We start from the raw sequence: 72089 nt of genomic DNA, 5'->3' as shown, positions 1-72089 counted from the left end.
ACCAAAAATGCTAGAGACTTAAACGTGATACCAAAGAAGTATATTTTTTGAAAACCAATTAATGGTTTTTTTTATAAATCAAAAAACGGAAACAAAATTTGTCAACTCCAAAATTGTATGAATAAAATATAATTTTTATCTCCAAAACAACTTTGTGCAACGAAAAATAACGTTTTTGATATCAGTTAAAATTTCGAGAAAAATTTGAATTGACAGTTTTTTTTATAAAAAATACAAAAAATTAATAAAAGTTATTAAGATTGATTTTCGACTCAAATAACTTTTCAAAACTCTTAGACTTTGGCTTTAACTAAATTTATTTTTAAAGACTCTGGTTGTCAAAATTGAACATCATTTTAAGAAAAAAACTTTGATATTTTGGCTTTAATATAATTTGATCTTATGAGAAATATTCTTTTGAACATTCGATACAATTTTTTGAAAAATCCCAATCTAAAAAAAGCATCTCTAAAACTTGGTCAAAATTGATTTTCAACTCAAATGTCTTTTCAAGAATTAAAAATATTGGTTTTAAACTTATTTTATCTCACATAAAATATTGTTTTCAATATTCAGTGAATTTTTGATAAAATCGATATCGATATCGATAACAATAGAAGTTAATTTCATTAATTCAATTTGTACTTGTTTCTTAAAAGAAATAAAAACTTTTAAGAAATGCAACTAACATTTCTAAAAAGTGGTTAACGACTTAAAAATGTCTTTAACAAAAATAGATTTTGAAATCAAAATATGCAAAATATTCTTATTAATTTTTAATTTTTTTTGAATAATTTAATTGACTTTTAGAATTTTTTAACAAAACACGAAAACCTACAAACCTTTTAAGCAAGACAAACTGACAGTCAGGATAGGAAGTTATCAGTGTGGGTCACATCCCAGCGTCTTTTTATTTATTTTTTCCCATACACATTGCTAAGGTCACTCCCATGCTATTTCGCTTTTGACAAATTTACTATTGATAAGGCCCGTTTGAAATTCAATGTTTACCCATTTTTATAAATAGTTTTTTACTTTCCTTAGTAAGTTATTTTCATAGGTCCGATTTGACGAATTGTTAACATTATTCGACATTTCAAGATCCCTCGATTTTTAAAGACATTTATATGTTGCGAACAAAAATTGTATTGCCATTGAAGAATGATGTTTTTCACGTATGGTAAAATATTGAAAATCTATAAATTAGTAAACCGATTTTCGACTCGAATATTTAGAGAACAAAGGAAAGTATTGACTTTAAAATTATTTAACTACTAGCTGACCCGACGAACTTCGTACCGCCTAACAGTCAATGAATGTCGTGTTACTTTTTAACTAAACTAATTTAGGCTTTGATGAACGTAAAACAATGATACAAAATAATATATTTATATACATAGATAAAAACAAAAAAGGACAAATAGTCAAGAATTGGCCCTGTGCTTTGTTGACCGTCAGGGCGAAGGCAAGACGAATCGGGAATTTAATTCGTTTAAACTCAAAGGGCATATCCGTTGGGATCATTGGAATACTTGGAATAAGAACTTCCTCATCTTTAAATTTTCCTTTAAGTATCGACGCTTGAATCAAATTGCTCATCAGTTTTCTTATCACCAAACGCGTTATATTACACAGTTTTGGTTGGTTTAAATTTCTAAGCATGATGACTACCGAGCCAACTTTAAGTTTTAAATTGTGCAGTGGTAAACCAGGCACATCCAAGGAGTTTAAAAATTCTGTTGGATAATTAGTGGCTTCTTTTTCGTTTGTTACACAGTCGATAGATTTGAATGAATACAGAGTACCTACGATTTGATTTTTAATTATAAAATTGAGGTCATGTATTTATTTTTAGTGGCCAAAATTGCTCGCTCACTTAACTATTTAGTATTTTTGTGATTAGCAATGATATCCGGGAATACTTTGTTGATGAGCTCGTCTTTTGATGATACGAAATTGCAAAAATTTGGAGGAAATGAAATCAAACCGCTCGATTTGTCAACAGGAACACGGCCATTGCCCATTACCGATAGTCAGTTATTGCTTCGAGAAATCATCAGCAGATAGATCGTTCAACAATGCAACTCTCATATTTACAGACAGTTGAAGTTTCTTTACATATCGCCACAGATTTGATGCTTTGAGGCAAGCGTTTATTTCGTCGGCAGCAGTACATCTTGGAATGACTGGTAGTGTTTGTAGGAAATCGCCAGATAATAAAATCATTGCACCACCAAAACATCTCGAGTCATTGCGTAGATCATTAAATGTTCGGTCTAGTGCTTCCAATGCGCCATTGCGCATTCGTCCCAAATAATGATTTTTGATGCTGCTAAAACTTTGACCATTGCGGAGTGTTTCGAAATGTTACATTTCGGTTGTTCAGTAGTTAGAACTTAGAAGGTTTAATGGCAATTTTAACGCTGAGTGAGCCGTACGGCATCCGTCTAACAATGTGGCCGCTATTCCAGAAGAAGCAATTGCTACCGCAATTTCGGATCTTGCACAAACAGTGGCCAAAATCAATGACATGATAAAAATAAGACTTCCCTCTGCTTAGGATTCAACAGAGGTACATTCGTTTGAACTGATTGAATTAGTTCATGTGGATCATATTCACGTTCACGTTCCAATTCTCTAACAAATGCTACATTCATTCCGCAATCAGGCGCTGGCACATGAGGTAAAACATATCTACGATCAAGAGCAAAGTCTGGTTAAGGATCTCCTCATTCACCTCAAGATCGGAATTTCTTTAGCTGACGCGAATTCGATGTAAGATATCTTCTAACATGTTATCTTTGTATTTGTTCCACAGGTCACGTGGGTTCGATGGGAAGCATGTTGAAATGATGATAGCAAATAATGTGCGTATCTGACTTGGAGATGCATAAATAATTGCTTCAGCGATTGTCGTGTCCCAATGAGTATCGTTTTCAAGCAAATTTAGCTGTTGACATGCTACACGAAATGTGGGGCACACGATACCATTAACAGTTCGTAGTGATTCAAATGATGTTGTCCCTCGAATATGTTCCAGCAACAACCGCAAATAGAAACATTCATCATTCTTCGGATGAACTGTGTAAATACGACCAAGAGCATCAGTAGAACGCATATCTGGATGACCAGGAACTGCATCGCCTTGATTCCGACGAATTGTTCTTCGATGTAGCGTTCTAAGTGTAATAACGTGGCATTTCTGAGTAAAGCAAAGTTTGTGTCGATGGTGCAATCATACAGAAACGCTGCTCGATTCAAATTAATACTTGAACCAATTCTTCTTGCACTTCGAAGATTATTCCTCTGTTCATCTTTACGATAAGCTCGACGATTTCTCTTTTCTAACCTAGCCGTTTTACGGGCTGGCTCTCTTTGCTCTTATGTTTGAGAAGCACGAATTAAGTCCCTACTTTGCTCCATACTAACGTGGCGCTGTTCTCGTGCAATTTCTCGTTCTCCATCAGATAATTGACTCGCGATATTCCGTTGCCTAATTACATTACGGCTTCGCTGGGAAAGATTAGATCTTCTAGGACGCGGCATTGTTATTAAAATGTGCACTCGCATAAAACCACCAAATATAATAACAGTGCCTGAACTTTCGAGACAAAGACAATAGCTCAAAGAGTATATAACCACTACGTATGAATTGCTTATTGCAAACATCTCGGAAACAAAGAAAGATATTGGTTTCAAACTTTTCTTCTGTCTTACACGAAATATTATTGTTATTATTTTGTAAAACCTTAAGAAATATGAAAAGACATGCACGAATGGATAATTGACTCCTATTTTTCTAAAATCTCTGGAGATATCCATATCCTCAGAAAAATTAACCAAAACTTCCGTCTGTCAAATCTATAAATGAGCAAAATTCAAATAGGATGGGAATAAATACAAAGTTTATTTAATGCAAAAATAATAGCTACCTTAAACTACGAAGACTGACGTCTCCGACATCTGTTAAAGTTTGAATTGGATGATATGGACACCGAAGACATATGGTTTCAACAGGATGACGCTATAGTTGCCTGTGTCGCAGGTCTATATGAATGAGCCGTAATCCCCTGCTGCCCTCAAAGACAACATAATGAATGCCATCAGTCAAATTCAGCTTGATGTCTCTGCGCCAAAGTTATGGAAAACTTGGCATTTCGAATGCACTTCACCCCACGCATTCACACATAATTTCATTGACAGAGCTGTCAAATGAAGATAAAACCTTATTGTTATGTCACATTCACATACAACTTGTTTTATTCACTTTTAAAATCGAAACGCCTTTAATGGAAAACCCTGTGTTTCTATAATTCAACGATTTATTTGCCTGTTTGGATTTTTTTACATTGGTTCTTCAAAAGTACAAGAAACACAGAAAATTTAAAAACTTAAATAATATCAATTTTTTTCTCATAATTGATGAAATTGAGCAAAAAATATGCATAGATAATTTTAAATTCCAAAAAGTATTTTTTGATTTTTTTTTTTTTTTGAAAAATCTTTCATTAAAATATATTTTACCCACGCAGATTTTGTCTTCGTGATAAGCTCTGAGTGAAATTGGAAACTTCTTTTTTATTTAAATTAAATTAATCGTAACTAATTTGCTATGCTCGATTTATGTTTACCCTAATTTCTTAAATGTTCTTTTAGTTATGGCACTCACAAGAAACATGATAGTAATTCTGCATATCACATCTCAAAATGACCCATCTAAAGGTGGATAAAGATTTCTAAACCGACTTTTTATCTTTCCATCAAAGTCTTCAAAAATAATCTCAAGCAATTAGTAAAACTTAACAAAAACCAAATGCACAAATTTCCGCATTATTTCTAAGTAAGTGCATTAAACCAAAAACGAAGTCCTTTGGCTTATCCTGTTTTTGTATGATATAAATTTTCATAAAATCACAACAAAACCTTCCCCTTGGTAAACATTTTGATCTGATAGGCGGAAGGACTATGGGAATACCTATAGTCTCATAGTCTCGTGCATCCCACATGCGCACTAAACCGGAGATTAATGTGCACAGGAACAGCATATCAAAATTTAAAAAAAAAAAAAACACTCATGCTCAAGGAAACTATGAAGAAAAGAACAAGGACATTTTACGTTGTCGTCCTCTGTCATCGACGACGTCGCCTTAAGGACAAAGTATCAAATTTCCACCATTTCTCTTTCTTCTTCTGCGGCAATTGTGTTCGATCAAAGAATTAAATGTTTTCCTGTCGACTGTAACAATTTGGTTGCGGTAAACTAGCAATTTGTACACAAGGATATCAACTATCAGCTAATTTCTGGTGACATTCGATATTAAGGTGTGTCTGCGTATAAATTAAGAACAAATTCGTTTTGCGACGAGAGTTTTCTTAAACGTTTTAGGGCGTTTTCTTAAAAAAAGAGAAGATTTTATTTACAGAAAATGATACACCCGAGAAATTCAATTTCTTCGCATAAATGATTCAATTGCAAAAATCCTACATCCTCTAATTTGTTTGTATCAAAGGTAAATTTGAAAGGTTGTAATTAGCAAACATTTGAAGCTATTTTTGCAATGTATCGATATTAAAAAACATATTGTTCTCCTTTCCGTAAAAGTTGCTCGTAAAGAGTTACGAAAAAATCTGAATTCACGTAAGGAAGAAAAAGGACTCAATCCAAGAATCGAAGAAAAATTCTTACTTTTAAACAATTTCCTCTATTTTTCTAATTTAAAATTAACGATGCTGAACTAGCATTACTGATGAAGTGTAAGATAGTATTATTTTTTTTCTTTGACGGCTCAATAAGTAAAATTATTTTACATTTTTCTGACTTACATAATAACTGCTAACCTCAATAAAGATATTAAAAAATTCATAAATGTGTGTCCATATGTAGGAACATTTTAGGAAACATTGTTTAAAAAACTGAAATTCTTTAAGCAAATGGGAAACATTTCAGAAAAATGTTTGGTTTGTCTTGTTTGTGTGGACGCTTTGAGAAACACGAGGAAACGAAAGGTTTCTTTATTTCAAATTTACTCAATAATACAAGTTAAAGTATTTACTCAACAATTTCTGTCAGCAACTGAAAAAAATTGTATACGACTTACAGAATTTTAGACAGGAGAATTTTGACTAAACCAAAATCGGTCTCAAAACCAAACATTCGTTATGTTAATTTTTTTAAATATGAAATTGAGTATTTTATTTAAAAGATCGGGATTGATTGAAGTCAAAAAATATCAAATTTTAATTTAACAATTTTTAATACTATAATTGTTTCTTTTTCTTCTTGCGATAATAGTTGCAATGTTTTAAAAAATATCTGTCCTAGTAAAGGCTAATTTTTCAAAAGCTATAAGAAAGTTTTTCAAAAAAAAACACATGAAATTCAAAAAAATCATGAAATCTTCTATTTGAAACGATAGTACGACCCATATAATTAAATTTTTGAAGATTATTTCATGCAAATGTTGAATTTGACTGCGATTTAAATGATCCATCCACTTAGTCTTATTTTATTATACTATTTCCAATATTTCGGCCGGTATCCCACGAATAAATGCTTCAATGTTGTCTTCCAGTGCGTCAATTAAATATGTTTGTCTTTTTAGACAGGACCACAAAAAATAGGCTAAAGGCGTTAAGTTCCACGATCTAATCGGTCAAGGTACCGGTGTCGAACGTGAAATAAACTGCTCACCGAACTCGCCTCCCAAAAAGTCCATTGTTGTGTGGCATGTGTCACCGTCTTGTTGAAACCACATGTCATGCAAGTCAAGCTCTTCCATTTTGGGCTAAAAAAATTGAATATCTTCTCACGGTAGTGCTCACTCACAGTTACGTTACGATTCGCATCATCTTTGAAGAAGTATCGGTCCAATGATGCCGCCAGACTGTAAACCGCACAAAACTGTGACTTTTTCTGGATGGATTGGCATCTCTTGCAATGCTTCTGGCTGATATTCACTCCAAAATCGACAATTCAATTTACGTACCCATTGAGCCAAAAATGAGCTTCGTCGCTGAACACAATTAAATGGAAGAAGCGCGATGAACTTTCTTAACAGAACACGCATTTTGATAATAAAATTCAATAATTTGGAATCGTTGTTCGTTTGTAAGACGATTAATAGTTGAATTATAGACCAAACCGAAGATGTTTGACAATGAAACAACACACGAAACGCGCGTCAGCTGCTTAAACCAATGTTGCCAAAAAGATAAAAGCTAAAGAATTCCCTTTACTTTAAGATACAGATTTCAGTGAAGAAGCATTGTTCAAGAAAGATGTGCAAAACTGATTGTTTTTGGCTTTCTCTATAAGTCTCAACAAAACATTAACTTTCAAAATGTCTTCTTCAAGCGAAAGAAGTGTTTTTGACAACCCAATGATACAAGAGCTTTTTTATTAATTTTATTTAAAAAACAAAAACCAGGATAAGAAGATTTTTTCATAAAGATAAAATACAGCTCTACAGCTAACAGAGGAAGTGGAAGAGTCGAATATATTCTGCTTAATTTATATAAAATAATCATAAGAATCTACTTTGAAGTTGCCGAGTGTTAGAAGAAACCAAACTTTAAAATGTTATTCTTGACCAAAATTGAAAAACAAACTATGCACATATGTTACTAACTGTCGGCAATAACTCAGTGAGCCAATATTACTTCCGTCACGTGCAGGATTTTAAGGTATACTTTCTTTGCCGAATAATATTGTTTGGGTCTTTTTCATCTACCGTATGTATATTGTATCAAATACTTTAGCCTTCTTTTTACTTTAAATTTGTCTAGCAACTTTGATGATTAATTTCGAAATCTATAAAAATTCCAGTTTGAAACACAGGGCCTACAACGAATCATAGCTAAAACCATCATTTAGTTTTATTAGTCAAATGGAAGAGCCAAATTTATTACTAAAGGGTTTTTCAATAAGAGCGTTTAGATGTAGAAATGGAATGAAACATGTTGGCCAATTCACTTCCCCCTTGCGAGAGATAAACTTAACCACAAATCGTTCATGAAAAATGTCAATCGAGGTGTTTGTTGTGTGGCACGTAGCGCCGCCGGCCGCGCCGTCCTGCAGGAACCACATGTCGTCTAGGTCCATATGGTTCAAATTGAGCTACACAAAATTACTTATCATCGTTATGTAGGGGTCGCTGTTAACGGTGACCGCCTAACTAACGTCGTTTTCAAAAAAGTACGGACCAATTATGTCGTCCGAAAATCCACACCAAACGGTAACTTTTTGAGGATGCATTATCACCTGGTGAACCTCGCGTGGATTGGTGTCGTCCCATATACGGCAATTTTGCTTGTCAACACATCTATTTATCCAAAAATGTCCCTCGTCACTAAAGATGATTTTTCGGCCAAAATTGTGTTCCTCTTCCAAACAATTAGGAGCCCAGTCAGCGGACAAACGGCGTTGTCTATGGTCATGAACTTTGAGCTCCTCTGTCAGTTGGATTTTGTACGGGTGTGGGCCCAAGTCCCGACTAAAAATTTGCAAAGTTGAAGTCTGCGAAATGCCGAGTTCTTGTGCACGGCGGCCGGCGCGGCGAGGAATAGACTGCCTCGGGTTCGGTTGTACACTTTCACGGACCGTCTAGTCCGATCTTGCGTTCCTTGAACGTACGGGTGTTGACGGATTATTTACTGAATCGGTCGTCTCAAATTTGTCTACCTGAAAATGAAAGCAATGCGTGCAATGTTTGCGTTTGAATAATAAACAAAAGATTTGACAGATGTCACTTAAACAAAATGCCCGCCAACTGGAGCCAAAATCTACCCGAGCCAAGTGAAAAACCCTTTATTTAAAAAAAACAAATAATTTGTTAAGGCCTCTACTTGGCTTGGTGTATCCCTATACGAAATTGTATACATTTCTGTTGACTTAACAGGAGAATAAGTATTTAAATATTCAACCATCGTGGTTCCTGAAACTAATTTTCACCCTCAATATTTTAGGAGCTTTAACTCAGTTAAAACATATGGATCTATTTTTCTGTACAGATAATTATTTCCTCTTAGGAACAAATAAACATATTGACTTCAAACCCATTTATTGAATCTTATACAAAATATTGGACTTTTTGATGAAATTTTTAAGACAATTTATTTAAAAATAGCTTAAACAAGATACAATCTTCCAAAGAAAATTGGTAAAAAGAGAGTTTTGTCTCTTTTTTCATTTGTTATTCAATATTGTTGTTTACATTTGGAACTTTTTTGAGGCAAAAACAATTTACAATTTTCCGTACACAAATTAAAAAAATGCAAAAAGAACAAAAAAAAATTGAATGCAATCTTTTTGAAAGTCCCTAACTGTATGAACACCAATGGGAAATAAAGCATAAACAAAACTTAAGAAAATATCAACAAATAATTATTATTATTTTTAATGATACGATCGTTTTAAATTGTTAAAATGATCATTTAAGCTATTTACTTAGATGTCTTAAAAATGTTCCTAATTTTAAACCTTTTAAAGTATTTCAATTTATTAAAGAGTCCCTTTAAGCGAGTCCCCGAAAATTTTGTTACGCTACGAATACGAATACATTTACATCATAAGCCCTGAACGAAATACAAAAAAGCATTGCCACACAGAAATACTAACTTCGGAGTGTCAAAATCAGCTGATTTGCGTCAAAATAAGAAAAATAAATAAAAGCTCGTTTTTCATCCTTCCATTTAGTTCTATTTGTTTCTATTTTAAGGGATGCTTTTAACCTTTGGATCTTGATGACAAAGAGTTGGAAACATAATATTTTAAACATTCCACTGCTTACAAAGAAATTTGATTTGCTGGATGAATCATATGATTGACGCGAAGTGGTTGGAAGACTCCGTGGAACATTTCTCACTTGAACTACGTCTGATGACATCGAAACATCGGAGAGTTGATTCTTTTCGCCAGGTTCATTAGATTCTAAGGGCTCGGAAAAATTTTTGAATCCAAAAGATTGTGTATCTTTTATTCCCCTGGTCCAAGTTTTAAGACCAGTCACTCTTATGACAACTCCTTCAAGCTGCTAAAAGAATGCATTCTATTTCCTCCGCCACCTGTAGCTTTTCATTCTTTTTTGTTCTCAACCATTTTTCTCTTGATGTATGCCTTCCAATCTAACCACACCTAAGAATTGGATGAAATTATAAAAAAGTTTGGACTTACCTATTTAATTTACTTTTCTCCAGTTAGAGGTGACCTTAGAAGGTGGGCCTGGGCTATTGAACTCCGTTTTTACTGCTTCCCAAAAGGAATTCACTTCCTCCTTAGGGATGTTCGAAAATCCTTGGGCAATTCCAGTTTTTTCTTAAAGCATTTCATAAAGCCTTTGGAAATGAATTTTATTTGTGATAACTTTATTTGCCCTTTTAAAAAAAATACAAATATAGGTAAATACTTTCACATTAAAGCAATAGTAAAACTTACATGATTGTTTTCATATATTTTATTTTTATTTAATTTATCTTCGCACGCTAAATATTTTTTTTTTCGTTCTCAATTGAACTCTGATCAAAATAACTATTCGTCGAAAAACTTCCTATTGATTTGGAGCTAGTGATACCACTTTTCACGAACTCCGAATTTCGTAGCAATTTTTTTTAGTATGGCAATGATAATTTTTTTCGGGGTTCCTACGACGAATCTATTACGACGAGGACTGTGATAAGGCTGAATACTGTTCGCAGTTTAATATATAGAATTTGTAGGACATATTTTCTCCATCTTTGTGTAATGTCAAGTCAAGTCAAAAGATGAAGTTCGATTTCTTCCAAAAATAAAATTATGTATTAAAACAAGCACAATTTTTTCTATGCAAACCCAGATCTTTTATTAAATTTGCTCGGAGAACACACGTCACTTAAAATGATTCGGCCGCTTCATTTCTTGAGTCAGCTTGAACTTGTATAGATATAAGTCGGGTGTTCCCCAGGAAAGCCATCTTGGCACTTTTCTGTTCATCATGTCTATTAACGACGTATCGTCATGTTTACGCTCAAGTGAAGTTCTCATTTTTGCTGATGACATGAACATTTTTAAAACAATAAACTCCACCCATGATCCTAGTATTTTACAAGCCGACATTGATAGTTTTAGATTTTAGTGTCGAAAAAACACTTTACCCTCAACCCATCAAAATGTCAGACGATAACTCAAAAAAAAACTTCCTAAAAATAACAATGTCAGATTTTTCAAGATTAAGTTCAAGGTTCCATTTATCGCAATAGCTGCTGAACTTGTTTATGATTGTTGGAAGTAAAGCTGGACTCTCAGCAAAAATTACAATATCATCGGAATACAAAAGAAAATTTATACCGATTTCTTCCACATGTATTCCGAAAGGGTGTTCAGTATGTAGGTAATTTTTAAGAACAAGAAAAAAAGCAGAGCGCTCAGTACACAACCTTGTTTAACGCCTTTGCTCGTTCCAAAGAAATTAGAGGTACTGCTTCCATCCCAGATGGCGGCAACTGTATATTGGTATAATAGTTTGATAATTTTAACCATTTTCGTCGATATGCCCAATGTAATAAGTTTGTGAATAAGAGCTTCTCTTTTAATATTGTAGAAAACAGCTTTTAAGTCGCAGCTGAATAAGACATTAAAGATTTAAAATCTGATCAATGGTACTATAATCTTTTTGAATCTTGGTATTCATTGAGTGTATTGTTGTTTTCGATTTAAGAGGCGGCTTGAAAGAACTGAGGTGAATAATTTGTAGAGTGTATCTACAAATGAAAGCCCACGATAATTAGATACAAGACTAGTGTCACCTTTTTTGAAGAGCGGAAAGATAACTGATTTTTTGAAGGATGTTTGTATTGTTTCTGTTTCGTAGATTTTTTTCAGCAAATTTGAACCTCCCCAATAAAAGAATTACTCGCATTTTTATAAAACTCATATGGAATGGCGTCTATACCCGGAGCTTTGTTTACTTTTGAAGATTCAATCGCAATCTTTACTACATTCAAATCAATTGGGCGATCAAGTTCAGGTATTTCAACTAGATTTGTTTCGCAGGAATATTCTCCGCTGCTTAATCGATCGAAATATGACATGAATTCCAAAGCTGTAATTTGGGTTCCAGAATTCGTAGGATTACCACGTGTCTCTTTGGCTAGTTTCCACCAATCGTTTGCTGAGGTAATACTTCCGAGTTGACTGGAAATGCATTATTAGTATGAACGTTGTTTTTCTTTTTATTTGCTTCCCAATAGTTTTGTCTGCTTGCATCGAGATTATATTTTCTGTAAATGTTAAGTAGCTTAAGTGAAGATTTGCGAGCTTTATAACAATCCACATGAAGTTAGGGTTTCTTTAGCTCAAACTTAGCATTGGTATTAATAGGGTCCCGATATGGTGTATAGATACACTGTTTTAAGGAGTTACATCGTGTTTCAACACTATCCTAAGGCAAGAGTTTTTGCACAGTTTGCCACAAACTTTATTAATTCTGTTCATGAATTGAGCGCGTCTATTGGTAAACCATTTAAATCTTGCAAGCAACAATGAACTGGAGGAATTTTGCGAATCTTCAAAAGCTTTAGACCTAAAACTATCGACATGTGCTCCGAAAAGGTTGTTCTATCAATTGAGAAACTTTTAGTCATTTCCAATGCACTGTATCAATGGCAGCAGTAGCCAAAACTTAATGATTCTCTGATTGACACAAAAAGTAAGCTCGCCAATTTCATCGCCAAAGCCTCTCCCGTTAAGTATAAATGCACCGATGTCTTCCAAGAGCTCACAAAACATATTGTTGTTGCTGTTACTGAAAATTCCGAAGTGTAAACAAACCAGAAGCCTCACGGAAAATACGCCATAACTGACCGATTTGAATAGTTTACTACAGATGTGTCAACGGCATCGATAATTTTGAAACTTCGATCCACACATTGTATCACTGACACTTCATCGCCATGCAACAAATAGGTAGACTTATATTAAGAGTTAACGCTCTTAAAATTGTGGAGAAGCCGAATTTTGGTAGACCATTTTATAAACGTTAAGTATTCGTGTACCTATGTACTTTATAATGATGGAAATGTTGAGCTTACTGAATAGATTGACAATGGCAGTTCGATGATTTATAAGATTGTGTGTTAAATTAAATAAATTCAAGTCTTTACAGCAGCGAAGAGAATTTTACTACAGCTAACCAAACTTTTCCAGTAGTACCTGTGGCGAGGTGATTAATGCGTTAGTGCCAAAGGTCTTGGGTTCAATCCCTGCTATAGGTCCCCTCCACACCTGATAACATTATTCGCATACAGGAAAGGTTAAGAGCTGTGAGTCACTAGGCCCTGGTTCTTAACGGACTGTTGCACCGCCTAATTTATTTATTTATATCCAAACTTTTCGGCAGAAAAATAAAATTTCTAACATAAATAAAATAGATTATTGATATTTTCTGTATAAATTGTTTTCATTTTTATTTTTGGTTTTTTAACTTATAATTATAATTTGGCCAAATTGTATGAATCTATTTAGTTATTGTTTATAGAATACTTTTTGTCTTTTGTTGATAATAACTTAAGATTTTCTTTTTGTACAATTAAGTTAATTTATTATTTAATTGATTAACGCACACATTACTGCTATACTGCGATTTCTTAAGTTTGTTTGTATTATTATTCATTGATATTGTTTTTGATAGATATTACATTTCTGATTTTCTACTTTTAATCTAATATTATTGTTTTATTTTGTATTTTTTTTAGTTTAAAATTTAATTTAATAATATTTTGTCTTCCTTTTTTTACAGCCCGAAATTGTTTTATTTTTATTTTAATATTTAATTATAATTATTTTTTAAGTATATTTTTATTTACAAGTTTTTGATATCACCACAATTTTTTTTTATTAAATCTAGCTTAATCTCAAATAACAATTGATGTCTTGATTTTTTTTATTTTTGACTTCTATTTACACAATGAGTTTTTGTTTTTACACTGCAATTGATTGTGAAGTTGTTCATTCTTCAACTTTCGCAACAGCAGGTGGACTTTCACGTGGTGGACTATTACTGCATGGCGGGCTAACTTGGGAGTGCATGGATAGGTTCTGTGGATAGCCAAAGATTCCGTTGAGATTGCTCAGACCCATGTATTGCGAGAGGAGGGTTTGGAAATTTGGCAGCTTATAGTGCGGTATGAGACTCTGGGGTATTAGCGCTGGATTGAAATGATGATGCAAGGCGAAATTTGGTGGCCAGAATTCAGTCGGTATTGAAGATGGATGACCTCCCATTCCATGTGGTAGTGGAATTCCCAAAGGAAAGTCAGGCATTCCTGAAAAAGAAAGAAAAACATTTATAATTAGAAATTTAGAAAAAAAGTTCAATTTATTTATATTTCTTTATAGATACAATTTCCCTAATTTATCTCTGAAGCGTGTGAACAAGTATCTGAAGCATTTCTTAGATATTTTTAGAATCTAAACAATTAATGGATGAATGTGATTTGTCTTTGGCCAACTGTAGAAGAAAACAACACTACAAAAATTGTACACATAATTTAATTTGTCTGTTCTTTTGTTATTCGTGAAAAGATTGCCACTGGCTGCAAAGTGCTGAAAACTCATGTGATGGAGGAAAAATATACTCGTATCTTTGAGATTAATTTTAGATTAAAAAATCCTATGTTTTGATACGAGAACGAACAGTTACTGGTATTGTTCCAATTTAAATTACACTTTTGCGCGTGTCTTGTATAAAACAATACAAATGGGCAGGTGTCCTGTAGGACACAATAATTGTATTCTTGCTTGCGCGAAAGTTCTTTTCGTATAAAATATTTCCTGGGATTTGTAAACATGTCGCCGCCATTAATTATAGGAACGTGCAATTAAATATTCATTGTGAGAGTTGAAAATAATTATAGATGCAAACGTGCATAAATACCATCGCGTATAAATATGGTATGGTAATGCAGGACTTTTTTTTGTTCTTTTTGATTATATTATCTTGGGTAGGAAATCTATAAATATAATATAAAAAGGGAGTCACGTGTGAAACAACGGGATATGTAGTTTAATATACCACGTAGTCGTAGTCGTAGCCATAGTCATTGTCGTCATTGTTGTAGGTTGTTCACTGATATTCAAAGATAACAAATGAATTAGTTGAATAAATTTCAATTGTTAGGGTATAAACTTTAGTGGGATGTGAATAGGTTTGATATGCATTTGCGCATTATATGTAGGTAATTATTTGCCTTAGGAACTAATTAAGATAAAAGTTATAATGTGAAAATGAATGAATTGAGTTGTTGGTGCAAACGTAGGAAGGTAATTAATTTTTTCGTTTTTTTTGTAAGGTTTGAAATCGTAATTTTTATATTCACATGTGGTTTGATTATTATGGTTTTACCATTGCACAATTAATGAATAGTAGGGGACTGTCATAGCTACGACGCATTTAATTTGTAATTTTCAGAACGCATTGGGGGAAAATGAAGCTACATTGAAGTGAACTTTCTATAGTTTTAAAAGTACGATTTTTCAGTATGTTGAACATTTATAAAGAATGTAGGAACTCAAAATTTTAAAGCAAATTGTTATTTAAAAAACATTTCAACCCGGGAAGTTTTCTGACAGTACAAATTTAAAAGTTCAAGTTAAGTAAAAGTTGAAGAGGTTTTGAACCAAGAATAGGCTTTTAAAAACACTAAACTTATGTGGGAACCTAAACTTAGGGATTCAAGTTTTACATGTGATTCTAAATATTCAACACATATTAAAACTAATGATTGATTTCTTTTCATTCCACGATCTGTGTTTTTTTTTTTTAATTTTGACACATAAACAAGGAGAATTATTTCTAACAGATCATAAGATTATGTTTGTGAAGCTTAATGCAAAATGTCTACATATTTAATCAAGAAACTTTTTTCTTTTTCAAGGAGTTAAGATCAAGAAAGAACGTTGTTAGTAGATTTAGAAGTCATTGAATAACCAATTGCCCTACAGAAGTCACTGGATCAGTAGCCCCTCTCTAGAAAGCATTATACAACCAAACAAAAGAATTTGTACAGATTCAAGATTTGTATCGTCATCGGTTCGAATGAGAAATATGTGAATGAAGTATCTAAGTAATTATGTAAAGATATTGCTAAAGTCTGATCAAATGATATTTAGAAGTGAAAGTAAACATGAATAACAAGTGTTTTTATAAACACGTATGTAGTTCCATAAAATATTGATTCAAATTATATTTTAGCTCAATGCGGAAGAATTAATTTTCTTTATTTGAAAGTATTGTAATGTGATTTATCAGTTTAAAGCGTTTGTCACAGTCAGGGAGTTTTTTTAAAATGAAGCCGAAGAAACCAAACACTTGATAGATTGATTTTAATAAAATAATAAGAGATTTTACTTTAAGTTGGACGATATTTGAGCATCTTTTTAAACTATTATCTTTTAAAATAATAAGAGGTATTACTTTAAGTTGGACGGTATTTGAGCATCTTTTTAAACTATTATCTTTTAACAATTAAATGTAAAATTTGTGCTTTTACTAAAAATGGAACGAAAAACGCCTTAGCGTATTCAAGTTGTTAAAATTCACTAAAAAAATTGTGTTTCGTGTAGCACAAGCCTTGATAACCATTCGGCTGTTATTGTTTTCGATTGATGAAGCCATATTTTTCTCCTACAATGAAATAAATTTTCATTGCTTAATCTTACTAAATGCTTGCTGCCTCGTTTTTGAAAATTTTATATAAGAAAGTAGAATTCAAAAGAAAATGTTGAAACACGAATTTTTTTAAATTCGAAAGTTTTCCATTAAATTTGAATCATTGGGTTCTTAAAAACAATATAGTTTACGAAAATTAACGAACAGAATTAATTCGATCAGATCATTAAAATAAGTTTTGGAGCTCTATGCAAGTTTTAAAATATATTTTATTCAAACAAAACTTACTCCTAAGTAGGCTTGAAGACAAGAATGTAAGTTGTATATGGATTTAGAAGTCGATGTTCAACAAACTACAGCAAAGAAGTCACTGGATCAGTGGCACCTCATTAAAAATTGCTCAATGGAAGTTTCAAAATATATTTAATTTTAACAAAACTTGCTCTTACGTAGGCTTGAAGACAAGAATATAAGTAATATATGGATTTAGAAGTCGATGTACAACTAATTACCACATAGAAGTCACTGCATCAGCAGCTCCTCATTAAAAATGGCTCAATGCAAGTTTTAAAATACATTTAATTTAAACAAAAGATGCTCCTACGTAGGCTTAAAGACAAGGATGTAAGTTATATATGGATTTAGAAGTCGATATATAACAAATTGCATCAAAGAAGTCACTGGATCAGCGGCACCTCATTAAAAATTGCTCAATGCAAGTCTTAAAATATATTTAATTTAAACAACACTTGCTCCTACGTAGGCTTGGAGACAAGAAGGTACGTTATATATGAATTTAGAAGTCAATGTACAACAAATTACAGCGTAGAAGTTACTGGATCAGCGGCACCTCATTAAAAATTGCTCAATGCAAGTTTCAAAATATATTTAATTTTAACAAAACTTGCTCCTACGTAGGCTTGAAGACAAGAATGTAAGTAATATATGGATCTAGAAGTCGATGTACAATAAATTACGGCACAGAAGTCACTGGATCAGCAGTACCTCATTAGAATATAATGTACTACAGATACAAAATGGTATTAAGGAGTAATCTGTAAACCACACTTAAAAGTGGATTTATAAGTACTTTGTTTTAAAAATCATATTTTCAACTTATGTTTGAGGTCAATGGAAATTAAATAAATTTATATCAATCCAAAATGATGTGCTTTTTAAAATATTCACACATCTTTAGGTGTATTGAAAAATATGTTCATGTTTTTAATGTTTGTCACAGTTGGCAGTTGACGATACAAAACTAATTGTGTTTTGATAAAGCCAACTTTCTCAAAGATGTCCTCATTATGAGATGTAAGCTATTGAAATTTTGATATTTTGCTAAGGTTTGAATACCCAAAAAAAAGAATCATAGAAAGTCAGAGTAAAACCTTAAGTATCATCACAGATTTTTTTTCATGTTTTGATAATTCAAATAGATTTTTTAATTATTTTGAACTTACCTTGATCAGGTAGAAGGTATCCATTTTTATCTTGATTCATGAATTTCTCACGTTTTCTCCACTTCGCACGTCGATTTTGAAACCAAACCTGCAAAATAAAAAAGAAAAAAAAACAGGAAATTTAATATAAAAAATTTAAATATTTAAAAAAAAATTATAATTTATTCTTTTAGTCGATTTTTTTCGTCAAGTACAAAAAAGCAAATCACTTAACACTCCACTTGCCATTTCCTTTTCATTCAACAACCAACAAAAAAAATAAATATAGACTCCATCATTTTCATATTACAAAGGAATGCAAAAAAAATAACTTACAACCCCTATTTTTTATATCAAATGGCAATTACCAATCAATTTTATTCCAATTTCCTCCTAACCAAAGTAAAATTCACCGGCAATTTTTTCAATCTCCATTCGAAATTCAGATCCATACAACCCCCATCATCGTCAGAAACCCCCCTCCATTCCTATAGAACAATTTATTTTAAGGGTAGACAAACATTAAGCGCCACAATTCAACCACGATATGAAATAATTGGCCATATAGCCCATCACCGCACCATATCCTCAATGTTTTCTGTGGAAATTTTCTCAATTTTAAGGGGGTAGTGGGTGGTGAAGTGCAGGAGATGAAAAATAAGAGGGGATAAAGGACAATCATAATTTAAATTTCAGACAATGGAATCCAATCGGAAGTGTGTTTCTCTGATTTTCATCATTCCATTTGGAATCATTCAGTCAACGCAGGCATTGCATCAGGCGAAGGTTGAAGTAACTCGTTGTAGGTAGAACAGGAGACACAGGACTCTTTCTATCTTCGATTGCAGTTCCAGGATTGATGGTGTGTAAAAATCAAAATGAAAAAAGAAAACGAAAGAGTTAATTTTTTTTTGCGCCGAAGCTGCTGCACGTTAGGATTTATCCATATTTTGCATTCAATTATTGTCCTTTCTGGCACTTGCAAAATCGTCATCCTTAGACTCTAGCTCGTTCTTTTATGAAATGTCTATAGTCTGTTGGGTGTTTGTATATGAATGTGTAAGTGAACGCCCTCTTCATTCTAACTAACACTCTCTTTGAGGGAAATTCAATTGTTTGTGCGCAACGAAATGGAGAACTTGTGCACTACACACATTCGCCCATACTTAGAATTCAATTGAACTTTATCTATCTATAGGTTTGGTTTGGTTGTTGGGAGCAGAAGGGGTGTCAAAGGTTCCGACAAATCATAAATTCTTCGAGGAAACCATCCACTCACATCCCCATCTAATCCTACCCAGTGTAAGGACTAAATAAAGTTTTAGATTTCGTCTCTCGTAACTAACAGAAAATTTTACGCTTTATGCGATGGATGTACTCGTAGATGGATGTAGAGAGAAATAGTTAGGAACAAGTGCCAAAAGGACGAAAAAGGACTTCCTGGCATTTCATGCAATTCCATTGTGAATTTAGTGAATGCTCTGCTGATGATGATTTCAACAAGATTCTTCTCTCTTTTATAACGAATCAACCAACCAACTGACGAATGAATGAAGGAACGAACGAAGGAAGGATGTGCCTCACAATTGTCGTATATACGCATCATCCAACTACTCTTGTTGTTGTTGTGCTTATATTTTCTTTTTATAACCTTCTTGTTTTATGTCCTTTTTTGTAAATAGCGCAGTTCACTTGGGCGAGAGCATTAGAAATGATTTCCGATCGTTAATTTGTTCTTATCATTATCATCATCATGAAGGATATATCTAAAAGTATGAGTGGGTGGATGTGTGTCGTCCTGATGGCCGTATCAGGATTTATAAGAATCTCTCTTCCTGTCATCACATTGTCTCATTTTATGTCACAAAAGAAATCTACTTATTTTGATCCTTATTTTATGTGTGTTCCCCTTCCCACCCCCATTTTCACATACCTAAGATGATGTATGATGATAATTATAGAGAAAACAAAGGATTCATTTATATATGTCTAAATGTGGGCGCTCGAAGATAATTTGATGCAATTATCCTTGGGGTGTAATTAAGTTGGTCTTAGTTACCTCTAATCGGTGATGATTGTACCCCCCTCTCCTCACCCACTGTTGATGCTGTACCCACAATTTGATCAACCAGGACAGTGTCCTTAAAATGATACCTCTTCGTCGTATGTGTGTGCTTTTGAGGGTATCTTTTTCTCGTCCTTTGTTAGGAATCTTCTTTTTTTTGTGTATGTGTGTACCTCAACTCCCCCGACCCCCGAATTCTTTCTTGCATGGAGTGTTACAATTAAATTTTCTCATTCACAATAAGAGGACAACATTAAACAAAAAAAGGACGAAAATGATTATGTGGAAGAGATAAAACGATTACTCAACCAGTATACATACGTTCATAGAAGGATCAAGGATGTGAAATGAATAAATAGAGGACTCACTCAAATGATAAAACGTTGACGATGACGACGACGATGACGATGACAACGACGTTGTGATGTGTGTGGCGGAACAACGAGGACGAACGATGATGATGATGGGCATAGATAGGACACAATTTGGTGCAATCTTTTAAATAATTGGCCAAGGATAATTGGCATATTGTCAATTAGAGTTGGGAATATAAATTTCTTTCTTTCTGAATGTGGGGTTGATATTTCTTTTATTCTTTTTTTTCCTGAGTTTTTTTTTTTTTAAGTGAGTTAGTGTGTATATAAATGTGCATATGTATGGCTAAAGGATATATGTGATTTTTTTCCTATACCAATACCATTTCTATTTGAATTGAGTTGCATGGATGAGAAAATTGGTTCAAATTGCCTTAAACTAGGCGCGTTTTTGTAAACCTATGCATAGGCAAGTAAATATACATTTTCTACGACAAATGACATCCGGAAGGATATGGTTCGCTTCTATTGTTTTCGTTTATATTCGTTTGAAAAAAAAGAGTCAAATTAATAGAGAATGTTAAAAAAGGCTATTTGTAAAAATTATATTTGATTTAATTAGAGAGGGTTGGTTTTTTTTCTTTCTTTTGATTTTGTTAGCAAAAGAATAAAACATAGAAATAGTAGAACTTCAAGAGTTCTAGGACAATGGAACTATTGTTAATAGTTGAAAAAATAACCCAGTTCTAGTTCTAAAGAAGTCATTTTTTGTTTGGTACTCGTATATTTATTCCATTTTTCTAAAACTAAATTAATACACAAAAGGGAGAGAACTAGTCTTAAAAATCTATAAATGGTACACAAACAAAATAATGGGGAGGTGTAAATTTATTTAACTCTTACGACAGATGTTAAGACTTGTATTTATAATTTCTCAAGAAAAGAGAAGAGAAAAAACCAAGAATAAACAGTCCCATGGAGTTATTTCCTTCTAAAAAATTAAGGTCAAAAATATTCTAGGGATTTATTTGAAAAACTATTAACTAATTGAACTTCAAGTTGAAAAAAAAACATTTATTTATTTTTCAAAAAATTAAAAGCAGTATTCTGATAGTTTCAAAACCTGTGTCTAACAACTATCGATAATGATTAAGTACATTTTTGTCAACCTTCATTTCTGAAATAAAACAAACAGATCTAGGAACTTTGAGATTGAACCTCTAATTTTCACACAATAGAAGACTTATCTTCAATTAGTTCCATTTTATGAGAGAATCATTCAAAAAGACTGAAATGTTTTCTTGGTTACTCAAAAATATTGTTTTTCTTTCACAATTCACACACAAAATGTTTCGCACGAAATATTTCATGCAAGAAAACAATAATACGATTTTGTCCAATAAGAGGTTTTTTTTTAATAGCTTGATACTTGGGCAGCAGTCAATTTTGACATTTGACAACAAAAAAACAATAAAATTACTAAAAATGTTGAAAAAATCTTAGTCACATCTTGTAGTTCAGAGTTTTGCAAAGAAAGTTTTCTACAAACGTGTTATTTCTCTAAGATTAGAACACTATTCTTTGACGTTATTTTAAAACAAGGTCCTTAGTCAAAAAATTGCATTTTAGTTTTGAGAATTTCTTTTCGAACAGATTTTGTTCTCTAACTGCTAACATAAGTCTAGGAAAACAGCAGACTATCGTATTAATTCAGGCTTCAGACAATAAATCAGAAAAAGAGGCTGGGATGCGACCCACACTGATAACTTCCCATTCCGTCTGTCGATATGTCTTGCTTAAAAGTTTTTCTATATGTACTCATATCAATTTTTACCAAATTTGCGTACTATTTTTTGTAGATTTTATTTTTTATGAAAAAACGGACTGTTGGATTTTTATATAAAAATTACTGAATATCGAAAACAATATTTTCTGGGAAATGAAATAAGTTTGAAGCCAATATTTTTAATTTTTGAAAAGTTATTTGAGTCGAAAGTAAATTTTTACCAAGTTTTAGTATTGTTTTTTTTTTAGAGTTTTGTTTTTTGTAAAAAAACTGTGAATTCGATCATTTTCAAAATTTTACTGAATGTTGTAAGCAATATTTCTTTTTAAATAAAAGTAGTTTAAAGCCAATATCTACAAACTTTTAAAAAATATTTCAGTCGAAAATCATTTTTTACCAACTTTTGTTAATTTCTTTTTGTTTTTAATTTTTTGTAAAAAAAAACTGTCAGTTCGATTTTTTTCAAAATTTTACTAAATGTTGACAACAATAATTTTTGAAACACGAAAGTAAATTAAAGCTTATATCTCAAAGTTTCGAAAAGATATTTGAATCGATATTCAATTTTTACCAACTTTTATTTATTTTTTTTTTAGGTTTTTATTTTTTGTAAAAAAACGGTCTGTTAGATTTTTCTCAAAATTTGTCCTAATGTTGAAAACAATATTTCTTATAAGATAAAATAAGTTTGAATCCTAAATTTTAAGTTTTTGAAAAGATATTTGAACCGTTATTCAATTTTTACCAACTTTTGAGTAATGTTTTTTGTTTAGATTTTTTTTTTTATAAAAAAAACTGTCAATTTGACTTTGCTCAAAATTTTATCAGATGTCAAAAACATTATTCTTCGTACAACACAATTGTTTTGGAGATGAAATCATATTTAAGTCGTAAAATTTTGGAGGTGAAACATTTTTTTTTTCAGGTTTTTTGATTAATAAAAAAACCGTTAAATGGATTTTTTGCAAAAAATATACTTCTTTGATATCACGTTACAATATTTTATATAAAATTTAATTCAAGTCTCTAGCGTTTTTGGTTCGTAAGATATTTAGGGTTAACCAAAATTTTCACCTTTTTTCAAACTGCTATGGTAAAAAAAAAACACATTCGCAATTTTCTTGAGAGCCCCTTCTGCATCTTTCTGCCTTATTATCTGTATAACAAAATTTATTTTAAATCGATATCTCTTCTGGTTCTTGAGCTATGGACCACGAAAAAAACGTCGCGAACGAACATCTTTCTAAAAATCTTTTATTTCGACTCTAGGGACCTTGAAACATCGAGAAATGTTAAAATTTTCAATTTGACAAATCGGAACCATTAGAATAAATTTCTATGGGAAGTTAAAAATGTATATTTGGTTTGATACTAAAGTCTTAGGTTCATTTAAATCTTTGTGATCAGTTTCTGACCTATTTAACCTCTAAGAATCTACAACGAGATCTTGTGAATTACCATCTTGGGACTTTTGGTTGGTTTTGAGACCACATGAAAGATAAAGTCTATGCTAATGATTCAAATCGATTCAAGACCATAAAATGGAATTCGCGAAGTTATCAATCACATGCAGCTCCAAGTGTGTGATTTAATTTTGAAAAATTTGTATAAAAAGGCTAAATGGTGAAAATAATTGGATGACTTTGCCGTTTATATTCTTCAAAGTTCATTGATAATATTTTCTTTCTACATAAACACGTAAAAATCATAGTTTCGATCTGAATTCGAAACATTTCTTGCATTTCCTAAATCTCAATAAATTTTATTTAATTTAAAAGCTATTAAATTTTCTGAACCTTCAAAAAGATCAAGCAATCTCTCTCATAACCTATAACTTAATCATTCAACAATCAATATAAGCCACCCCATTCTTTTTGACAGAAAAGTTCCCACACACCAATTTGTACCCTTTTAGACCTTAAAAAATATTGCTAACATTTTTAATCCCCCTCAAAACAGTATTACAAAACATCCTTATACAGGCACATATATCCTAACATTTGACCAAAACAAAACAAAAACAAGCAAACAAAATTTCAATGATCAGATTATCTGTCGATTCATAAAAGTCTTTTAACAGTATCCTTTCAATATTAATGACAGAGATAATACCCAAGGACCTTATATTCAAGAGAGAGAGTATACCTTTCCTATAACATTTATATCATACACTCCTTGAACTAAACTAGACACAAACACACACACACACATAAAAAAGAAAGAACAAAATAACGAACTCTCCATGGATATATATATCATCAGAATCATCCTTATCATACATTCATTTAAGTCCATATCCATACATATGCATATGTAGATGATTGCTTTATTAGCCCTTATTTCGATTTTTATCGTTTTGATCCTCCAAACAAAATCGTTACACAAAAATAAAACCTTTTAAAAGTACCTAACTCCGTTCATCGCAGGACACTCTTTTTCGATTTTTTTTTTATTTCTTCATCTTCCTATCTTCAAATCAAACGAGCGAACGAACGAACCAACGAACGGGTAAAAATCATATAGATGGATATATAATTCTAAACCAGTTACAAGTCATAGAGAGAAATTATCCTTCGAAGTGCATTAAATCCGAAAATAATTGCCATACAATATTGACATCCAGACAGGATTTGAAAATAAAATCAAATCACTCTTGTTGAAGTGGTGGATGATGATGAGATGAGTATGAGCACCGTGTAATGATGTACGAGTTGAGTATGTATATGAATGTCCTTTCGTTATAATGTAGCTTGTCAATGGAAAAAAAGGCACGCGGCAAATGGATTTACCGTCATTGTAAAAAAAGGTATAAAATAAAAAATACAGATAACACATAAAGTACCATGTAAACACAACCAATACAAAGGTCAAGTCTGTACGTTTTCCACCCTTCAAAAGCAAAAAAGAATAAAACAACAAACAATTCCAAATAAATAAAAAATAAATCGTTTGGGTGGTTTAAAGGACACACGATAAAAAAAATATATAACTGTGCGGACCCCTAATTACATTGCTGTGAAGTGAGTATTAAAGGCGATTACCAAGAGTTGTACAATGCACAAACACACGCATTATGCACATCGCGCTTGCAACTATAACCACCACCCTTATTTTTGGTGTATCCTTTACACAGGATTTGAGTATATTTCATTTGTTCACGCGAATTTTATATCATTCCGGACATGAGTTACGCACAATTCAATTAAATCACCTGGAAGTAACAAGGAAACTTAATGTAAGCCTCTTCCTCTAGATACTGATGTACCTACTTAATCCGTTTCAGGGCCATCGCAACAATGCGAGTATCTCAAAAAACGGATACTACTTTCCCATAAATTAATCTAGAAGAGAAGAAGGATCAGATTGACGAAGGGAAATTACTCGATATTGAAGGAAAGGAGCAAGGACAAGGAATGAATATAATTGTTCAATGTTGAGAATGTTAAGAGTGCTCGTGTTCAGGATTCAACCCGAGCCCACCATATCATCAGATACCATCATCCTTCTTCAGTCAGGAGCTGGAGAAGGAGAAGGAAGTGAAGCATTTTATTTACCACCATACATAAATGATGAATTCCAAAAGCTAATTTATGCAGATCCTGTATTGTCATGCAAATCTTGTTGATATCGAAGGATAATTATGACAATTAAAAAGCTGAAAATTGCTTGCTTACTGGAAAATATCGTTTTTATTTATTATACGATTTTTTTGTTGTTGTTGTTGCTTCTTATTTGCGCGTGTGTGGGATTTTAATTTTGTTTTAATTAAATCCTCATTGAATGGATAATCGTGTTGACTGTTGAATTGATTGGAATATATGGTATAGTTGTATGTATGTATATGTGCTTCATGATGATAATGAGTGCATTACATTATAGATTTATATCGAGTAGCAATTGAGCATAATTTACGGAAGTCATTGCAGATACAATTGTAATTAAATGTAATTAGTTCAATAAAAATTATAATTACGTGTATTATGTGATCGAGGAAAATGGGGGAAAGGAGGTTATGTGTGGATTGTATGAAGGATTAACCTTCCAACATCGATCAAGTGTGTTGCAAAAGAAAAGCCTTATCAAGTGTTATTTTAAAAAGTTCAATTTGTAATTGAGAAACAAATTAGCTGGGTTTAAAATTGACCTAGTTGAATTGCATGGCAGATTTTAAAACAACACAAAATTTTAACATAGAAGTTTATAAGACTTCAAAAATGTATTTTTGAATACAATTTGTTCTTAACTTTATTATCAGTTCCAAACAAAAACACGGTTGTGGCCAGAAAAATATTTTCTCGATTTCGGATCATATTTTAAACTTTCTATGTGAAGTATTATTGTAATTGGTTCGATTTGTCAAATTGATAATTTTGACAATTTGTTAACGTTTTAGAATTCAGATTAAATGTTTTTAGAATGAAGCCGGTGTATCCGTATATCAGTACTTTTTTTTGTCGACCATATCTTCGGAAACTGGCAGAGAATCGACTTCAAATAAATTTTATTTTACAGATAAAGTAGCAGAAAAGACTTTTAAAAAAAGTGAGAGTGGGTGGTTTCTTTTTAGTATAGACATAAAAAATGGTTAAAATTTAGTTGTCCTTAACAACACCGTTCAATTACACATTTGACAGGATACCGAATTGATATAAATTTGAAAAAATGTATATAAAAAAATAAAGCCAAAAGTTGTCAAAATTGATTTCCAACTCAACCATTGTCCAAAAGCTAGAGATTTCGGCTTCAAACTAACTTTGTCATTTGAAAAACTTTATTGTGACTACATTTTTAGAAAAATATATAAATATAATATATCAGTAGTTTTTTCTATACAAAATAAATAAAAACAATAAGACTCAAATATCTCAAGAATGACTTTAAAATTACTCAATTTATAAAAGTTATTAATTTTAAAATAAAGCAATTTTCTTATAGAAATCTAATTTTCATTTCTAAAAATTGGCAATAATTGGTTTCGACAAAAATATTTCGAGACTAAAACAGATATTGAAATCTAATTTATTTTTACAAGGGCAAGACATTTTTATTAAACTTAACTTATTAAAAAAAAAAAAAAACTTTCAATAACAACTTAAAAAAGAGGCTGGGATGCGACCCACGCTGATAACTTCCCATCCCGTCTGTCAATTTGTCTTGTTTGTAGGTTTACGTGTTGGGTTGAAAAAGTTGTCAGTTAAATTATTCTTAAAAATTTTGAAATTACCAAGAAAGCTTTTCATATAAAGAAATAGTTAAGTTTAAAAATTTAGTTTTGTTAAATAGATTTTTAGTCCAAAACAAATTTTTAATAATTTATGTAGCATTTCTTAAATTTTTAAAAATTTGATGAATGAAATTAATTTGAGAGATATCAAAAACCGAACTTCAATTTTTAAAAAATTTGCGTACTATTCTTTGTAGATTTTATTTTTTTATGAAAAACGGACTGTTTTTTATCTTAATATATATAATTCTTCTGTGAGTGTGTATGTCACTAAACTTCGCTTAAACGACTGGACCGATTTTGATGAAACTTTTTGTGTGTGTACAAGGGGATCTGAGAATGGTTTAGATTCACAATTTTGTCCACTGGACAATGTTTTTTTAATTAATTTTTAATTTATTAGTAGTTTTTGATTTTGGAATGTTTTACATTGGATCCGACAGACGCGCTACCATAGCAGTGTCAAATATTAAACAATATTCAATTTTAAAAGGTTTTAAAAAATAAAAAAACGATTTTACGCCCCTAACTCCATCTAGCGGCAAAGTGCTATTGGGAACGCGCACCGTTGAACCTTAAGAGCCTATGGCGCGATGTAAGGTTTCTATAAAAGCGCCATCTAGCAGTTATATGTCAAGTGTGCCTAAAAAACTATACATTTTGCGAATTTAGTGCAGAATCGAAGTGAGTATATTTCTTATATTTCTTTACACGTGCGTTAGTTAACAACTAAACTCACCTAAAAATTTATTTGTGTACTATCGGCGTCATTAATTTATGACGGGTTCGAGATTTAAGGGAAAATAAAATATTATGCAAATAAAATGAGTGGAAAATTTCAAGGTGAAGTTGTACTTTTACCACGGATACCAATGATTCCTTCAGATTTGCCTATACCATTCAAACGTTTACAATTTCCAATCCACTTGGCATATGCTATGACTATAAATAAGTCACAAGGCCAAACAATGACAATTTGTGGCTTAGATTTAGAAAACCCATGTTTTTCTCACGGCCAATTATATGTTGCGTGTTCCAGAATCGGAAAACCATCGAATTTATTTATTTATACACCTCAGGGTTTAACCAAAAATATTGTACATCCAATGGCATTACGATAAACTAAGTTTTTGTAAATAAAAAAATATATTTTTTAAATAAAATAGTTTGAGCTTTTTTACCTTTAATTAAAACAAGTTGAATATTTCATTACACATACCCACACGCTATCGATTATTCTAATTGTAATAAATTTACATGTAAAGACGTTAGATATTGTCATAACATTTGAATAATAATTTTCATCAAAATGGTCCAGAATGTTTTAGCTTATTAAAAAAAGTTTGAAATTTTCAAATTAAAGACGTGTAAACAGGACAACGTCTGTCGGGTCCGCTAGTAAATATATACAAAAAAACTATTGAATATCGAAAACAATATTTTCTGTGAAATAAAAAAGTTTGAAAACAATATTTTTAATTTTTGAACGCTATTTGAGTCGAAAGTAAATTTTTAACAAGTTTTAGTATTGTTTTTTTGTTATTTTTTTATTTTTTGTAAAAAAAACTGACATTTCGATTTTTCTCAAAATTTTAACGAATGTTAAAAACATTTTTTCTTATAAGCTAAAATTAGGTGAAAGCCATAATCTCAAAATTTTGAAAAGATATTTAAGTCGAAAATCAATTTTTACCAACTTTTGTTAAATTTTCTTTTTAGTTTTTATTTTTTGTAAGAAAACTGTCAATTTGATTTTACTCAAAATTTTACTGAATATTGAAAACAATATTTTTTTAAAAGATTAAAGTAATTTAAAGCCAGTATCTCAAGGTTTTGAAAAAATATTTGAGTCGAAATTCAATTTTTACTAACTTTAATTAAGTAATGTTTTTTTAGGTTTTTATTTTTTATACCAAAAACTATAAATTCGATTTTTCTCAAAATCTTACCAGATGTTAAAAACGTTATTTTTCATTGCACAAATTTGATTTGGAGATAAAATCATTTTGTGTTCTTAAAATTTTCGAGCTAACACATTTTTTAAAGTTTTTTTTTTATAAAAAAACCGTCAATTAAAATAAATAAATAAATTAGTTGTCACAACAGTTTATGGAGAACCAAGGCCTAGTGACTTACAACTCTCAACCATTTCTGTGTGCGAGTAATTGCAGGGACGGAGGGGACCTACAGCTTATATGCCGAATCCGAACGGCTAATTTGAGAAAGCACTTTTTCATGACAAGAATTACTCTTGGAGAATTGGTCAATTCCTCGCAAGACGCAGTACCCGTGAATAAAACTTAAGGTGGCACAGGCAGGGATCGAACCCAAGACCTCTCGCATGACAGTCCAACGCACTTACCATCATGTCACGGGTACACCCGTCAATTGGATTTTTTTCAAAAAATATATTTCTTTGGTATCACGTTACAATATATTATATAAAATTTAATTCAAGTTTCTAGCGTTTTTAGACAATGACATATTTAGGGTTAACCAAAATTTTCACCTTTTTACCTATGGTAAAAAAAAACCACCCACGCAATTTTCTGAGAGCCCTTTCTGGATCTTTCTGTATAACGAAGGGACCTTGAAACGCCGAGAAATGTCAAAATTTTCAATTTGACTAATCGGACCCATTACAATAACTTCCTATGGGAAGTTAAGAAAAAAAATAAAATAAGACATTTCAAAACTGTTTAGAAATCATTTTCAACTTTTGGTTCTATAAAAACAGAGTACATTTTAAAATACATTAAGGCTAAGATTGCAGCATCACATCCTTTCCACGAATGTTTCCATCATGAATTTGCAACTGTATGCCCTCGATAACTTTTTAAATTTCATCTTTAAGGTAATAAAAATAGATTATGGGGCATTTCCATAGGAATTTTTTCTTGTATGAAAATAGCTACAAAAAAATTAAAAGGCTTAAAATCTCTCCAATAAAAAACACTATCAGAAAATCTACGCAAAATCTATTCTCCATACAATTTTGAAACAGGTAACGTCCAATTACAACAACATTCTCCAGCAGCCTGAAGACCGCATCAAACAGTGGCACGTTGGGGATGGATAGTATTTTTAACCATCGTTCTTAAATTTTTCGATACACTGAGGTAAAAATTTGCCTTAACACTGAAAATGATTTTTTTTTGTGAAAATCGCAACCATTTCGATGCATTTCAAGGACCTAATGAACTAAGGTACTCGTACAACGTTTAAAGTTCTCATATTAACTGAACTTAGTGGAATTTCTAGTTCCAAAGATCAACGAGAAATGAATTGTTTAGTTTTTACTTGTCAAATGATAAAAAATGACAGCTGTAAAAATAGTGGAATATTAAAAAAAATACTTTCAAATATTTAAATTTCCTCCCTTCCCTTCCCGTCGTTAAATTAACCCATATTCAATTCAAAATAATTAAACTAAAAAAAAAAACATTTAACAAAAAACAATTCATAAATCAGGAGTCTCATTTCTTTCCATCCCTACTGTATAATTACCAATAATGATGATTATAATAATTATACTGGTATTGTTTGTTTAATTGAAGCATTTCCTGGGTTGGTGGGGTCGTTGTATGGGTTACAATTATATTATTGTAAATTACAAATCGAAATACATTTTGAACATATCGTCACGTTGTTAATTTGTGTTATAAACGAACATAAGAGGATTTGATATACATTTATAGGCGTATGTGAACATATATGTTTAATTTGAATGCTTGCGAAAAATTTAATGACAATTTTAGTTACAACACGCGCCATCAGAAACTGATGTAGCAAATCAAAAACACACAAGCACATACACTCATGTCATCAAATCAAATACACACACTGTATCCGTTTATCCTTACATCACGGCACCCGGACATTACTTTCATCGTACATCGTCGTGTCGTCGTCCTTGGCAACGTTCATCATATTCACAAAATAGGTATAATTATATCGAGGAGTAAATTGCGCTTAATTTAAAAGTAAATTTATATAAATGGACTTATTTAGTAAACGGATGTCCGTTTGTTTGTTTTTTTCTTTGTCTGATTGTAAATGACATCCAAAATGATTCAAAAGGATATCAAACTAATTAATCTTTTCTTTTGTTCAATAAACATACATACTATCTCATTTTGTGATTTTACTAATTAAATATATTTTGTTTGTGTTAAATTTGAACTCACCTGCACACGTGCTTCGCTTAAATCCAAACGCATCGCCAGATCCTCTCGTGTAAAAACATCAGGATATTGAGTCTTCTCAAATGCCCTTTCGAGCTGATGCAATTGAAATGTGGTAAAAGTCGTCCTTGATCTAGTTTTTTTTATTTTTTTTATTTCAAGATGCAATAAGTTGAAAAGGGAGAAGAAAAAAAGGATAATGAAAACGAAGGAAATTAATGTTTTTCTTTAAATTTAATGAATCATTAATCGGATTTACTCAAAAAAAAAAGGAAAGTGATTTTCTGTCGGTTCCTTTTTTCGTATCAGAGGATACGATAATTCTTAAAAAACTGATACAAAAAAAAAGAAAGAAGAAGAAACTTACCTTCGAACCTTTCGAGGACGTTCCATGTCATTTTGATCATGACCATTATTGAGACTGTTGGAGAGGTCGTCATCGTTGTCTCCGTCACAGCCATTATCTGTGTTTGTTGGTGAAGGGTCTTCTTTATAATTGTGATGCTGATGACTGTGATGATGGGATAAGGATTCAGAATCTATACAGAGAAAGAAAGTGAAAAGAATTAAGTACATTAATGGGATTTAAGTTTTTTTTGTTAATTTTTGAAGTACACTAATTGATGTGTGTATATTTAAGGCGTATAAACTAAATACAAGGGCGTTCGAGTGAAGTTTTTTTTTCGTAAAGAAATATACTTTCCAATTCAGGCTTAAGGTAAGTTGTGAAAAGTGAAATACTTATGCACACAATCAAATCTAATAATCCACTGGATTTTTTTTTTTCATACTGAGTTAATACACAGACAAATTGGAAACTGCTTAGAGGCTTTTTGTTTAAGAAATAAGATACATTATGTTAACGTTGTTGTGTCTTATACACAATCTGACAGTTCCTTAAAATTGTATACAAACATATGAAAGGAAAACTTAAGACGCAAGAATTGTTTCCAACATTTCTACAATTTTTAAGAAATTCAAATTTCTGCTAAAAGTGAAAAAAGGTCAAAAAATACGATACACGTCTCGATGACTTTTTACTGGTGAGATTAAATTTTGTAAATAATGTTTTTCCGATAAGCGAATTTTTCATTTTAAGAACTTTTACTAAAAATTGAAGATTAAGCTGTGTTCTGTCCAGGTATTTTTAGAAGGTCAAACAGTTTAGTTTTTGACAGCTGTCGCTTGATTTATGCTCAGATAAATAGACTTACTCCTGAACAAAGTTTTATTATCGTTTTAAATATAATCGGGCAGGTAATTTTAAAACAAACTTGAGTCCCTTGGATAGAATTTAAAAGAGAGCTCTAAAAATGATGCTTCGAGAGAAAGATTTTTCTTGTGATTTTTGGTCCCATATGCATATGAAGAATGAAGGAGAAGATATTATAACGACGATCTGTACGGGCTTAACAGAGACACTGACCTAGTTAACAGAATTAAAGTCCAACGGCTTAGATGACTAGGTCATGTAGACATCAACGCTTAAGCTCGGAAGGTCTTCGAATCCAATCCCGAGGGACGGCGCAGTAGAGGAAGACCGTTACTCAGGTGGCACATGCAGGTGCGTGAAGACCTCAACCAACTTGGCGTGCGAAACTGGAAACAGCTAGCTAAGGACCGAGCTGGCTGGAGACGCATGTTGGTTTAAGCCCAGGTCCGCCCCGGACTGTAGTGCTACCTTCAGTAAGTAATTAAGACCGCTGTCTAATAGAAAATTTGTATTTTTCCAGCACCGTCTCGGCGTCGTAGGGTCTTATGTTTCAAATTATTTTATAGCTACTTCCATGAGCAATGATCTAATGAAATAGCCTAGCCAGTTGCTTTTCTTTCCTCAAAAAATTCAACCGTAACGGAATGCTCATCAGTTTACCCTTGAGCTCAATTTCTGACATACTGTAAAGTACAGATATTATTTCTTTAGTTGCACTACACGAATGTCGAACACCTTACAAGACTCAATATTTCAAACTAATTAGAATGTGTAGTCGTTTCTAATCCTATCCTCCCTTCCCTAATTGCTCACACTGTGTTAAATCACTATAAGGGTATTTATGTTCCAATATAAAAAAGAACTTTACAAACTTTTGAACACAGCAATATGTATTTCTTAATACCCTGGATTTAACTTCTGTTGACCTCGAAACGTCGAGAAATGCCAACATTTTCAATTTGACGAAACTCATCGATTACACACTTTTGAGGGTTTTGAAAAGTCATTTTCCCCATTTTATGAGTAGAAAAAGTAGAGAGCTTTCAGTATCTTGGAAGTATGGTCTCTACTGGAGCCAGAACTGAAAAAGATATCGCTAGCAGTATCTGAAATCTAAGGCTGTGTTGACCAATGTTTGAGAATTAACTCACTCAGAGTAAATATAAAGCTTCGACTGTTAAGCTCGAGTACGTTATACTAGTACTCTTATACGGTTGCAGCACTTGGAAAATAACACCAACGATTAAAAGGAAACTTCAGACCTTCATTAATAGGTGTCTACGAAACATCTTACGGGCTTAGAGCCAAATATCATCATATTCAAATATCCAATGAAGAACAATGAGAAAAGGCCAGAAAACCAAGTCACACTGAAACATACTTTGAAAAGGTAATGATTTCATCTCAGAACAGCCAATACAGTGGAATCCACTCACTCAAAAAGGTTGAAGAGTCGGTAAGCTGAAAAGCACGTGTAGAAGAACAGTCGAGGAGAAATCGTCTGGATTGGAGAAAAGCTTCCAACAAATATTTGGAAACCGCTTACTATGGCTCGTAAGAGTAGTTGAGGCTCTATGTCCCACTAGGAAACACCGACGGACCTTAAAGTTCATTATTTTGAATGCAAGTTGATATTGATAGATTGAAAAGGTAATCATTTTTGAAGGTCATGTCATAACCGATTTAACTTTTTAAATGATATTTTGTTCAATACTTCAATAAAACTGAGTTTCTTTTTGTTACTCTAATAACAGTCAAAAACACTTGAGCTTTGAGTATTAGAGCTCTTCTTAAACTCAACATACTGTGGGCTTAACTTAATTTTTAGTTGATGTAAACTTGGTATTAATAAAAAAAAAGCTCCAATAAAGCAATGATTCGAATTGAAAATCCCCCTCAAAAAAGATTAAAAATAGAAAAGGGATTCTAAAAAATTTTCAAATCAAAACTTTTCGTATCTGCTTGAAAAACAAAGAAAAAAAAATTCTAAAAATCAAGGATTAACATTGAAAACAAAAACTCAGAGAAATTGTGAGTGTGCATACAAAACTAACGACCAACTAAAAAACTGTTCATGAAATAATTTCTGTTCTCAAATATACAAATGTAGAAAGAGGATTAAATTGAATTTTGTTTTATTTGTTTGTTTCTTTGATTCCTCTTTGATAAATCCTTTTTGCATTTGATTTTTCAATTATTAGAAAATAAAAAAAAACATAAGTAGAATTGCTTTTGTGTATTTACCACATAAAAATCTATTTTATATAAATTAAGCCGCTGAAAAATGAATATAAAATCAATACAAAACAAAAAATTATAAAACGCTCCTTGAAATCAGAATTCTCAAGTTCTAATAAAATAGAAGAACTTTCGTCAATATGCCCCGCCACCACTGCACACTGTCAATGAGACGCTCTGCTCGCTGCTCGGCTCTATAGCAATAAACAAAATGCATTAAAAAGGATTTTTTGATTTCTTCTATAGGTATTTGTATTTAAGTCCTTATACAATTACAAAATTTAATTTGCAAACTCTTTTTTTCCTTTTTATAATTTGTTTTCTATTTCTGTGTGTGAGGCATCAATTTGTATGCGATATCTTCAAACACACAGATATATAATTTTCTGTGCTCTTAGTTTGCATCGTGATGGTGTTCAAAACACTCGAAAATCCATATTTTCTGCACTTTTGTTTTCCCCCTTTCATCACTTCATCAATTTCACATTTCTTTCTCAATCTCTTCCCCCCTCGAACCCGTTCGATATGTACCATAAATACCTTGTTCTTTTTAACAATATAGGCACATATATATGTATTTATAAGAGGGAATATCTCTTTTGGTTTTTAATGAATCGATTTTGAAGTTGAACCTCAAATTATTTTTAATGTATCCATAAATTCATACAAATGAATGAAAGAGTATTAAATATTTCTCAGCAGGATATTTTCCATTTGATTATTATAAAGATATATGCATATATATAGGTATAGCAAAACATGATTTTCTTTTCGTCCTTTAGGGTGAATTCGCAGATATTAATGTATGCCTACCTTAACAATAGAAATTTGATGTATGCCGCTAGGATAATAATATCGTAAGTAATACATTTTATGTCATGACAAAAATATTCATATTTTTTTTTCCTTTCACTCAAAAAACTGAAACCAAAATAACTATACAAAAAATCGAAGGAGGGGCATATACAACCCCTTTCATTGTGAAATTTAAAAAATAACTAGATTTAAATCTATATTATCCTCTCCAAAGGACACCACCATATCATGTACTTTCACACAAAGACATCTCACACTAGAACGAGATACTCTATAGTATAGGAGAGTGTCAGAGGATTTTCAATTTCCGTACCGCAAAATTACCAATGGCAATTGCATTAGGCTCTGTTGTTTTTGTTCCTCTGGTCTTGTGTTTGATATGTCCAGAGTTCAAATCAGGATACTGCAAAATCATCTATCACCCACCTCAGTCTACATTTGTATATGCCAACATACATGGGTACCTCTTTTATACATACTACACCACCCATCAACGATAATGGGGTTATCCTGTCGTGATGAAGTTGTGATTTCTACAGGGTGTAGTGTTAATGCAATTTGCATATAATAGCATTTGATGTTCAATATAAATTGTGTATAGGATAAAGGAAGATGTATGGTTGTGGCTATACGATGCATAGGGAACTGATAGAACACAACCCCCCGCAACCCCTTCCTCTTCCTTTCCTTTCAACAATATCGATGTTGGGGTAACGCTATTGCATATCTATTGAATAAAATTAGCACAATGCAATTGAGTTATAGTGGAACACATTCACACGTCACACACTCCACCACGTCCACATGAAGTCCTCTTTCCTGATAGATGTGATAAAAAGGGGTGTCCTTCTATGGTGTATACTCTCTGTGTTATAGTACCCCCATCAGCAACCAGCAACGCCCTTAGATTGACTATTATTTATATGCAACTCCCTACCTTAACCTGTATAAGAGCTCAAGCCCATTTTGACGTGTGTTGATGAAAGATTGAAATGTTAAACGATGTGATGATACAATCAATTTTCGGAACAGGCAAAGACCCCAGAGAACTGCATCATGTAGATGAGGATGATGATGTTGATGAGGATGATGATAAATGGATGTCTCCTTACGGTTACCACCTCTATGAATTCATATCAAGAGGAATATTGTAAACTTTTTTTTTTGATCCAAGTAATTGAATTATTGTTTGATGGAAACAAATGTCAAACTTCAAAGACAAAGGCTTAAAAGTTCAACAATAAAACACCAAAATACCCTAAGTTCAGCTGAAAAAACTTATATATACTAATTCTGAACCCCTAAAATTACAATCATCTGCAGAATCTAATGAAAATGTTTGATCAAAGCCTAATAATTATAATATAGAAATATTGATAAGCAACGTTTTTTTTTTCATCAATTTTATCGTATCATCATTATCGTATAATTTTGCATGATAAAATTTCAATAAAACAAAATTTTCTGTATTTTAATGGTTATTGAAATATCAATGTTATTATGATTACCTATTATATTATATTGATACCTTTTTACACAGTTTAGATGGAAATTTGATTTTATTTTGATCTATTCATAGAAAATATATATAAATTTATTATTGTTATTAATATTATAAAAAAGGTAATTTCATACATAAATTGGGTTTTTGATGTAAAGGTGTTATAGAATTCTAACCACCAAACCATCAAGTTTGAAAGTTGACAAAACCACACATTCTAAATGATGGAAATTGATACATTTTTACGAACACATAATAAAATGCCTAAAAGATCAAATAGGGGATTTGAAAAATTGAATTTATAATGTATATAGGTTTGAATTTTTTTAATAGCCAATCATTATTTTTGTAATCCTATCCATCATAATAAATATTCATACAAATGTTTCATAAATAACAAATTTAGGGGAGACAATTTGATTCCCATGATTGAATCAGAGAAAATTTCATTCAACTGCAAGAGCTTAATATTTATCAACGTAGAATTTTTAGACAGCGATAGTAGGTATTTAAATCATCATTTAAGGGTTTCTGTGAATTTTCAAAAAGAATATTTTGTTCCATGTATTACACAGAAATTGTTATCGTACATTTTTACAAATTCACAAGAAGACACTATTTCATTATTAAACACGCTTTATATACTCCATAATAATATAATGACGTTTGACAGTTGTCAGTTGTCATGATTTTTAGATAAAAGGGTTTTAAGGTTTTATGGTTTTAACACACTAAATTATATAAACCTTGATACACATTGTGTCAAAATAACTCTAACATTTTGATGACTTTAAATGTCAACTATCATTTGCATTTAGTTCTTCGTAAGAGAATGCATTTTTAATAGCCTGCCATTTATAAACAGCTGTCACTTTTGAAGCTGACATTTGAAATTTTAAAATTATGTGATTTTTAACTTTCCATAGGAAGTTATTAAAAATGTAACAGTTCGCAAAACTAAAGCAATTTTTGATTGTCATAAAGAACGCTTTCGTAGAACTGATGGAAGAACTTAAGCAAGTGAAACAATTAGTTAGTGAAGGTAAGAATCGAAACAGTGATAGGCATCGATCAAGATCAATTGAGAACATTGCTGTCATATCCCATAATGATGACAATCTTTAGAACTATGCATTACACATTGAAATTTCTATTAACTTATAAGAACTCAAGCCGTTTGATTACCAACAACGTAATATCTCGACTCCTTGGGATCTTGAAAAACGAAATTATGATCATAATTTTTATCGAAAAATCTTCTAAAGAATTATGACATTCATTGAGCTTATTGTGAATACACTTTGCGGAAGTGAATTTGGGTGTTCCATAATTCGTTATTGTGAATTGCATTTTCGAACATGAAAATGGATGTTGTGTATTTCGGTTTGTTCCATTTTTATTTCTGTGAATTGATCTTTGATAGCTTTCTTCTGCTAGGAATCGGAGGGTTTCAGCAAGTTTTTGATTTGTAGGAATCAATGATGGTATTATAAACGGTTTTATCTCCCTTAGAACATTTAAAAAAGCGTGTTTCAACTGAAATCTTAAAATAGGAAATCAAGAAATAACTTTATTGTCGAAACTATTCTACATAATTTTTACACACTTACATTGTGACAGATAAATCCAATATATTTAATGTGTCTTCTTATTTGTCTTCTCTTGAATTCTGCTTCCCTTTTTCACTTAAAATTGCCAAACATAATAGTGGATCCATCTTCGAAACAACAAACATTTTACTTCAGAAACAAAATAAAAATGGACGTTCCTTCAGTTCTGATAGTTCGAAGTAATTTCGAAGTTTTTGAAATCGATCGAATTTAGGAACATGCAGTTTCATTTCACGTGAAATTGAAAAGTGATTTAAAATCACTTTCGATCGAATTTCGGACCATGTGTGGAAATTGTTAAAATTCAACAGGATTGGAGAGGTGCACACTTCGAGAAACGAAAAAATCGCAATTTTGCATTTTTTTTTTGCACAATTGGCCACAAAGATCTTGGAATTTAACACCTTAAGACTTTCGTCTTTGCAACCATGTTAAAACTTAGATCAATATAAATACTCCTTAATCAAATTTACACATTAGAAAGACAATTCTTGCAGGCTACAAGGCCGTAAATGTAAGAATTGATTATGACTAATTTTAAGAAATGGATATGGTACTTCAATAAATGACAGACCTTTATGTTTACTATGAAACAAATATCCATTTGTATTTTTCTCTCAAAATAATACTCTTTTTCATAATTTTTAAAACTAATCATCTTATTGAAAAACGCTTCATTTCAAAAACACTAAACCAAATCATCTAATTAATTACTTCCATTATGAGTTTCAATTATCTATTAAAAGTAGATTAATATTAAAATTCGTTTTCTAAACTTTAAATAAACAATTCAAAACAGTCAGACACATTCTCAATTACCAAAAATCGATTGATTGGGTGGTAAAATGTTAAACTTTGACGTTTACGAAGTATCAGTTGATATTTTGTAGAAGCATTATGAGTGACTGTTTAAGTTAGCATTCAAAGAAAAAGTGCTTACAAAAATCCAAGAATCACCAATTTCAAAAAACGTATTTTAAATAATTTACGATTAATAGTTCCAATATTCTAAATATATTTTTAAAAATAGTATATTCAGCAATAACATATGAAGTAATTATTGTAATAGCTTAGATTTAGTCAAGTAACTGAAAATTCTTTAGGTGCAAGTTAGCAGAGAATTATGAACTCAATCATATATTATCACATAAGTCAAAGTTTATTCCATATAGAGAGAATTGATTTAAATAGAATCAACAAAAGCTTGATGGGGTATTTGAAAAGATACCATTTTTAACAACAATTTCCAAAATATTTGTGCACCACAAAAGAATCGCTGTTCTTTAACATTATTTCTTAAAGTTTCTAGGTAAGTTTTTTCGTAGAGTAACAAACAGAAATATACTTCGCAATTATACCAGCTCATCTGCTTTTTAGAGGCTTTATCCATATGAAATTTAGTACATTAATAGAATAGTCTAGAACCTTCAAAAATAATGGAACAAAAGTTTACAATGGTTGGAAAAGCCGTGCCATTTTGATATTGTTTTGGTCCTACTAATATTTTAAATGTAACTGCATATTAATTGGTGTTTACATCAAAACAACTCTCTTGGGCGGAATTTCATTCTATATTCTAACAATTCAATGATAGAAGACTTAATTTGTGGAAAGAATATGACATACTTCGGGTCTTAATTGCGAGAGCAGGTCTAGAACTATTCTTTCTTCTACAGACGTGTATGATATGGAGATGCAGCAAAAGAACCATCATTCTGAAGACATATTAAGAAGAATTGGCTCATTTCGAACATTTCTAAATATCAATCAGAAAGTCATTTGATTTATATTTCTAAGAAAAAACTCTTAGAATTCTGCTACCAAGTCGAGAAAACTGCTTGTTTCTTCACTTCTTCCAATGCTCTAATATTTTTACTTGCGACTTACAAGCACTATATGGCAAGTTTTGCGTTCGTTAAAAATTTCGAACTCGAGATTTTAATCAAACATGATATTACGATGGTATTGAAGTCCGGTCTGTCCTGTCTGTCCACGCTTCTTCAGCCTAAACCATTGAGTCGATTGAGTTCAAACTTGGAAGTTAAGGTTTTGAGCAGATTCACGTTGGGCGTTTTTTTTAAATTATATCTGACGGATCCCTGAAACTATCAACTTTTTGAAAATGTTTTTTGATCCAATAAATCACACACATGGGTTCAGTTTAAGATCAATTTAAAAATGTCGAAAGTAACATTCCTTTGCTTGTCGTTTTGTAAGAATATTTTCTTAAAATTTGTACAAAAGGTGACAAGAACTAAGCTAGTCCTACTTTATCAAATATTAGAAATCAAAAAGTGAAGTGCCATTACGTTCAACCAAAACTCAATGTTTATGCATTTTAAATATCTTAAAAGTTTGAAATTATGAAATTCTAAATTCATTTGTCATAAGTACATAACATTTGGCTAAGGACTTAATTTATTTAGAGAAGTTCAAAGCTTGTTCAAATAAAAAGTATTAACAGTGTTTCAATTTGTTTGTGAATTTTTTACTGTGATTCCGTGATTGATTGAGCCACCGACGGATCTTGATCTTATTTTTCAATAAATTAAACACATTTGTATCCATTATCATAATTAATTTTCTTGAATAGCATGATTAGTGTATCTAGTTTAATTAACAAATAAAATATTATCCTTACCACTTCTTCGGCTTTGATTTCCTAAAATTTGATCGATGCTATAAACAGCTCGAGGTCTTGATACTGGAGCATCTTGCGACGGCCTTAAAGGCCCCACGGATGAATGCGCTGTAGTTGTTGACATCATTTTGAAAAATAGTTAATATTTTTATTTCACTTGATGAAAAATATTAATAAAATTATCACTTTATTTAAACACTTAAATGAATTTTTTAAGATTTTTGTTTTTTTTTTTTTTTTGTTATAATCCAAAAATATCGATTGTGCGTTGTTGAATATCCTTCGTGTAGATGTTATTCCACATTAATATATTTATTAAATTTTTGTTATTAAATCCTTTGTATTGTTGCTATAATTTAAAGACAGACAGGATATTTTTTTGTTTGATAATATAATTGTAATGTTTCAATTAATCAATCACAATAATAATTATTAAGCACAGACACACTCACACGTATAAAACATTAAATTAACGTTGTAATTGATTTAATTTATATAAATAATAATAATGAACGCGTTGGCGGATTGTTTGCGTTGTTTGAATAACGTCAACGGACAACCATCAATCACCGACTGAGTATTCAACAGTAATAGTCGTTGCATTAAATACGCATAATTCATTCACTAACCCAAAATAAAGGACTATAGGGGTAGGTTTTCCTTTTTGATTGTTGTTGGTTGTGTTGTGAAAACCATAGGTAAGGTCTAGGTACCTAAGAGCTAAAGAGGTTTCTCTCAGGGGATGGGACTTTCTTCTCGCTTAGATGCATGTACAAAGTGTCTGTGTTCATTTGGTTATTCTAAGGATATTTTTGAGGGGTGTGCTTTCTAGTTCACATGCACACACACACATATTTCTATTGTGCATCCATCTTAAGGGTGGTTTATCTTACAAATATGTATGAGTATGTTGTCAATGTTTAATTGTGTGTTGTGTGGTTGACATGACAACGGATAGATTCTATGAGCAATCAGAAACAAGGAATGCACAATTCACGAATGTGTATGAGTGTCCTTTTATATGAAATGGTATTTGTGAGAATTTCCCATATTGTTTTTATTTAAGGGTGGCTGAAGGAAAATTTGTATTTTTTTAGGGTGGCTCTAGTGTAAATATTATTTCTCCAGTTTCGCACACCAACAAACTTATTACTGGGACACGGTATCATGGTGGTGTTGATTTTGCGCAATGCAAACATATTTTTAAGGGTTGCGCATCATATCGGCAACGGCGACGAGTGAAGGCTTCGCGGAAAACATGACCATGGATGGCTGAGGATAGCACGTGGTTTTTGTCGTGTTACATACAACAGGTAAATATGACGGGCAATAAAATAATCATCATCGTATTTAGTAGGAATGACATCGAAATTGGGTGATAATTTCAAATGTAAATATGGTTTATTTGACAAAGGATTATAAATGAGTGTCGCGTATCCTGCGTAACGGGAAAACGATGAAAATTCATTGACAAGTTGATGGTTTTAGTGGAAATAAGTGTAGGGGATGATGCGAATATAATAGATATAAGTAAAATTGTATGATACTGAATGACAGTAGGTTTGATGATACAGCAGTGTGTTTTTTGGAGGAACACAGTGTATATTTTTGATCAGTTAACTACTATGTTAATATAAACAAATAGTGGAGAAACAATTGATTTAGAAATTCTTAATATTGAGAGGGTGCTTTACCAGGTGTTAGTTTATTTTGTTTAAGTTATTATTATGTATGTTTCAAAAAACGAAAGATAAAAATGGAGAACTGCCCTGAGTGATTTTTGTGTTATAATCACTGAGCCGTTATTCTTTGATTGCTTAAATCGAAGTGAACTCTCAAGCTGATCAACGTTTTGAATGCAACTCGAGAGTTGAAAAAATAAAAAAAGAAAGCATACTTTTTACTTATTTGTTATAATCAAACGTCTGTTATATTTGCAGCTAATAGGCTAAATTTGTTGATATTTTAAAAAATTCTTAGCAAATATGTTTAGTTGAAGCTACATAAATATTATTTTTGAAAAACGTGCATGCAGGCTTTTTTCACAACTTTGGTATGATCAACAATTGGAATGTTTGTTCTTATATTAATTTTGCAGAAAAAATGTTTTATTTAACAATAACATTTTTAAGTGTAAGAAGTTATCAAAATAAAATCTACATTTTAAGTTCTGAGTTTTTTCGTCAACTTATACTATTTCCGGTAAGAGTAGATGAACAACAGAGTTTTAAATGAGAAGTTGAAAACGCTAACTTCTCTTAAACCTTAAAGTTATGTTCAACTTCGAGTAAAATCTTTCTAAATCCCATTCAAATTTGTTTATAAAAATAAATTTCAAATGCCAGCTCTAGGTTTTTAAACACTTTGAATTCAATAAAAACATGACTTAAGATAACACTGATATTTTCGAAAGCCTCCAAAGTTTGTTAACTTCCCATAGGAAGTTATTGCAATGGATCCGATTTATCAAATTGAAAATTTTGACATTTCTCAACGTTTGAATGTCCCCATAGTTGAAATAAAAGATTTTTAGAAAGATGTTTCAAATAAATTTTGTTATACAGATAATAAGACAGAAAGATGCAGAAAGGGCTCTCAAGAAAATTGCGTGGGTTTTTTTTACCATAGCAGTTTGAAAAAAAGGTGAAAATTTCAGTTAACCCTAAATATCTTACGAACCAAAAACGCTAGAGACTTGAATTAAATTTTATTTAATATATTGTAACGTGATATCAAAGAAGTATATTTTTAAAAAAAAATCCATTAACGGTTTTTTATAAATCAAAAAACAGAAACAAAATTTCACCTCCAAAATTTTACAACTAAAATATGACTTCACCTCCAAAAAAATTTTGTGCAACGAAGAATAATGTTTTTGACATCTGATAAAATTTTGAGAAAAATCGAATTGACAGTTTTTTTTACAAAAAATAAAAACCTTAACAAAAATTAATAAAAGTTGGTAAAAATTGATTTTCGACTCAAATATCTTTTAAAAATTTTGAGATATTGGCTTAGATTTACTTTTAACTTTCAAAAAATATTGTTGTCAACATTCAGTAAAATTTTGAAAAAAAATCGAATTGACAGTTTTTTTACAAAAAATTAAAAACCGAAAAAAATTAACAAAAGTTGGTAGAATATGATTTTCGACTCAAATTTGAGATAATAGCTTCGAACTACCAGGGTTAACTTGATAAAGCTTTTAAGTTCAAAAAAATTTAATTGCAGTATTAAAACTATTATCTCAATTATTCGTTCCATTATTCTTTCTAAAATTTTTTATGGGCTTCCGATTTATGGAAAATGTTCCAAACCAGTTTTGAATTTTATCTCTACACCATATCATGCAGCAATTCGAACCAGCATTGGCGCCTTCCGTACAACACCGATTAAAAACATTGTAGTTGAAACTGGACTTCCAAACTTGTTAGATAGAATCGATCTCCTCACATGGCAAATTTTACAAAAAATCAACTCACCATTCTCATCACCAATCCAAGATGATGCTATCAAGATATTAAAAAGGAAAAAAATACCAAAATATCCCTCAGCTCTTCTAAATGCCATCAATCATGTACCTAAACTTGACACACCTATCATCACTTCCAGAAAACAAATATGCAAATACCCACCTTGGTATTTTCATTGCGAAGCCATTGTTCCTATTTTTAACATCTATCCTAAGTCTAGCACCAATAAAGCTATATATCAATCCCTATTTCAAGAAACATCAGACCAATATAAGAAACAGGGATGGCAATTTTTATTTTCTGATGCATCTAAGACCATAGACGGAACATCTTTCGCAGTTGTCAATGAAAACGGCATTATCATCACCAAAGGGTTACTGCAAAACCCCTCATCAATCTTTACAGCTGAAGCATTTGCACTACTTAAAGCAATCGAATCCGCCAAAAACAAAAAAACTGTCATTTTCACTGATAGTTTATCAACCATTAATGCTTTCAAAAACATCAACAACTATTCTACTATAATTCTTGTCATACGTGACAAACTTATTGAAAAAAGGAAAAACCTTAAAATTGCCTGGGTTCCAGGACACATGTATATCGCTGGTAACGTTCTCGCTGCCTAGCAGCCAAAAAGGCTCATAAAGAGCCACTTTTCAATTTCTATTTTTTCAATTCCAAAGACTTTAAAAAACACTGCAATGCGACGATGAGATCTAACTTAAAAATCTCTTGGCTTGAGTATCGTCATCACTATTCCAAGATCAACCCAAACGCAGACAGAGCACTTTACCCGAGCGACATACCTTCATCTTGGACCAAAAATTATATTCGGCTAAGAATGGGACATACAAAGATTACTCACGAGCATGTTATTTCAAAGCAACCTCCTCCATCATGCAACTTTTGTTCGCCCTCCACACCCCTCACCATATCTCATATGCTACAATGTGACTACATCGACAGAATATCAAGGAATACATCCGGAAAACCCTTAACAGAACTTTTATCAATTATATCTAAAGATAACATAAAACTTATTCACGTAATTTTAGTTAAACTTAACTTAGAATATTTAATTTAAAACTTGAATTTTTTCAAATAGCGAAAAGCCCTGGTAGCTAACGCTTTATTAAATTATTGTTAGTAGAATTTTATTATGCTTTCAATAAATTATAATAATAATAACAATAATAATTTTTATATATTGTTCTCAACAAATCATTAAGAACATGGATGTTTTAACGCCTACATTATTGAATTTTCTAAAACTAGTTCTAGGGCATAATTAACCTCAAATGGGTTTCGCATTATCGAAATTGTATTACAGTTTTTGTAATAGTTTTGTTGTAAAATGAGTTTTAAGGAAATACAAACATATGACCATAAGAGTCTTGAATTTATTATATTTTCAAAATTTCTTTTACAAAATGTTCCTATTGCTTTTGAGTGTATAAACAGCAAACTTGTGTAACTAAACCATATTTATCGGAAGCAAATACACTTCAAACAAAAAATAAATGGGTGTACATTGGGGGCGTTTACGCAATCATTATAAAATGTTTATGTAAAAAAATTGTTAATAAGAATGTATCACAAAAAAAAGGAGCAAGAAAAACTAAAATTTTGATGTGGACGTGTAATTTCAAAGTATACTTGCCTCTTTAGTTAAATAATATTTAAGGAAGACGTAGTTACAAATTTAAAAGTTAAAAATTTTAAGTTATAAGTGAAAAATAATTTGTGAAAGTGGTTGTAAATGGCGGTGTTTTGTTTTACATTAAATTTGGGTCAACGGTGAATCAAGTTTCTTTCATTCTGGCAATAGTTTTTCAGAGTTGATCTTTTTGACAGTTGTCACTTGATTTATGGTCTGTTTGGGTTGCCATTTTGTAATGAATAGATCCTGAACAATGGTCCGTAAAGCTGAAAACACCACAATCCAATTTCAAAATTTTAATAATGGGGTGATTTAGGGTTTGTTTGTGCTAATTTAGTTCTCTTATCCCGACTTGTATCAAAAATCTCTTCTCACTTAAAATTGTGGTGTTCCCATCTTGACGCCATAATTTCAAAAAATTGATGATGAGGGAATTTAGAGCTCTTTTTGTACTCCTAAGATAGTGAAACCCACTTTGGTATATCAATCCCTTACTCCCTTAATCACGTCGCAAAGTTGAAAATTCCAATGGTGGGGGAATTCAGGGGCCCTACTATTTAACTCGAATCTACAATAAAATTGCTCGAATTCGAAAAATTGGTGCTATGTATCTATTTGATTACTTTCAAATGAATGAGAATCGAATAGTTTTAGTTGTGCCAACTATATTCCTACACCGAAAAAAAAAAATGTAAAAAACCACCGTAAAAGTGATAGTTTTCGCTTACATTTTCCAGCTGATGTTGAGCAATGTTACTTTTGACATTACTGTCATATCACTTTTGATATTGCAAATGTACTTTTAACATTATATACTTGTCAAATGTACATTGACATTTCATACAATTTTTGGATTAAAACTGTAGAAATGATATGAATTCAACGTTATCCTAACATGAACAATGTCAAAAAAATTATATTAAAATGTTATTATGATGTTGTAACATGTCATCTTGACATTATATTTTTGGATTAAAAATGTAAAAATGATATGAACTCAATGTTATCCGGACATGAACAATGTCAAAAAATGATATTAAAATGTTGTTTTGACATTGTTTCATGTCGAATTGATATTAAAATTTTACATTTAAAATGTAGAAATGACATGAACTCAACGTTAAATTGACATGACCAAATGTTGTTTTGACGTTGTTTCATGTCGAATTGACATTAAATTTTTACATTCAAAATGTGGAAATGACATGAATTCAACGTTAAATTGACAATGCTAAATGTTGTTTTGACGTTATTTCATGTCGAACTGACATTGATTTTTTACATTAAAAATGTAGAAATGAAATGAACTCAACGTAAATTTGACATGATCAAATGTTATTTTGTAGTTGTTTCATGTCGACTTGACATTGAATTTTTACATTAAAAATGTAGTTATGACATGAACTCAACGTAAATTGGACATGACCAAATGTTATTTTGACGTTATGTCATATAAATTCAACATTGAATGTTTGCATTAAAAATGTAGAAATGATATGAATTCAACGTAATATTAACATGAAAATCGTCGACAAAATATTTAAATGTTTTTTCGACGTTGTTTCATGTCAAATAATATATTGAATTTTAGCAAAATTTCTTATATTAAACACTTCATTTCATAGGAAGAATAATACTTACATTCATGATTAAATTGATTTCGTAATTACTTAAATTAGTTTTTTTAAATAAAAAAGGATTTGTTAAATTTTTTTCATAATACTTTATTTGGTACTTAACAGACTAATCAATTTGATAACTCCTAAAATTAACAAAATCAAAATTTATTATTTCAAAGGAATAGCATTAGGATAAGATAAGATTAGATGAATCTTTACTGTTGTCATGAACAAAATATGCTTATTAACTATTATAAAATAATTATAAATATGATATATGTACATTTTTTTAACAATTGTTTTTAAAATAAATTACATCACATCTTACGGAACAGAAAATTGTTATTTACTTTCAAACATATTAAGTAATTGTTGGCAAATATCCAATTTTGTGAACAGACCCTTTAAATGTCAAGGAATTAAAAAGATTAATTGTGGAGTTTAACCAAAGCTTGAATTTTTTAAATTGAGGTTTTCTTAAGTTTGCTTGTTAAATATAAATCAACGAGTATTATAGCCGATTATTTAATCATCAATTAAACTATCAGAGGAAATACTAGTATAGCAACATTAATAAAGATTAAGTACTATCTGAGGTTTAACTGGCTATTGAAAAATTGGCCCTTCACAAAGTTAGGAAAAGTGCCCATAGTTAATTTCTTGTAGGGTTAAGATCATAAATAATAATAAGTGGAAAATGGAAAAAAACTATAATTTCATAAATTGTGTATATAAAAAATATATACTGACTGACTTATTATGTTGTAATGAACACATATAGAAGGTGAGCAATGAAGATTTTTTTTTAATTTGTCTTAGAACTAAAAAAAAAAAAAAAAAAAAAAAAAAAAAAAAAAAAAAAAAAATTTGTCTTAGAACTATGTTTAATCATATCTAATGGGGATAAAACTAATTCATTAAAATGTGCTAAGCTGAAGCGACAGAGAAAATTCAATTCAGATGCAAGATACTATCAAAAGGGTTACTTATACTAAATTCAACCCTCCTCTTTAAAAAACTTTATGTCGTATTAAACAGGTTCCGTTAGGTATATAATATAAATTAATTGGAGGATTGGTAAAATTAACAATATCTATTATTTCAAATAAATTATTGCTATCTCTTAAGGAGTATGACTGAAAGTGGTTTTCAAATTTAATTATTTCAATTTTGTTTCCAACTATAAAAGGATGATTAACTTTACTTATCGATATGTCTTTAATTTCAAAAAGCAGTCTCCGACTAGCTTTCAAGCAGCAAACATCTCGTTTATTGGCTTGTGATCTCTTGTGTTTCGCTTGCGTACTCCTACGCTCTCTTTTTTCTATTTATTTCCCATACCTTTACTCCTCTGTGCTTTTTTCTCCTACTCCCGTTCCGCGTGTGTTACACCTCGCGAGTGTAGTGAATCCTAACCTCTAAAAGCATGGCCCCAGGGCCAAAATTAAGGCCCGGGAACATGTTCGACGGCCTAATCGTCGATCCTCCTCCCGAACCTCTATCTAAAAAATCTAAAACTGGACATTCCTCTTTCGTTGACTTTCCTGCTATTAAAAAAATCACCACACCCAAAAATAACCCCCGATTTATCCTCATAGCCCCCCAGAACCCAGATAAACCTTTGTCTTCAGTGAGTGTTTTCTTGCTAAGTAAAGCTATCGATGCAATCAGCACAAAATACGAAAGTATATCTCAATTACGGGATGGTAGGCTCCTCATTTTAACAAAAGATCAAACAGTTGCGGACAGATTCTTAGCTGTTACCAACCTCTCCAACCTCTGCCCTGTCACTGTATCCCTCCACGAGCGACTTAATTCCTCCAAGGGAATAGTCTACGCTCCATGGTTAATTAATGTCGAAGAAACTGAAATTGTGTCGGAGATGAAAACACAAGGAGTTACCGAAATATATAAATTTACAAAATTACAAGAAGGTAAACAAAAGCCGACAGGATTAATGTTATTTACGTTTGACCGTTTCCAACCACCTGAAACCGTTTTAATTGGCTGGTACAATGCTAAGGTTAATGAATATATCCCTAATCCCATGAGGTGCAGAAACTGCCAACTTCTGGGACACACAACTAAAAAATGTTCCGCTAACCCAACTTGTGAAACGTGTAGCCTACCTCCTCACGTCCCTGACCCTTGTAACCGCACCATGTGTGCAAATTGCAGTGAGCCACATCGCTCCTCTGATAAAACATGTCCCAAATACGTACAAATGAAAGAAATATTAACTATTCAAACTAGAAATAAATGTACAATTTCAGAAGCAAAACGCTTACATAGGGAGAGCAATCCTATACAACCCAAAATATCAACCGGTTCATTCGCTGACGTCACTAAACAAACAGTAAATCCAAATTTCTTAACAGCAAACACACTAAACCCATCCAAACAAAATTATAACATAGATAACAAGTCTACCCTCCTAACGAAAAATAACATTAGCTCAGAAAAAAATAATTACCAACAAAAAAATAATAATATCGAAAAGAAAAACCAAAAAAATAATCAAATTACAAACGAAACTCACAAATCCCAACCTCAATCCACCCCCTCCTCCCTACTACCTCCCATTCCTTCACGCCAAACAAATCTATCAAACGCAAATAATCCAACTGTTCAATGTATTCCCCCTTCAAACCCCCCTTTACAAGCTAATATTAACGAAATTAACATAAATAATCCAAACTCTTCAATCACAATTTCCCATCAACTAAACAACATTTCTTCTGAAATTATCTCTCAACAACAAAACAACTCTTCTTCTCAAATTATCTCTCAGCAACAAAACAACACATCTCAAATGTTCTCTGAACAACAAAGCTTTTTTTATTCCGATATGAATGTAGATAACGATACGTAAGTAAACTTGTCTTTGTCAGCCCAACGCCTCCATCGGTGGTGAGAATTTCACTCTGCTGTCCTATTATGCTTCATAACAGGTTCGGGGCCTGAGGGTTGAGTGGAGCTATGATTAATTGATTGCACCAATTGTCTCTCATGCTACTTTCGATCTTGTGTTGGAGTTTTGGACAGTAAAGGGTGTTGTTTTTCGTCCACCGATGGAGGCCGACGCTGACAAATGATTTTTCTGCAGTTCAAATCTTATCCCAATATTTAATTATATTGTTTTTAATGATTTTTCGTATGACAGTTATGCTCAAGGTTTTGCAATGGAACCTAAACGGTTATTTTAATAACTTTCACGAACTGCAGTTATTAATAAATGATCTCAAACCTTCAATCATCTCTTTACAAGAAACTCATTTACATAACAATTCTAACTCACACCCACCAAAACATTATTCTTCATTTTTCCACAATCTCCCAATAAATTCATCTGCCAAGCAAGGCACTGGGCTTTTAGTCCATAATTCCATTCCTCACAAACATATCCAAATTAATTCACCAATTTCTACTATTGCAGTTGAAATTGAACTAACAAGTAAAATTACCATTCTATCTTTATATATTCCTCCAGGCCAAAGTTTTTCCGCATATGATATAGAAGCTATTACCAATAGCATTCAGACTCCTGTGCTGTTAACAGGCGACTTTAATTCTTGGAGTCCCATATGGGGATCTCCAATAACCAATTCAAGGGGAAAAATCGTTGAAAATTTTTTGTCCACCTCAAACCTTGCCATATTAAATGATGGCTCCCCCACCCACTTTTCTACTCACGGCTCGTTTACACATGTCGACCTCTCTCTTGTGTCCCCCCAGCTTTATCCCATTTCCACTTGGCAAGTACTTCCTGATTTACATGGCAGTGACCATTATCCGATTGTTACCACTATTAATCTTGGATCTAGAAACAATATACAAAAAAGCAAGCCAAAGTATCAGACTGACAGAGCTGACTGGCCTATCTTTCAAACTAAAATTAATGATCGTTTAATCTCTACCTCACCATCTTTAAATATCAATCAGGAAGCAGCAATTATCACTAAATGTATCAGAAGTGCTGCTAATGTAGCTATCCCTCAATCTCATCCCTGCCCAAAAAGGAATTTACCTTGGTTCAATGAAGAAATAAAAAATCTCCGACAGGTCAAACAAAAAGCCTGGCAAAACTTCAAAAAATCTCCAAGCCAAGGTAATCTTATAGCTTATCGTAAATCTAACGCAGCATTTCGCAAGGCAGCCAAAATATCTAAAAAACAATCTTATGAAAAATTTACATCCAACATCAACCCTCAAACTCCAACAAAACAACTTTGGTTAGGCATAAGATCTCTCACTGGCAACTTCACTACCCATTCTTTAATTTCTATGAATACTGAAACTACAACCCTTACTTCACCTCTCGATATAGCTAACTACTTTGCAAATACATGGGCTTCTTATGCCGAAGACTCAAATTTCCCAATTGAATTTATTAATGCCAAATATGCTTCTGATAGTAACTCTCCCCCAACCTACAGATTATCGTCCTCTGCTCGATCTATAGAACTTCCAATAAATATTCTTGAGCTCGAAAGTGTTCTTGCCTCAGCAAAAGGTAAAACACCTGGTTTCGATAGAATATCATACCCTATGCTAAAAAACTCACCTCATTTACTTAAATTGCGTTTAATTTCACTTTTCAACCAAGTTTTTGACAAAGGAGTTATTCCACAAACATGGAAGACCGCGACCATTGTTCCCATCCAAAAACCTGGAAAACCAATAAATGAAATAAACAGTTTCCGCCCGATATCTTTATTACCTTGCGTTGGTAAGGTACTAGAAAAAATTGTTTCAAAACGACTTCTATGGTACCTAGAAAAGAAAAATCTTACAGACATTAACCAAGTTGCATTTAAGCACGGTCGATCAACAACAGACGCTTTGTTGCATGTCGACGATTTCATAACCTCCGCTCTCTCTACTAAAAATCATATTTCAATACTATCAATTGACTTTGAGAAGGCTTTTGATAGAATTGGAATACACATTATTATAAAAAAACTTATAGATTGGCAAATCGGTCCAAAAATGTTAAAGTACATAACAGCTTTCCTAACAAATAGAAAATTTCGCATTAAAGTAAACAATGTTTATTCATCTATAAAAGGCACAGAGAATGGTATCCCACAAGGATCTCCACTCTCTGTCACTATATTCATAATAGCTTTTAACGAACTAAGTGAAATTTTAACAAGATTTAGCAGCCTTCGTCATTCCCTGTACGCCGATGACTTGATTATTATGTCAAAATCAAAAGAAATTTCACATGTAAATAACACGTTTTCAAATGTGCTTTCAGAGATTAACGAATGGTCTAAGCTTTCTGGATCTTCCATTTCCTTTGATAAAACCAAAATTCTACACATTTGTAAAAAAACAAATTGTCCGAAAACAATACCACTTTCTTTCAATAACACAAATATAAATAATGTTGATTTTATTAAAATTTTAGGTATAATATTTGATAATAAATTTAGTTTTAAGAATCACTGTTTAATGCTTAAAAAAAGCCTAGTTACCAGATTAAATATAGTAAAATATTTATCTTCAAACAAAAGTTTTTCACATATGAATGCAGTTATCAGAGTCATCAAATCTATTATCTTATCCAAAATCGACTATGGCCTTGTCATCTACGGAAAATGCGCAAACAATACACTCCAATTGATAAGACCCCAGTATCACTCAGCTATCCGATGTTGCCTAAAAGCATTTAGGACTACCCCAGTTAAGAACATGTTAGCAGAAGCTGGCCTCCCTTCAATCGAGGAAAGATTTGACTATTTAACCTCTCTTCTAATCCCGAAGCTGATATTCTCACCTAAATCGCCTGTTTCTATCGATGCCAAACGAACTCTATCTCGGAAAAGGATACCAAAAATTCAATCTACAATATATAATGCAATAAGCATTGCTCGATCTTGGGATATCTCACTTGATATTCGAACCCATAAAGCTACAACTTATCCTCCTTGGTTAATTTCAGATTCAACATTTAACACGGAACTGAACAAGATGCCTAAAAACTCCACAAACAACCAAACATACCAAGCATTGTACAAGGATATAGTAAACAAATATAAAAACGAAAATTGGAACCTTGTATTCACCGATGGCTCAAAAACCGATGATTTTACTACATTCGCTATAGTAGACGAAAATAAAAATCTCCTCAGCAAAGGATTGTTGCCACAATTTTGTTCGGTGTTTTCGGCTGAAGCTCTAGCTGTATTCCAAGCTACAAAAATTAATCTTTTTAAAAAAACGATAATCTGCACTGACAGTTTATCTACAATTTACGCCATCAAAAACGTAAACAACAAAACCCCAATCATAGAATATATCCGAGATTCCTTGATAAAAAATTCCACTAAACTGAAAATTATGTGGATACCTGGTCACGTAGGAATTAATGGTAACGAGGCAGCCGATATGGCTGCTAAAGCGGCAAGCAAAGAACCACTAATTTCATTTTATCTCCACAACAACAAAGATTTAAAAGCTTTAATTCATAAAAACTGGCACAAAAAAAAAATCGACGTCTGGAAGGATTACGTTCATCACTACTCCAGAATAAACCCACTTTCTATACAGATGCTCTATCCGCCAAACTGCCCTAAAGTTATGATGAGATCATTTCTCCGTCTCCGCATGGGTCACACAAATCTCACGCACAGTCATCTTTTCACTAGATCTTCACCGCCAGCTTGCCATCTCTGTGATACACATTCCACCCTTACATTCGATCATCTATTGTTATGCCAGAAGTTAAACCAGACATCTAATACTCTTAAAAACTGTTCATTTGTCGATCTGCTAAAAAATCCAACCGAAATTAATATAAAAACTGTTTTTAAAATATTAAAATTATTAAAAATTGAACATCTAATTTAAGTTATTCATTTATTATCCAAATTATTATAATTAATTATTCACTAAATAATGTTATCATTAGTTTATTATTATTTGCAAATTATAACACCCTGTACCTATGTATTTGCTCATATTATTTTTTTTGTACTCCTAAGATTTGTATGTATCTAGCTGATAGTCCCTGGTAGCTAGGCTTTATACAAAAATTATTGTCATTTGTAATTTATTTACTTGATAATAAAGAAATAAATAAATAAAATAAAATTTCAAAAAGGTCAATAGTTTCGTTTTTAGTTATTGTTAAGAAATATCTAATTTTGTAGGTCGACCCTTTAAATGTCAAGGCTTTAGTGGCCAAATTGTTAGTGAAATCAGTTTTACGAGTTAAAAAATTTAGGATATATTTCTTATAACTACAATTTTCTAAATTGAAAAAATAAGAACGCTCGAATTTAGTTACATTTGGTAGACCAAATTGATGATCGTTTAGAAAATTCGTAAACACCTTGTTGAATGTCTAAAACATCCTTTCGGGTAATATTGTTTCTTTTATGTAAATTCACGGAAAATTCCTTGCTTGTCTTCGAAATTAAACATTGTGATTCGATAAAGGTAATTGTTTTTAGGTTTGAGACATCATTTTCTAGTACAATTGGTATATCGCATGAAAGTAAATCATCACTATTTAAATTAATACATTCTGAATTTATATTTTCTGAATTTCGTTCTTCGTTAATATTAATACTCTGTAACATATTCTTTAAATGGCTTTTAGTGTGTCTTTGAAATGAACTTATGTTTGAAAAAATTTGATTACAGTCTGCAATGCACTTGAATTTGCTATAAGAGTCTAACCCATGAATAAGTTTGAAATGTTTGCAAAGAAGGGATAGTTCTTGAAAGCTAGTATTACAAACAAAACAATTTAAGGTCATTATGAATTTAATATTTTATAATTTTAAGAAATATTCAGAATTAATATCAACCATTTTTGAAATTTCGAAAACTTTTTTGAATAACAAGTAATAATAAGTTTCTTTTTAAAGTTAGGATAGTTCTTAGAACTTGAAACGTAAGGATAGATCTTTGAACTTAGATGCTGGCATAGCAAAGTTGAAATTAAAATCTTAATGTTTTTTTAAAAGTGAGGATAGTTCTTAGGGTTTGAAACGTAAGTATAGTTCTTAGAAATTGAAAAGTAGGGTTATTTTAGATTTGAGAGGAATGAAGGATTTTATTTTTTAAATCTTGTATAAGCACGGCTAATGTCGGGCTCTTTTCATCGAAGATTGTCGAAATTTCAAAAATATGGTTTTAAATGAAAAACCAACTCAGTGCTGATTCTTTTGGATATTTTAGTTGGAATATTTGAAAAACCTTAAAACATATATCGAGAGCCGATAAAAAAGAATTACATTTCAGTATATTGTTGCCGAAACTTACATAAAACTCTTTCAATGTTGTTATCTTTGATCCTACTACGAAAATGTACGGTTGGATCGTATTCTTGTTGAGAATCAATGTCTTCAATTTGTTTTCTCTCGTCAGCACCAAGTCGTTAATGGTTCTCAGGTGGATAATACTACTGTTGATGGCATCGGTAACAGTTGTTTTATGTACTACTGACTTCCCTTCTTTTTTTGCAACGAACCTCGCCGTTGGTTTCAAAATTGCGTTCAGCAACATTGTCAAAATACAATCTCTAGAATCTGAAAATGAATATGGCTTAGTAAATATAAAAAAATATTTTATAGTATTGCTGACTTACTTTTGTTGACGTTTTCGTCTCTAAAAGTATCCAACAAACTGCGGAATCTTTTGTCCTTGATATTTGCGTCGTAATACGCAAAAAGATTGTTTCTAATTCATCCCATTTGTTAATTAATTCGTAGGATTTGTTGGGAAACATAATCCCAAAGTCGTAATTGATCTGATATAAAGATATTAAGATAAGTTTGAGATAAAATTTGCAACAGATATTTGATAAAAGATTATATTAATTAACAATCATCCTATTTTTTAAGTTTCTAAGAAGTTGAACAAAACAAAATTGACACACTAGAATGTTACATGAATCAATGTAGTGCAGTAGTTCCATAACGTAATTTTGTACGTGCCTACAATAGATTCAATGTATTTGAAATACTGCTATAATGTGAAAACGACATTTTTTTAATATGAATCAATATACATATTTGAGATGTGAAAATGACATTCTTTTTACATGAATCAATTTTACCATTTAAGATACTAATATAATGTCAAAATGACACTATGTGTGCTTTTAAAGGAATAATTTATAAATACCCTGTCTTTAACTTAATTATACTATTCACCAATTCTATTATTATACTACTTCTTGTTTTGGTTTTACTAATATTTTTAAAACAACAATTTGAAGAACACGATCACGGTACGCGATGTCTTGTTTCATATATTATGTATAATGCATATTTTCAATTTTGTGCATATTAGTTTCTTTTTAAAATAACAATTTCAAGAAAAGACTGTACTGATCTCGGCGTCTGTCCCCACTAACAGTAAATACAGACAATGTCATTTTCACATTATTGGGTATCCCAAATTCATTGATTCATGTAAAAATGACATTGTGTGAGCGTTTTTATATTAAATTAAGTGTGCATTTGTGACGCTTTGTCGTCTGAATTTTGGGGGCTATGATATTTTATTTTTCATTTTCACAATCAAATAATTAAAAATTAAAAATTTATAAAATGTAGGTACTTACTTCTTTGAAAATCCACTAGTGGGTATACTGCCGAGGCCAGTTCTCGTTGTTTTTATTACTGGTGTCGAAAGGGAAGCACTAATTGTTTTTTTTAATTTTTTTTTTCAAAATAATCAGGGCGCACTAACGGAACTGATCGCGGCACAATCCTTCGCTTTTTTATAATTGTTTTTATTCTTTAGTTTTTTTTTTACAAAATTACAAGAAAACAATCACGATTCATAAGTTCACGGACTAGCACTGGAACTGGGCTGATCACGACGAAAGAGAAACACTAACTGAGAGGTGAGCTATATGAAATTTATAATTTCCTGTTAGCACACAACAGACAAAGACAACACGCATACAATGTTATTTTTACATTGTTAGACTACAAAATACGTTGATTCATGTCAATATTACGTTTCTGTGTGCGTGTATGTACATTAAAAATATGGCAACGACATTTTTTCGTGTAAAAGTAACATTTTTGGGTTAGTATAAATAGAGAATTCCAGAAACTATTCGTGACTCCCTATCGTAGTGTTGCCAATAAGATATAACTTTCCACCGTACGTTAGTTATAGTTATTATATTTTAAACTCAAAGGTGTAATATTCTGATAATATATGCAATTTTGTTTTAACGATCTTAACACACCAAAACAAGCCAACAACAAAAATAAAACGTCATATCTCAAACGATACGTCAAAATTTTTCCCAAGTTATCAAGTTTATTCCAAATTTGTGAAATAATTTTATATGCTATGGCAGATTATATTGTCCATTCAAAATTGCCAGTCCATTTATGAGGAGATACAGATATTAACCTGGTTTCCCAGATTTATCGCCATTGAACTCTAATTATAGTGGATTTCAGGATGTTAAATGTATTCTTGTTCGGAAAACGTAATGATGAAAGATTTCAAAATATATATTTTCTTTGTAGATAATTATGCCTATTCTGCCAGATCTGTTATTCTGCAATGAATTTTCTGTCATGAATCAAAAAATATGTTCACCACAAAAGATCTTTGATAATTGGTATTCAGGAGTTCGAACTTTTGTAAAAGTCTGTTATGGAATTTCGAAAAGAAAATTTGTATAGAAACATACCTAGATTCTGCTATCAATAACCTGTGGACTGGTGGTCGAATTCTGGCATTTAATTCATCATTTGCAAATCGTGAACATCAATTTGTGGATCTATGCCAGACCGATGGACTCTAGTTTTCTTTTGGATTTGTTAAGTTTTTCGATGGAAACTAAGAATCAAGATAAATACGAACTTTATGTTTCTGGCAACACTACATTTACGTCTGAAATTTGGCGGTTACAGAGATTTTGATATAATTAATGTTCTTTTCACATTGAAAATATCCCAAAGACGTTGATTCTTGTTAAAATTACATTTTTTTTGTGTGTGAAGTTACCAAGAGTACAGATTTGTTTGCATTTTGAATATTGGTAGATTTGGTTTGCATAAAATAAAAACAAGTTATGGATTTTATCGCGCTAGTTGTATATTTGTTTGAACCTTATAAATTATTGTAGTTTGTTGTTTACTCTCAAATGTGAACACGATATATGTACATATGTAAATATTACTTGAAATGGTTTTCGCTGATGAAGATTTATATTAAAGAAATTAATTCATTGGCCACCTATAGGTAGGATAAAAATAAACTTAACAAAAATTGTTGAAAATTTAGCAATTATCTACAGCCTTACTTATCATCTTAAGATGCATACAAAAATTGTGTGCAAAATTAGTTTCACACCTTTATACTTTTACCACCATTTTAAATAAAGATTGAATTTTTTATCATAAACATCAACTATTCGCGTTTTAACTAAATTGTTTTCAGGTATCGTGATCAATTTTTGGGGTTTGAAGATGGTGGCCAAAGTTAAGAGGTTTATTTTTCTAAAAAAAATGCTCAAAACTAATACGCTTAACTTGACAATAAATAAAATTAAATGATCACAATCTTATTCTTCACTAAGTGGAAAATAAAATCATTAATTTAGTGAAAAAATATTTTGTCGAAAAAAAAACTTCAATTATGAAAATAGCATTTTGAACAATTTTTGTTAGGTAAATATTTAGTCAAAAAACGAATAGAAAAGCGAGTTAATTAGCAAACGGTACGTATATATTTTGGTAAGATGAACCAGAAGCTTGGTCCACCCACATAACATCAACAAGCCATGTGCCTATAATAATCAAGACCCATTGGTCTGTCAGCGATACTACGGACTAAGTAGCCATTTTGAAAGTGTATTTTTAAATGATATTTTACTGGTGCTAGGTCCACTGTATCTCTGCCAGACTGATGGATTCTAGTTTTCTTTTGGATTTGTTCGGGTTTTGCATTAGAAACTAAGAACCTAGAGAAATACGAATTTGATGTTTCTGGCAACACTACATTTACGTCTGAAATTTGGCGGTTACAGAGATTTTGATATAATTAATGTTCTTTTCACATTAAAAATATCCCAACGACGTTGATTCTTGTTAAAATTACATTTTATTTGTGTTTGAAGTTGCCATATAAACAGATTTGTTTACATTTTGAAGCTTTGTGAAACAGGTGCAAATTTTAGAAAATCAAAAATCTGAATTGAAGATTTTATCTGCTCATTATTAAAAAAAAAATTATTTCGATATTTTATCTCGCTATTTCTTAAGACAAAGAAGTCTAAAGAACAAATTGCAGTCAAAATAAATCCAGTTGTTGAGTTCTATGTGTATAGATATTTGTACATTAGTTTTCGTGACGCTTCGACGTCTTAAATTTGGCGTCTTTCACAATTTGTATATATGAATGCCAATTTAACATTCATAATGTCCCATCTATATTACTAATTTTGATATTTTTAATGTTCTTTTCACAATTTGGATATTAATGCCAATTTAACATTCATAATATCCCAGCTACAATACTTCGAGTAAAAATTACATTTTTTATCTGTGGAAATTTTAATGTTCTTTTCACAGTTTGGACATGAATGCCAATTTAACATTCGAATGTCCCATCTACAATGATTCATGCAAAATTTACATTTTTATCGGTACAAATTTAAATGTTCTTTTCACAATTCGGATATAAATGCCATTTTAACATTAAAAATGTCTCATCTACAATACATCATGGAAAAACGCATTTTTGATCTTTGGATATTTGCTTTTAAATTAATTTTATTTTCACATTATATAATAAAATTAGCTAATAGTACAGTAATTATCAAATTCATTCGTACAGAAATAATGAAATTATGCCGTAAATTGAAAAGCGGCATTTTTTTTTATATATTTCGTGTTATTATCTTATTTTCGGTTTGTAATTTTTTTAAAGAATCCACGAATTGCATCTTTTACTAATACCAAAAAACATTGCAACATAACAATGTAAAAATGAACCTCATAAGCATATCAATTTACATTTTCAACATCAAAATTTTACGAATGGTTCAGAATTTACATTTAATTTTATCATATACATTAAAAAAATGTGAAAATGATGGTGTAGATTCTGAAAAATAAATTGATAAGAATTTTTGATATTGCAACGTAAATTACACATTGCAAAAGTGTAAGCGTTTAATGTAGTTCTGACATAAAAACTATAAAACGGACGTTTTTTCATGTCAGTATTACATTTTTTTCCGTTATTTTCAAATTTTTGAACAAAATTGAATTTGATATGACAAAAATGTCAATTTTACATGTCACTTTTTTTTCAGTGTATGAACTTTCGAATAAACGAGGAACTACGTAACTCAAAAGTAGAATTCAAAACAAGGAAACATCGAAAATAATCACTCCACATCAAATGTGTTTGCAAGCGAAGTTTTTTTTTCTCAAGGCTTAAGTAAAATGTTGAATATGAGTTCCAACTATCATCCCAATTACACTGGCAATTCGTGATTTTTGCCAAAAATAGCGTTTGGACTTTCTTTTCTCTTCCTCATTTATTTCAAAATTCATCATCAGCGGGCACATGACTCTTTCGATTGAAGTCAAAACTTCGGCAAGTATTTTTGACATGGTTTTAACCAGTTTGGTTCAGGTCACCTCCTATTGCCAAAAACTTCAATGCTGCTGATAACTTAATGATAATCGGAACATCATTTTGTCAATTTCCTTGCAAATTAAACCAAATTCCAACTGTGTCCATTTTTGTAATAATTATTCTTCTCCAAAAATGTAATGTTTTATTATTGTTCCTATTTTTTTCTTTTTAAAATTGTCAAACAACTCCATACTCGTTCGAAAGTACAAGATTTTTTGAAAACAAGTTGGTATAAATGGCATCAGATTCTACTTTCATACTTAGAACGATTTGAAAATAGAATCGGAAATGAGTTTCGAATAGAACCAAAAGTAGAATCGAGCTACATAGTAGGGCCCCTGGGCCCATTTTATGCTAGTTAAGTACTCTTATCCCGGTTTGGTTCAAAAATCTCTTTACCTTAAAAATTATTTTCAAAAATTCAAATATTTTTTTATTGCATTACCCTGAAGAAATTTGAAAAAATTTTAAATTTGAAACTTAAAATAAAATTTCTGTGGATAAATTCTTAACCCGACGTTTTGAGATATGCGTAAATTCCCAAAATGCGTAAATTGTGCACACATTTCATATCTCAATATGCGTAAATTCAAATTTAAAAAAGTTTAAGCTTTACGACTTAAGTTTGGGGATATGCGCTTAGAAACAATTTGGAGTTCCGCGAACTAAGGAGTCCAAAAATAGCACTTTTGTTTGGTTTAGAGAGTCTCGAAAAATTTCAATTTTGCGACTCAATTTAGGGGGTAAGGGGTGGAGATACTTGTTTGGAGTTTCGCTAACTAAGGAGCCCAAAAAGAGCCCTAAACTCCCTCATCATCAGTTTTTTTAAATTATGAACCAAAAGGTGTGGTGTTTCCGGCTTGACGTCAAGCAGGGAACACCACAAGTTTAAGGGGCAAATGATTTTTGAACAAATACAGGATTAACGCACTAGATTAACACAAAAAGAGCCCTAAACCCTAAATTTCGAAATTCAACTGTGATGTTTCCAGCTTTACGGACTTCCCGAACAAAGTATCCAAATTTTAAGTCGCTTGTCTATTCAGATAAATCGGAGATGACTGACGCCTTGAAAGTGAATATTCCATGAGTTATTGCTTGCATGCTGCACGAAATTGAATTATGTATATATTTTTGAAGAAAAGATAGAAAAACGTCAGGCTCAAAGGCATTATTCTAAACCTGTTTTTCTAGTTTCATTAAAATCAACTTGATTTTTATGTTCGCAAAATAGAGTTAGCAAGGTCCAGCTAAAAAGAATTTTGCAATTCCACCTATTTTACAGTTGAGTGCTTGATTGCGTTTCTTCGTTGAAGGAGGATACCGAAAGAGGTTGCGAACAGACTATAGTGTTGGACTTGTCCAAAATAAGGGAAATTTTAAAGAAATCGAAATCGCCTGGAATTTTCTATTTACAATGAGAGAGAAGGAAAAAGGGAAATATTTCTTGGGGAATTGTCCTTAAGAATCGGGCTGATTATCTTTTTATCTTTAGTTTTTTAACGATATCGATTCAAAAATTTACAAGATCGAAAAGACTTTATGTTTAGTTTTTTGGCTCTATATTTTATTTGAATAATATTTAAATATTTTAAAATAAATTATTTCAGTTTTTGCTAGATTTTGCTTACAAGAGGTTCTATGCAGTGATTGGAACCTAAAATCTATGTTTATGACTTAAATATTAAAGATTATTAATGAAAACTAAGAAAGTTCTTCTCAGAAATTAAAAAAATAAAAATCTTGTCTATTTATATCCACCCCATTTGAACAAAACTTTCATAAAACTCCGATATATAATAAATGCATGCCTTAAGCACCGGTATGTCCCGCACCATTGAAAAATTGCTGAAGTAATTGTCATACCAAAGCAAGGTAAACCACCTACAGAAGTGACGGCTTACAGACCAATATCGCTAATACCAATTATGGCAAAAGTTTTTGAAAAACTGCTTCTGAAGAGACTTAGCAAAATCATAGAAGAAAGAAGGTTAATCCCAAACCATCAGTTTAGCTTTAGAAATAAACATTCCACGATAGACCAAGTTCATAGAATATCGGACGTATAGAAAAAGCTTTAGAAGAAAAACAAGTATGTTCATCTATTTTCTTAGATGTTGCTCAAGCTTTTGACAAGGTCTGGCATGAGGGACTTGAGTACAAATTGCAAAGGGATCTTCCCAGGCAGTACCTTGAAATATTAAAATCGTACATCTCAGACCGATTGTTTAGAGTAAGGCACAATTAAGAATACTCGACATTGAAGAAAATAGAAGCCAGTGTACCACAAGGAAGTGTCCTAGGTCCTACCCTGTATTTACTATACACAAGGGATATTCCAGTTGGTAATCACACCATAATGGCTACTTTTGCAGATGATACCGCAATTTTGGTACCCGACAAATGTGTCTCTAAGGCAGCAGTAAAACTACAAAATGCCTTCGACACAGTGAGAGCTTGGACCGAAAAATGGCGTATCAAACTCAATGAAACAAAATCTTCACATTTAAACTTTACAAATAAAAAGATCAACAATATTCCAATAATCATTAATAATCAAGCTGTACCTTACGCCAATACGGCCAAATACCTTGAAATGACTTTGGATGCAAAGCTAAAGTGGAAAGAGCACATCAAAACTAAAAGAGAAGAACTTAACTTGAAATATAGAAAAATGTACTGGTAACAACTCTGATTTATCATTCCAAAACAAAATAATGCGTATAATCAAGTACTAAAGCCTGTTTGGTCCTTTGGAATCCAACTATGAGGCTGTACAAACAAACCAAATACCGAAATCATCTAAAAACTTCAAAACAAAGTAATTCGTACCTTTGTACATAAGAAATACCGATCTACATCGTGACTTACAAATAGAAATGGTTAGAGTGGGTTGTTAAAAAATACGCTGTATCGCACAACCAGAGACTGCAAAGTCATGCTAACTCTGAAATGGAGTCCTTCTTGAATATAAGAAAACGTGTTCGGAGATTAGGAAGAACCAAGCCTCATGAGCTTACGGTCTAAAAAAATATGGGAAAGTATTAAAAGTTTAAACTTCCAACAAAGTGATTGTACAAAATTAAGAAAGAAAAATCGGAAGTCGATCCTTCAAGATTGGTCCTGATGAAGAGGTGGTTTTAGTGGTTAAGAGTCCCACACTACTTGGTGTCGAATACTGCCAAGTGTCTTTTGAAGATTTCCTCCTGTCAAAAAAAAAAAATTTGAACAACAATAAACAAATTGAAAAACTTTTTATAACAGTCTTCATGTCTAACAATTTGTATGAACATTTCTTTAATTGTATGATTTTTTTAAGCAGTATTTTAGTTTGTTTTATCTTGAACTATTTAATCGTGTGTCGAATTTATCAAGATCCGACATAAATTATGCTAAGTAGTATTTGTCTATAATTTTTGTATTGTTCCCAATATTTTATAATTTCTTGATTTGATTGAGTGCAGTTAAATCGGTTTAAATAAATTCAAATCAGGTTCGGCAAGAAATTAGGTATTTGATATTTTTCCGGAAATCCATTTTCTTTTAAAACTAAAAAGTATATCTTTGATGTTCATCTTAATATTTTTAAATGAAGTGCTGTCACAAACATACATGAATTACATAAGGACTTCGTGATTCTTTCTTTGTTATATTTTAGATTGTTTTTATTAATCAATATTTTAATATTTGAAACAGTCCACTTCCGACGCTTACATTTTTTGATTTGATTAAACAACGAACAAAAATTATTCAAGATTGCATGTAAATACATTTCTTCGTGCACAGACAAAATACATAATGAACATATTTATTAAATATTAAAACTATAGTACTTCCTGTTTTAACGTGTTATCCTTTTTAGCTAAAAACGCTCGTATAGTAAAGGAAAAGGTTATAAAGTAGGTATACAACTTGAGCGCATCCATCATTCATAAGCTCGCTGAAATTTTAGTGAAAGAATATTTTTTTGCATACCTTCAGCACGCCACATATAAAAATAATAATTAAAGGACACAATAGAACAATGGCATTAAGAAACCGCAAACTTTATATAGCGGTTGAGCCGGAATTCAACTTAAAACAATAGTTTATGACATGTGCTTAATTTTATGACATTGTCTTTGTACTTTAGGTATACCTTGAAGTGTATATGGAAGACGCATAAATTGCATCGGAAGGGACATTCCCTTAATCCTTTGTTTTGATAGCAACACTAAGGAGCACGGCGACTGCGTTAATAGGGATCAACTACTATTAGATATTTGTTATCCTGCTAATGAACAGATATACAGCGATTTTACCGGCTATAATATTTCTTCTTCCTATGACCATTTTTCTACTATAAGTAGGTAGAGGATTTTCAAAACGATGATCACGGGTCTTTTTTTGTTAATCTGTACGACCGACGCACGGACGCACTATGACGACAGGGAATGAATATTTAAGTCGATACGGATCCAAATTCTTCTTAAATTCCTGGAATGCTTACTCAAGCGGTGATCCTGTTTAAATCTGCAGACGCTGATAGATCAGTTGAGCAAAAGATTTTCTTTTTTTCTTTGGATTTTGAGATATTTTCAATCATTAATGCGAAAGATAAACTTTCAGAAAATTCTTGTGTAAATAATGAGAATTTGTTAAATAATTTAAGATGTTTCGATTTTCATTTAAGATATAGTTTTAATTTTAGGTAAATTGCGTAAATTGGATTTTTAGTGGGTTGATGCTTGTTTTGTAAAATTAATCTTAGGAAAATACCTATATCTTATAATTAATTGCAAGTGTCTTTAAGAAGTTTATTCTTATTTTTACTAACATGTTTTGAAGACTAGTGGTAAAGCTTAAAATAGACTCTTGGTACATTATTATCTGCATGTTGGAATAAGTCTTCTATTTTAAATTTAGGATTTTTAAAATAACTTGTATACGGTTCTTCCAAAAATGTTTTGAAAATAAAAACAACACAATTCAAAATGAAATTTAACGTAAATTTATTATATCGATAGATTTATTAATATTTTTTTTAGAAACATTATTTCTTTATTCCCAATCAAATTTTAATCGTTTACTGAGTGAAAACTCAATGAGACCGATTTCGATGATTTTTTGGTCAAAGCCATCTCAATACTATTGTGTCCAAGATAAAAAAGGGAAACCCAAAAGAAAAAGTAGGATTAAATAGTACCTATAATTTAAGATCCAATTTACATTTGTGGGAGCCCAAGGCAGTTCAGTTATCGACCTTAGTCTATCTGGAGGAGAATGGAACCACATAATACAAAATTTCGAGGTACAATCACTGAACTTTTCAGACCATTTACCTATAGTTACAACCATTGCATTAAGTACCCATGAAACGATACAAAAATTGATACTGCGATTAATCCTCTACCAAAATACAAATGGAATCACAAGAAAATAGATAAATATCGCTCAATTATGAGTAGAAAGATCGAAATAATGAACATGGATGGAAATATTGAAGACATAACGCTTCTTATAAAAACATCATTTCATTAATGCCAACAAAACAAAATAAGCAAACATGGTTTGATTATGAATGTGAAAAACATAGAAGGATATCGTTAGCTCCTTTAGAACTCTAACGTAAGTAAGTAAGTACAAAATTACAAAAACACCTGGACAAATCCAGAAAACAGAGTTTCAAAGAATCACAGCAACCGAAATTTCGCAATGCAAGGACTCGGCAACTCAGTGGAAAACGATCAATAAAATAAATGGAAGAAAATTTAAAATTGGACTTAATATCAATGCAGCACAGCTAAAAACATATTTCCGTAATATGTATGCTGAATCCTCTTGATTCCTTACTACAGCTTCGTTTTCAGTATACAAGACCAGATGTACTAATTTTTATTTTGGATAAACCCATCGTTCAAGCAGAAGTTAGAGGCTGGTAAGTAAAAAGTAAAGATCACAAGGCACCAGGAACTGACGGCATTCCTATTGAATTTTTCAAATATGCCAATGATGATTTATTAGAAATACTTACTAAAGAACTAAATCAAATATTTAAAACTGGAGACGTCCCTATGAGCTTTCAGCAGAGGAGACCCTAATCAGGCTGATAATTATAGAGGCATTTCATTTTTAAACCCAGCGCTAAAAATACTAATGGGGGTTATGCCAAATCGTTTTAAGAGTTGGACTTCACAAAATAGATGCTTAAGCGAATTCCAGGCAGGATTCCATGAGGACTACTGGACGAAGATCGAATCTTCATTCTGAATACGACAGCGCAGACATTTATTAGAGAAAAGTAAAAGCTATATGCGTTTTTTGTGGACCTAAAAGCTGCATTTGATTCGGTGGACAGAAGCGCACTTTTTTATAAATTGTACAATATAGGTCTATCAAGAAAATTTGGCAACTTGATTGAAAAATTGTATGAACAAACGACTTCTACTGTTTGGGACGGTAGCCAACTGTAAAATTTTTTGAAAGGGTTACAGGTGTGAAACAAGCATGCAATTTAAGTTCGCAAGTATTCATAATGTTTATAGACAACATTTCCGATTATTTATGTGTCGGTGTAAGAATTGGGGGAATCCTTATTAAAGTTTTGATGTATGTATCTAAATCAGCTATAAGTGCCGCATGGAAAAGCTGTCTGGAAGATAAACATATATTGATGAGAATCAAATACAAATTATTCCAGGCAGATTCCAAATCAATAATTCTATATGGATCTCAAGTGTGGGGATACAAATTATACGATACAGTAGAAAAACTGCTCCAATTTTTCAGCGAATTTTCAAGCTTCTACAATCCTCACCAAATCATATGATATTTGTTGAAACAGGAATCGCACCACTATTCATAGAAACATTGTGACTTAATTTCAACTTCACTGCGAAGACTATGGTACTGGACGGAGAAAGTTTGACCAAACGAATAGCAAGTTCAGTGATAGAGAAGAGAATATTGTTTTATGGATTCATTTTTTGGGAAACTAGAACTGGAAGAACCAGAAATGAAAATGATTTTAAATGGCGCTGACTGGGAAAAATTGCAGAACTATTGTCAACAAGCATCGAAATATAGAAGAGCTATAATTGAAGAAAATTTTTAACATACCTTTTACAATACTTTATTATGTAAAATTTGTTAGGCTCGGGCAGACGGCTTTATAGTCCTGTCTTAAAATTAAAGAATAATACATTTTTGTAAACTTAAAATTGAAAAATAAACAATAAATCTATCTAAGTTTGTTTGCAAAAATTATTTTTTTTTAAAACCAACCATTAAGGCGTTTTTTTTTAAATTAAATTTTTGCATATAAAATTTTTCACTTTTGTTGAAAAATTTTTTTAGTGTGCAATTATTTAGAGCTTAAAAATAATAAAAAAAAAACAATCACATTTTTGATCATCGAATATTAATAAGAAACATAGATATTCAAATCAGTTCATTATTTTTTCAGAACCCTCAAAACACACAACGGTACTATGGGGGGTATCCATCTGGAGCAATGCAAAAAAAGTTGTTTTTTGTATTGAAAGTTAAAAATTTTAGATTAAATTTAATAAAAATCTATCGGTTCGTTTTTGAGGAAATTCGAATTTTCGAGTTTTGACACAAAAAATGTGTGTTTTTTTTAAATTTGTGGTCCTAAAAAAATATTAACACGAAACTATAATTAAAACATTAATTTTCAAGTAAGAACTTAATCGACCCGAATGATTTGAGCTGAAGAAGCGAGGACAGACAGACAGACGGACGAAATTGTGGAACTCACTCTTTGATTTCTTTACCATCGTAGTTTCATGTTTTATCAAAGCCTCGAGTTTGAAATTTTTGCGAATGTAGAACTTGTTATATAGTCTATAAGGTCTCCGTACAGCAGCCTAGTTTTGGTGTTAGTTTTTGAAAAAAAAAAATACTAAGACTAAATGTAAGAAACAAAGTGGTAACATTAAAAAAAGTTAGTTCCCACCTTCACCTTTTTACCAAATTAAAAAACAAATGTGATTGTGATTTTCAAAATAATTGTTTTTAGTACATTGTTATGACAAATATTTTATCTCAGATTCAACAAAAAGAAATCTGCCGTAGACTTTTCGGCCTATGTGTAAATAGACCCTGTATGCCGTAAGTAAAAATCAAAAACTTTATATAAACGGGTTCTATGTGTGATTTGTTTCATAAAAATGTTTTTTTTTTTTTTTTATTAAATCGATAACCGACAAACTTTTTAAAAATAATTCACAGTAGAGTAAAAATCCCTAACAAAAAATTAACTATTCCTAAAATCATAACGAAATCAATTGTATGGATTCAAAAAGCGTGTAGGTACTTGATGGAGTTTTTTTCAAACCTTGAATTTGTTAGTTTAGAAACCGAAATGCAGTGCAATAACTTTTACTTAATGATATTCCTTAATATTTAAGCAAAATTACATTGTAATTGAGATGTATTGTATTATTTCCGATAATGTTGGTCAGATCGGAAAAATGTGTAACAAATTTTTCGGATCTCTAAATTTCCAAAATTTCCATGCTTGTCATTTTTTTTTGGGGCATTTTGATCACTTTTCTATGATATAAAGATATAATGAATTTTGTTGACGTTCGTATTTGCAGAAGAAGTTGTTTAAATGATTTACTTCATATTTTCGGGTTCCCAGGTACAGGGTGGCGATCAAATGGTCCTAGAAAAATTAAACGTAAAAACTTTTTTTTTGTGCGAGTAATCGGCCTCCTTCTCCTCCAGGTTACTATTTAGATTTATCAAAATGAATGCTTGGGATACTAAAAAAAGAATTTGGGTAGTGCAACTGTATTATTTTAGAACGTCATTTCCGTCTAAAGGGATCATAAATGGGAGTTTGGCGATGCTCCCCCGAGTAGATGGTGAGCACATATGCCGAATCTGGAAGCATCGCACGAAGACCGTACCATCGAGATCCCAATGTTCGTGTTTAGAATGCAATCGTCGCTTTGGCATTGACAAGATAGGCAAATCTAAGCGTTTCGCTTGACTTAGACTTCTTTCTGTACAAAGTCCAAACTACAGAGAAGTTAAACCCTCAAGATTTTCCTGTTAGCAAAAAATGGATAAAGAAGAAAAAATATTGCCTGACAAGGCCAATTTTGACCTAAACGGCAATGCTATAACAAGAAAATTCGCCGTACTTACAGTAAACCAAGTCCAGAAATAACCCATGAGACGAATCTACGCCCAGAACGAGTAATTGTGAGGTGCGCAGTTTTATCAAAGTGTATTGTTGGGCCATACTTCTTTGAAGAAAACTGTGCAACAGTAACTTTCAACTGTTATTTAAGATGATGAATGAGTTTTTTTTACCCAGAAATGCGACGAAGACGTATACTATTGAACAGCAATATGGCGCAACTGCATCAAAATAATTTACTTCCAGGAACTTAACCCAAGGCCACCTAGCTTTACTTCAAAACACTTGTTTTTACGGGATTATGTAAAGCAAGAGGTGTACAAAACGAAATCAGAAATTTGACTGGGGTAAAGTAGTCCATAACGACAATAATTGAGACGATTCCAACTTCAGATCGAAATGAACAATTTTTTTGATCAGGTACTGCATACGTGTGGGTAATAAGCGTGGTCACTTTCGGTATATCATCTTCAAAAACAATTAACTATTTAAAATAAAATTTTATATTCTATCAAATTAAAAAAAAAAAGAGGCTGGGATGCGACCCACACTGATAACTTCCCATCCCGTCTGTCGATTTTTCTTGCTTAAAAGTTTGTCTATATGTACTCGTATCAATTCTTACTAAATTTGCGTACTATTTTTTGTAGATTTTATTTTTTATGAAAAAACGGACTGTTAGATTTTTATATAAAAATTACTTACTATTAAAAGCAATATTTTCTGTGAAATAAAATACGTTTGAAGCCAATATTTTTAATTTTTGAAAAGCTATTTAAGCCGCATGTAAATTTTTACCAAGTTTTAGTATTGTTTTTTTTTAGAGTTTTATTTTTTGTAAAAAAACTTTCGATTCGAATTTTTTAAAAAC

The 72089-nt window shown here is 31.5% G+C and overlaps 2 protein-coding genes across 2 annotated transcripts; both read right to left on the bottom strand.

Moving 5' to 3' along the window:
• Window positions 1-2755: 2755 nt before the first annotated feature.
• On the bottom strand, window positions 2756-3118 carry LOC129950418 (uncharacterized). The gene has a single exon (XM_056062360.1). The coding sequence runs from the start codon at window positions 3116-3118 to the stop codon at window positions 2756-2758; it is 363 nt and encodes a 120-aa protein (XP_055918335.1).
• Window positions 3119-13448: 10330 nt separating this feature from the next.
• Window positions 13449-42222, bottom strand: LOC129951142 (retinal homeobox protein Rx2). Its single transcript, XM_056063157.1, has 5 exons — window positions 41675-42222; window positions 32023-32194; window positions 31659-31788; window positions 18104-18191; window positions 13449-14295 (listed from the first exon to the last, which is right to left on the bottom strand). The coding sequence occupies exons 1-5, from the start codon at window positions 41799-41801 to the stop codon at window positions 13979-13981; spliced, it is 834 nt and encodes a 277-aa protein (XP_055919132.1). The 5' UTR covers window positions 41802-42222; the 3' UTR covers window positions 13449-13978.
• Between the last annotated feature and the right edge of the window lie 29867 nt (window positions 42223-72089).

The sequence above is a fragment of the Eupeodes corollae genome, chromosome 3, assembly GCF_945859685.1.
Source record: "Eupeodes corollae chromosome 3, idEupCoro1.1, whole genome shotgun sequence".
Classification (NCBI taxonomy): Eukaryota; Metazoa; Arthropoda; class Insecta; order Diptera; family Syrphidae; genus Eupeodes; species Eupeodes corollae.
Note: the sequence above shows the minus strand (reverse complement) of the source record. Positions and strands in the feature narration are given on the sequence as shown.

What these genes read in the sequence shown, in the direction of transcription:
- LOC129950418 (XM_056062360.1), bottom strand. Translation starts at nt 3,118, where the DNA reads ATGCGTTCTACTGATGCTCTTGGTCGTATTTACACAGTTCATCCGAAG.
- LOC129951142 (XM_056063157.1), bottom strand. Translation starts at nt 41,801, where the DNA reads ATGATGTCAACAACTACAGCGCATTCATCCGTGGGGCCTTTAAGGCCG. An exon ending in TAAGCGAAGCACGTGTGCAG is followed by an intron (nt 18,192 to 31,658) that starts GTGAGTTCAAAT and finishes TTTATTTTGCAG; the next exon opens with GTTTGGTTTCAAAATCGACG. An exon ending in ATACCTTCTACCTGATCAAG is followed by an intron (nt 14,296 to 18,103) that starts GTAAGTTCAAAA and finishes TTTCTTTTTCAG; the next exon opens with GAATGCCTGACTTTCCTTTG.